The 63,764-nt window shown below is 51.0% G+C and overlaps 2 protein-coding genes across 2 annotated transcripts in view; both read left to right on the forward strand.

The window, feature by feature from the left end:
• The window catches only part of SPA17 (sperm autoantigenic protein 17), a 21,102-nt gene extending 6,802 nt beyond the window's left edge, over window positions 1–14,300 (forward strand). Inside the window, exons 3-5 of the mRNA XM_078870015.1 lie at window positions 7,332–7,402; window positions 9,122–9,228; window positions 11,729–14,300. Of these exons, the coding sequence (XP_078726141.1) occupies window positions 7,332–7,402; window positions 9,122–9,228; window positions 11,729–13,268 (1,718 nt within the window). The 3' untranslated portion in view covers window positions 13,269–14,300. The remainder of the gene's footprint in view (window positions 1–7,331; window positions 7,403–9,121; window positions 9,229–11,728) is intronic.
• A 17,253-nt stretch (window positions 14,301–31,553) lies between these two features.
• Window positions 31,554–40,438, forward strand: LOC144943054 (uncharacterized). The gene is made up of 3 exons (XM_078870220.1): window positions 31,554–31,783; window positions 38,593–39,283; window positions 40,344–40,438. The coding sequence occupies exons 1-3, from the start codon at window positions 31,754–31,756 to the stop codon at window positions 40,409–40,411; spliced, it is 789 nt and encodes a 262-aa protein (XP_078726346.1). The 5' UTR covers window positions 31,554–31,753; the 3' UTR covers window positions 40,412–40,438.
• The last annotated feature ends 23,326 nt before the right edge of the window (window positions 40,439–63,764 follow it).

Below are 63,764 nucleotides of genomic sequence, written 5' to 3' on the forward strand. Positions count from 1 at the left end.
ACGAAAGCTTCAAATCTAGAACTCATCATCATTCTTCCCTAACGGATCGCCGATCTTCTTCTAAACACCCCACCCACCTCCTTTGTTGTCTTTTCTTCCAAATCTCTTTAAAAGGCCGACATCACGACCGATTCCTGTGTGTGGAGGCCTCTTTCGGTCAATCGGAGAATCTCGTTCATTACTTTCAAACTCGACGTCCGGCTGCACATTGGCTCGGTGTCATTTTCGGTCACGACGCAACTAAATCATGGGGGTGCGCGTGTTTGGGACCGTCATTCCAACTCGACTCCCAACCTAAACAGATAGACGCCTGTAATTAATTGTCACGACGCACAAGCGATAGTTGAAAAGCGTAAACGATGAAACGGTTGAAATGATCGTTAATTGAAAACAACAACAACAAAATTCGCCGCAAGACGAGTTGGGCGGCGATGTGGATGCGTCCTCGTGTGCGCTGCAGGGACACGGTGACTATGCCGCGAATATGATGACGATTTCTCGTATAATGACGACACCTCGTATGATGATGACTTCTCGAATGACGAGGTCGCGGCGCGCCTGGCCGGGGTTGAAGCTTGTTCGTTTCACGCGCGGATTCTCGATTTAGTTCGGGGCGAAAAGTGTCCAGGAGCGTGTCAGTTGCGTTCACGCGAAGTGTCGCCAACCGACCGTTCGTAAATCGAGGGATTAGCTCACCGTTACACCTCGCCGTCCACAGAGCCGTAGGCTGCTAGGAGGAGGAGGGGGAGGATTAGGAGGAAGAGGAAGTGGAGTAGGTAAAAACGCGGTGGGTTTATTTGCAATGTGACAAAGTTTAGAGCGGCGTTCTCCATCGCAAGGCCACGCGGGTCACTGCCGGGCCCCCCTAGTGGCCTTCAGTGCGGCCCCCTCACGTGCCCCCCCCCCCCGACACGAAACACAAATGGTGACAATACCCCCCATCATCATCATCATCACCATCATCACCATCATCATCGTGCTGCTGTCAAACCCAACAATGGTTTCAAACGTTGTGGCGACCTTCTTCACACACACTACCGATGATGTCTTATCGGCCAAAGTGGACCCCATTCTTCACCCCGCCCCCCCTTCTCTGGACAATGAGTGAACGACATTGGCGTAGAGGGGGGGGGGGCACGGAGCGAGCGAGCTCTGTTTCAAGGGCGACACGTCCGGAAGGGAAGGGGGGCGGAGGGTGGTTTTGGAATGGGAAGGGAAAAAAACACAAACCCAAATCAATTCGGTGATTCAACAAAGTGAGAGTGGGGGGGGGGGCTCTATCTTTTTTTACGGGGAAGTAATCAGCAGAATCGCGCACCACTCATGCAACAATATCTCATTAGTGTCAAGAATAAGAAGAAGTAGCAGCAGCAGCGGCGGAGACGTCCGATATTTATATTTTCTCCCCAAACCCTCTCGTTGGGAAATTATTATGCAAATGTGTTGCGAACTCCAGGTCCTAATGACATTATTGCGAAGCGATTTGTAGGATGGGGGGAGGGAGGGCGGTGGAGGGGAAATCTGGAAAATCAATGCTCCTTGCAGTGTGGGCGAATAATTAATTATTTTTGGAGCCGCGTTAATTTAGCCCAATTAGCGAGTGTCAATTAAACTTTAATGAGCGAGGTTCGAGCGCACGATTTGCTGCTCCGTCCCGTCGCGAGAGGAGACGGCGGTTGCGGCGGCGGTGGTAGAGGTGGAGGTGGTGGTGGAGGTGGAGGTGGTGGTGGTGGAGGTGGTGGTGGTGGAGGTGGTGGTGGTGGAGGTGGTTGTGGAGGTGGCAGAGCGTTGCGGCGGGGAACGAAAACGAATTCCTCGGGCAAGTGGCGATGTGGGTGGAGGCTTAATAGCACGGCTGGTGTGATGCTAGCCAGCACGTCACGTGGGGTGGGAGAGATGACGGGGGATTCATAGCACGGCTGGTATGATGCTAGCCAGCACGTCACGTGGGGAGGGAGAGATGACGGGGGATTCATAGCACGGCTGGTGTGATGCTAGCCAGCACGTCACGTGGGGAGGGAGAGATGACGGGGAATTCATAGCACGGTTGGTATGATGTTAGCCAGCACGTCACGTGGGGAGGGAGAGATGACGGGGAATTCATAGCACGGCTGGTGTGATGCTAGCCAGCACGTCACGTGGGGAGGGAGAGATGACGGGGGATTCATAGCACGACTGGTATGATGCTAGCCAGCACGTCACGTGGGGAGGGAGAGATGACGGGGGATTCATAGCACGGCTGGTATGATGCTAGCCAGCACGTCACGTGGGGTGGGAGATATTAAAGGGATATGTAATACACATGACTAATACACAACCAGAGCTATGTACAGTGGGAATCTAGCTGGCAAATGCAGAATAACCACATTATGCATGACACTCGCAATAGAAACTCCCGAAGGGCATTTAAAATGCAATTTCAAGCATAGCATGAATTGCAATTGAATTTCCTCTTTCAAATGAACAATCTTTCGAAAAAATGGCAATTCTCAAACTCCATGAACGAAATGGCTTTTTCTTTTTTAATGGGCATTCACAAATGTGGGTGTAGCAGGCACAAAACAAGGAGATGTGATGTTATAGTTTATGTTAGAGTTTGTATTAGAGTTGATATCAGAGAAGATGTTAGATACGTCATGACAGCGGGTAACGTCTGCCTAGTGATTTCGCATGATGGCAGGATTTGCTGAATGATTTCGACTGTCATTGTATCGGTCAGAGAGTTAGATTTAATCATTACAGCAATTAGATTGCTTTTTTTTATCAGCTCCAGAGCAGTGACATGCTGTGAGGTCAATGGCTGGGGAGGCACTGGCTAGTATCAGAGCCAGATTCACACACTGAGGGAGGGGCGTGGTCTCACAGAGGGGGGCGTGGCCTCACAGAGGGGGGAGTGGTCTCACGGAGAGGGCGTGGCCTCACAGAGGGGGGCGTGTCTTCACTGAGGGGGCGTGCCCTCACTGAGGGGGGCGTGGCCTCACAGAGGGGGCGTGGCCTCACTGAGGGGGCGTGTCCTCACTGAGGGGGGCGTGTTAGACACGTCCTCCTCAGTGAGGCAGATGTGATAGCTGCCTCCCCTGGTGCTTTTTCATTGCAGTTTCATGGCGAGACCAGCGAGCCTAAATATCTTTATACACACACGTGAAATAAGTTAGCTGGAGTATGGAAGGCGAGGACATGAAATGAAGGGGTCTACAAACATCACATTGGTGACACACTGAGATAGTAACAGGCACGCGCTTATTGCCCGCGCTCCATCCAGCTACTGAGGGGTTGCGCAATCAGAGGGGAGGCTGAGCGCGTCGCTGCCTCACCTCTCGTCTCTTCCTGTATTTGCAGCGGAGCTCCGCAAATTTGGCGATTGTGACTCTTAAAAAGATTGTAATCGTACAGAAATGACATTTATAACACAGATCAGTGGGAAAATATTAATATTTATTTTATTTGATTCTTCTTTTTTTTTACTTTCCGTAACAGCTATTTTCATTGGAGCATGGCAGGTGAGGCTCTGCCTCCCCCCCTGCCTCTCCTGTGACCGCACGTCCCTGCTTCAGAAAGGCATTGGGGTGGCACACGGAGGTTGTGGAATCTCCTTCTCTCCTGTCCAACCTTTAGAGTCTTTGCCCAGTATTCTGCACAGACCACCGCTTCTGCTGTCGCCATCGCCAAATCTTGCCGAGCACCTCGGCAGCATTCACGGAGTCGAAGGCAGAGGAGTGATAAGGAAGGTGGACTGCCTGCCGTGGATCAGTGAGTGGCGGGGATTATCAATCAGCCCGGCAGAGCTACGGCGAACTCCTGTGGAGTAGGGGTTTTTTTGTTTGTTTGGTTTCCATCAAGGCAATCGCCCATTAATAAACCCCCTCTCGTGACTGAAATGAGATCGATGGCCGCTGCCTGGTCACCAGTCGGCGCATGCGCACAATGGGTGTGTCAACACCCTCGCCTGGTGTGCAGGAGGTCGTGGCGTTCGATCCTGACGCCTGCTGCTGCATATTTGGAGTTTGGGTGTCTCTCTCTATCATCATCATCACGGTGGCTAGGAGATGTTAACTACCTCGCCTGGTGTGCAGGAGGTCGTGGCGTTCGATCCTGACGCCTGCTGTTGTATATTTGGAGTTTGGGTGTCTCTCTGTCTCTCTCTCTCTCTCCGTGGTCGCGTGGATTTTTCTCCGGGCCCTACTTGTTTCTACCTCCACATTTAGAATCAAATATAAAAGCGCTTTGAGAGAATGTGTCTGCTGTACATGTCCACGCGATGGTAAGCCTCTTACGTTGAGCTATCAGTTGTGGCCAGGTCGCCTCTGAAAAAATTAACCCGTAAAAACAAAGTTTTTCACTATAAATCCTTTATATGCGTGGCATCGGTTTTATTCTATTATTCATTTCTGTTTTTCTTGAGTAAGAGTTTCATTTTTATCACATTGGTATTTTAAATTAAATATGAATTTTTTTTCCTAAAAAGTGAAAAATGTTGTAAAAAAATGACGAAAATTCATTGTCACGCACAACGAGTCTATGTGCAAAATGTCAGCTCGATTGGATCACGGGAAGTGGGTTTGAAAACGACCGAAAGATTTGCACGGTCGTAAGCGCGCAAGCAAGCAAGTGAACTTAATATAAAGGATTTAAAAATAGCTACGTAGCTCAGTGGGGGGGGGGGTCTCACCTGGTAAAGAATCTTAAAAAAAGATGAAATCATGACAAAAAACTAAATAAAATGCACTTAATTATCTCTTTTGAATAGCTCCGAGGGCTCGAATTTGTGAAGACAGTGGGGTGGTGGAACCCGCGTTCTTCCGATTGTGGTCTGCTTGCTCCAGCACCCAGCCATCTGGACTGGTTGACAGGGAAATAGCCAGCGTCTTTATTTAGACTGCACGGGGAGTACTCAGACGAGATATGAAGCTATTTTATTTTTTACTCACATATGTGTCCAGCAGGAGCGGGTCAGCGAGTTACAACAACAAACGATGTGAAACAAACAAAAACACGATAGGGTGTGCAAAAAAAAGTGAGAAAATGTAAGCAAGTAATGAAAAACAAGTCAAGATAAAGTACATGCGAATTGCATGAGTTCATGCATTCCTGCCGATTTGTCAACAGCAAATGCAAGCTTGGGGCAAGGCAGCAAAACAACAACAACAACAAAAACAACAAAAACAACCCAGAGCCGTCCATAGTTGGGGTTGCGGGGCCCGTCAAAGCACGCCCCCCCTCCCTCCCAAAGCGTGGGGCCCAGGGCAGTCGCCTCGATTCGCCGTGTACCCTATAGGGACGGCTCTACGGCCAGAGGATACCAAGACAACGCACAAGTCACTCAACGACATTGGGCATTCAAATGGAGAAAGGGTGGACGGATCGTATCTACAGTATCTGAATTACAGTCTGAGTTGTACGTATGTGCGCTGAAATTATGTTCGCACGGTACGTAGCCATCGGAGGTTCGCGCTGGAAGGACAACAAATTGAACACAAAAAGCGCTTCTAAAGAAATGAGTCTTCAATCTATAATAATAGCGTTTTTTTCCCATTTTTTCTGGAAACAAAACTGAAACCTTTTGACGAGGATTCATGTCTGCATTAACCACAATACTTGCAGTCAAAATGCAAACAAAACACATTCTATGATAATATATGCATTGTCCTTGAAATTGATCTATCAATCTATGTTGAAAAGTCGACACACTGCGTCCACGTGTAAATAACAAAACAGTTTGCTCGTGATTGATTACGGTAAGGAATCGCAAAGAGAGGAAGACCTCACAGAAAGTCGTTTGACGACGACATCGGAAGAGATTTGGTGCCAGAAAGACGTGGCCACTACGAGACCGAGGAAAGTGGAAACAAATGACGACATGTGGCAGTGGGCACCTACTGGCTGTCTGCCCATGGATCGTCGTGGTGCTGATGGTGGTGGTGATGATGATTTATACCAAAGGCCATCCACGTATTTAATACGTCTTGAAATGCCTCTTCTTGGTTCTTTCGGTAAAGTCACGTAGAATGGAAATAATAAAATAAAACATAATAAAATAATTCTCACGACGTTTCGGCCACAACGCAAGCAGCCGTCCTCAGGAAAAGACGCTGTCTCCCCGACAGACCTGTTCTGCACCTGAGGACGGCTGCTTGCGTTGTGGCCGAAACGTCGTGAGAATTATTTTATTATGTTTTATTTATATTATTTTATTATTTCCATTCTACGTGACTTTACCGAAAGAGCCAAGAAGATGAATCCCTGCAGTCACGAAAGCTTTAAATTGAAGTCTTGAAATGCGTTGACTCAAACCACCGTGCAACTTGCCCTGAAGTGAACCCAGGCTACATTTGCACGACTGTAATCCGTCTGGGGCCGTTCACTGGCACAGTGCCGAGACACAGCGGGCCGAGGGAGTTTCACAGCCAACATTTATTTCCCTGACGGCGTGGCTTCATTAACAAATGTTGGGTTGTAAATGATCACGTGAACCCCCCCTCCCTCACGAATAATTGACGTATTGATATTAATAATGAGCAAGCGAATGGATGGCTGTGTGGATGTGCGGGTGCGGAGAGTAGGTGAGTACTTAAGTGAGCGGGTGAGTGAGTGGATGAGTGAGTGAGCAGGTGAGTGAGTGAGTGTGTGAGGAGGTAATTCAGTGGGTGAGAGAGCGGGTGAGTGAGTAGGTAGGCGAGTCAGTGGGTGAGCGGGTGAGTGAGCGGGTGAGTGAGTAGGTAGGTGAGTCGGTGAGTGAGCGGGTGAGTGAGTGAGCAGGTGAGTGAGTGAGTGAGTGTGTGAGGAGGTAATTCAGTGGGTGAGAGAGCGGGTGAGTGAGTAGGTAGGCGAGTCAGTGGGTGAGCGGGTGAGTGAGCGGGTGAGTGAGTGAGTAGGTAGGTGAGTCGGTGAGTGAGCGGGTGAGTGAGTGAGCAGGTGAGTGAGTGAGTGAGTGTGTGAGGAGGTAATTCAGTGGGTGAGAGAGCGGGTGAGTGAGTAGGTAGGCGAGTCAGTGAGTCGGTGAGTGAGCGGGTGAGTGAGTCGGTGAGTGAACGGGTAAGTGAGCGGGTGAGTGAGTAAGTAGGTGAGTCGGAGAGTGAGCAGGTGAGTGAGCGGGTGAGTGAGTAGGTAGGTGAGTCGGTGAGTGAGCGGGTGAGTGAGCGGGTGAGTGAGTGAGCAGGTGAGTGAGTGAGTGTGTGAGGAGGTAATTCAGTGGGTGAGAGATCTGGTGAGTGAGTAGGTAGGTGAGTCGGTGGGTGAGCGGGTGAGTGAGCGGGTGAGTGAGCGGGTGAGTGAGTAGGTAGGTGAGTCGGTGAGTGAGCGGGTGAGTGAGCGGGTGAGTGTTTGTGCCACAGACACAGGCAGTGACCCCGTGGTGGTGAGTGCGCTGCTGGAGGATCGCTACTACAACAACCGCACCTTCGCGGTAAGTACACACAACAACAACACAACAGCAACAACAACAAGGCGAGACGTAACAACACAAAAACAACACAACGTGAACACGACGACACAACAACAACATCATCATCACTGCCACCGCGTCGCGCGCTTTCAGATGCGCTGCTTCTGTGCCCGTCTGGAACGTTCTTCCTTTCTGATATTAGGAAGCCACTAAAGCTGTACACTCTGAAGTCGTCTAGATAACACAGGGGTGGGGAACCTTTTTTCTGCCAAGGGCCATTTTGATATTTATAGCATCATTCGCGGGCCATAAAAAAATGATCAACTTAAAAATTAGCCCGTTATATTTGGTCAAACATTTAATTAACTCACCCCTAATGCGATGGGCAGGAACTGCTTCTCTTTGGCGAGGCGTGTGATGATGTTAGCTGGTATTGATGATGTTGCTACTCGCAACTGCTTTTCCAGGTTTGCTCCTCTAGATTTATTGAATTTCGAGTCCCGCCTGCGGTTGCCTTGGCAGGGCCACACCAAATGATTTTGGGGGCCTGATAAGGCCCCGCGGGCCGGACGTTCCCCAGCCCTGAGATAACACTGTTCAACAGCAAAATGTTTTTCTGGCCTGGACTTTGGCAGCTGTTTTAGACTAATTTCAAGGTGCTGATTCCAAATCTGATCTCAGATTTGCTCTATCACATCTCATTTTTATGCTATCGGCATACCCCATTTTCTTTGATTTTACCCCAAATTAACTCTGTCACTTATGATTGCAAGTTGTTGCGAGTCAGTGACTGCTTTACAGTTAAAATATGGTGCTGTATTTTTAGGATAGTATGTTTATAATATAATTTTATCTAGACATCCACATTTATTTAATATTTTTCTTCTGCAGTTTTTATTGAAAATGCAATATTTGATATCTCAAAAACCTTGATGTGATAGACAATAAACTGATGCCAGATTTGGAATCAGCACCCCCCAAATTTACCTTAAAACCGTTGGAATACCTTATGCCAGAACAAGTGTGTTGACCAGTGTAAGGGGTCACGTGCGACTCTTTAAGGACTGCTGCTTCGTGACACGTTACTTATCAAGGACCCACCACCGTCTCGCATTCGCCACGCAGTGGCTTTGCGGATCTTGAAGTATTGAGTTGCTTTTCGATTTAAAGCTTCCGTGACTGCAGGGATTCATATTCTTGGTTCTTTCGGTAAAGTCACGTAGAAGGGAAATAATAAAATAAATAAAATTAAACAATTACATTCTCACTGAGAAAACAATAAAATTCTCACTGAGAATGTTATTGTTTTATTTTTTTATTTTTTTATTTTATTATTTCCCTTCTACGTGACTTTACCGAAAGAACCAAGAATATTGAGTTGCTGTTTTTTAGAAACCGAATTCGAAATAAAATGGCAATTCTTGTAATTTCGGTTGCCCGACGCCAGATCTCGATTGGAAACTAATTTCGTGAGAGCTGCTTCTTGTTGTTGTTGTTGTGTTTACTTCGTTGTAGTTCCCCACCCCGCCCACACCTCTGATTTGCGCGGTTGGCTACGGACTGCTTGCGTTGTGGCCGAAACGTCGTGAGAATTGTATTTTACTTTGTTTCATTTTTACTATTTTATTATTTCCTTTCTACGTGACTTTACCGAAAGAACCAAGAAGATGAATCCCTGCAGTCACGAAAGCTTTAAATCGAAATCTACTGGGGATGTTTTGTCTTCTGTGGTGTGCCCAGGCGGCTGAGAAGCGCTACGCCGGAGAGTTCTACGCAAAGCCGTCTCCGCGGGGAGAGCCGCGAGTCGCCGCGCATTCGAGCGACGCGGACGCGGCTGCCCGCAGCGAGTGAGTTGTCCCCTCCGGAGTTGGTTTGTGGTTCACCAGGGCGAGGACTCGAGAGAGAGAGAGAGGAGGAGAGGGTGAGACGGGATCGTGCCGGTAAAGATATTCACCGCCGGGACTTCTTTCGCACCGTACGTAGCCGACCGCGCTAATCGAAAGGTGCGGGGGAAGGACAACAAACTAAACACACAAAAGAGCAGTTTCTAAATAAACGAGTCTGTCAATCTAGATGATGCTGATTTACAAGTGCATGGCTTCAGTGGCTTCCTGATATCGGAAGGGAAGAGCGTTCCAGACGGCCGCAAAAGCCCATCTGAGAGCGCCGCGCGACTTGGTGACCACCGCTTTTGTTCGATGGCCAAAATCCGCTGCTGCTGCTGCTGCTGCTACGAGGATGATGACCGACCGAAGTGTCGCGTGACGATGGCTTTTGGCTCTTTGGCGAGCTCAGCCAGGCCTTGTTGTGGTCCACGTGCGGCGAGGCGCTTCTCGTGTGGAGTGAGCGCGGCCTCACAACAGACTCGTTCGGCAACCGGACTAGGTGGGCCCAATCGCTGCCCCGAACATGCCGCCTGTTGTCACGCATGCATTGTTGATCCTTGCCAAGGCCACGACGCGGTTGTGATTGGCGAATGCGTTTAGTTGTGTGTGTGCGTGTGTGCGCGTGCGATTATCTGAGCGGGGAGCGGTAGTGAAGCGGTCAGCGCTACGCTGCGCTATGAACCCCGCGACCCGGGTTTGATTCCCGCTCACGGTCAACACCGGCGACGGTTATCTGAACCGGTCGTTGGGCTTCCGCTAGGTCGACTCAGCCTCAAATGACTACCCGGGTGCTGTGTGTAAAACATCGCCAGCGAGGAGCCAACGGCGGCCTTCGTGGGTACTCGCTCACAGCACTTGCCCTAGCAGTTTGGTTAGGCTATACGGGGGGAGGGTTATCTTTGTCTTTGTGTGTCGGGAGACCTGGTTTTTGTTCCCTCCACATTAAAAATCAACATCACGCGTTCAGAGTAATCTGGCTGCTATAAATGTCCACGTGATGATAGGCCACTTGGTTGAGCTATAATTTCTGAATAGAAAAAAAGATATGCACAGCTCTGTGGGCCTGGTAAAATGAACGAAAAAAAAGTTCAGTTTAGAGTTTCAAAGAGGCCGCATACCTCATCGGATTTCTCCAATGGTGGCTGGTCCGAGGGGTGGGTGGGTGGGTGGTGGTGGTGGCCGCAGGCAGGGCTGTAACGGCTGAATTTCAAGCAGATAGATCCGTGATGCCTGCGCAGTCGATTTATGATAATAACACGGCGGCGGCTGCGGCCACGGCTTGGGGGAATGATTGGTGGGGAGGGCACAGCTTGCAAATAGCAACGCGAGGCGCCATACGGAAATTGAGCTCTGGGGCTTGTGAAACAATTCACTCGCGTGCCTTGTATTGCCTGTGCCGTGGGCTATTTCGTTGTCCGTTCCCCGCATCTCCGATTGGCACGGTTGGCTACTTAGGGTGCGAAAGAAATTCAACATACACGCATACACACTTCGATTAAAACGAATCTAAGTCTCGGGTTCCCGCGCTGGCTACTGACTGGGCTCCTGTCCGCCACCACCACCCCAACAATAACTCCGTTGTTTGCCGTGGCTGCTGCGGGGCTGTTACCACGGAAGCCGGCTGGTTAACTGGCTACGCGGGATTCCCCCGTGCCGCAAATAAACACCGAGTTGAGTTGCAGACGCGCAACGGACATAGCGACACACCGAAGAGGTGGGAGTAACGAATGCAGAAGACTGACCACGGCTACGAATGTGCCAGATAATCGTCAGACGGCAAAGAGGAATTCGACCGTCAATGACAACGACGATGACGACGATGACGACGGACGATGACGACGACGATGATGATGACAGACGATGATGACGATGACGTCGCGTGATGATGACGATGACGACGGACGATGACGACGACAATGACGACGATGACGACGGACGATGACGACCATGACGATGCACGATGACGACGATGACGACGATGATGACGATTACGACACACGATGATGACGTCGCACGATGATGACAATGATGACGATGACGACACACGATGACGACGATGTGCCGCTAACGGCGAACTCCGCCTAGGCTCACAGTGATCACATGACCTTTACCCCCTCTATTTAAGACGGAAGCAGGAAGGGCATCTTCACAATTCTGGCTGTTGCCTGACGAAGCTGGTTGCTGTTGTTGTGATCACGCAGCGAAATGTCACGGAACTCGAATTGTAAACGTTTGTGGGTTTCCTCTCCGACACACAGCTGGTGTGTGCTGACAGCAGTTAACTAATCTGTTCACGTGACAAACCTCACTGATAGGCTGCGTGCGTTCGAGCGGTGGCGGATTTAAAGACGCATTTATATTTACGCGATCGAACCCTCCCCCCCACCCCCCAAAAAAAAAACCGTTTGCCATGAACTCCTCCTGCGCGTGTCCGTCCGTTTCTTCCCTCCGTCCGTTCCAGCTCTGACGACGACGTGAAGCTGGCGTCGTTACCGCCGCCCCGTCCGCCGCCGGTCTGCGAGCTGTCCGGCGCGCCGGGCAAGGCGACCACGCCGGAGGAGGAGGAATGCCCAGACGACGGCGCCGCGGCGGGCGGGCGAGCCGCCTCCCCGTGGGACGGCGCCGTCGCCACCGGCATCGCAGCGGCGGCTCGTGGGCTTGGGGAGCTGGAGGAGGAGGAGGGGGGGAAGGAAATGGAGGGCGGCGATGGAATCGCGGCTTTTGACGAGATCATCGCTCAAAGCGTCCACGGTTACGCGGCTGCGATGGCGGACGGAGATTTGGGCGATGATGATGATGGTGATGATGATGGTGGCGGTGGTAATGATGACGATGGCGGTGTCAGAGCGAGAGATGTCGGTGGCTCTGCGGACGACGGGGGAGACTTCGGAGGATTCGTGGAGGAGGAAGAGGAGGGCGATGGAGGTCTGAGTTCACTTGAAGAGTCGAAGTTTCTGGCGGAGAGCGGAGGTGACGTGGCAGGCGGAGAGCGCGAGGGCGGTATCGGGGAGGGCATTGATGTTGAGAACAAGGGTGGCACCTTCATGCAGAGCATTGATGGCGCGGCAAGTATCGACGTAGATGAAGATGATGTCATCACGCGAAGCGTCGATGTAGCGGGAAGCGTCGATGTGGATGAAGATGATGTCATCACGCGAAGCGTCGATGTAGAGGGAAGCGTAGAAGCGGGCGAAGATGATGTCATCACCACACGAAGCGTCGATGTAGCGGGAAGCGTAGAAGCGGGCGAAGATGATGTCATCACCACACGAAGCGTCGATGTTGCGGGAAGCGTCGACGCGGACGAAGATGATGTCATCACACAAAGCATTGATGTCACGGGAAGCATCAGTGCACGTGAAGATGATGTCATCACACAAAGTGTCGATGTTAGGGAAAGCGTCGACATGGATGAACACGATGTCATCACGCAAAGCATCGATGTCACGGGAAGCATCAGTGCGCGTGAAGATGATGTCATCACACAAGGTGTCGATGTTACGGAAAGCGTCAGCGTGGATGAAGGTGACGCTATCGCTGCAGAAGAGCCGCGCGACATGGAGCGAGCCGCTCCAGACGGCGATGCAGATGGCAGAGACGGAGATGTAGACGCCGACGTCGGAGGAGACAAGAAAGAACAGCGGCGACAGGGAACCCCCACAAGTTCCGTCGACGTCACCGCCGTGATTGCTTCGGCGCGGTCCGAGATCGGGGAGGCCCATGCCGACGTCGCCCTTCCGGCGGAAGACATCGAGGCCACGTGGCGGGAGGCCGACGAAGGCCCCGTAAGCGACGACGCCGCTGCCGGAGCGAGCGATGGCGTCGACGTCAGAGACGTCCCCGCGCCGAGCTCGGAGCGCTCGCGAGACGGAGGCGTGAGTCGCGAAGGCTCGCGGGAATTTGACGAGGGTGGCGATGGCGGTGGTGATGTTGACGGCGGTGGCGATGATGCCGATCGTCAGGAGGCGGAAGAGCCCAGTGGCCACGTCTTTGAAGGATGAGGAGATTGGGAAGGATGGCAGGAAGAGCCGCAGATCGCGACCGACAAGATGAGGTCATCGCGTGACAGAGGATGGAGAGGTCTTCTTGGTTCTTTCGGTATAGTCACGTGGAAGGAAAATAATAAAATAATTAAAATAAAACATAATAAAATAATTCGCACGACGTTTCGGCCACAACGCAAGCAGCCGTCCTCAGGTGAAGAACAGCGTCTATCGGAAAGACAGCGTCTGAATGAAAAAAATGATGGAGAGGTCACTTGAGTTTTCCTCTTTGCCGCTGCTCGTTGGTTCCGAGCGATACCTGAGCTCTTCCCCAGGCCGTTTTCGGAGCTGGTGCACGTCCACAATTAAAGGAATGTCATGGAACAAGTTGAAAATCCACACACATACATTTATATATGTTAAGAAGAATAACGCGAGGTCGTGTAATCGCAACACTTTGCAATCCACTTCAGCTCCTCGCTGAGGCCTATTCTGCTCTACAGGGAACCTTTCCGTCGTATTTACCGCATCATCTTCTCCACAGGTGATCCCGCAATCAATATAACAATTCACTTCACATCCTTTGCTTTCTTCGCGCGCTTAATCCGCCTAACTCTGAACGATCACCGAAATACAACGCGATAATTGTTGGCAACTTCTCGACAACAGACGCAATAATTGTTTCGATAACTCTAAGAACATTTCTCAGCGACACGCCACTCACTGGACAACGAGATTTCGTTCGATTATTGAGTTTTTCCCGAGACACCCCCTCACACACCCCGCCCCTCAACTTTCAGAGGGAGCCTGTGACGTCACAAGTGGCCTCGAGGGTAACGTTTTGAGGCAAGTCGTTTGGTGGCCATTGTCACCGACAACGGTTGCAATTTTCAATCGCGATGAATTAAAGACAATATAACACTGGTCAACAAAAAAACATTTTTTTCTGGCCTGGACTTTTGCAGCTGTTTTAGACTAATTTCAGGGTGCTGATTCCAAATCTGATCTCAGATTTGCTCTATCACATCTCATTTTTATGCTATCGGCATACCCCATTGTCATCGATTTTACCCTAAATTAACTCTGTCACTTATGATTGCAAGTTGTTGCGAGTCAGTGACTGCTTTAGTGTTAAAATATGGTGCTGTATTTTTAGGATAGTGTGTTTATAATATCATTTAATGTAGATATCCACATTTATTTAATATTTTTCTTCTGCAGTTTTTATTGAAAATGCAATATTTGATATCTCAAAAACCTGATGTGATAGACAAAAACTGATGCAAGATTTGGAATCAACACCCCAAAATTACCTTAAAACCGTTGGAATACTTTATGCCAGAAAAAGTGTGTTGACCAGTGTAATTAGAAAAAAAATCCGGGTGCAATCGTTGTGTCACTGATTCCCCCGTCGGTGGACAAGCGAATCGACGAACTTCCAAACTCGTTCACGAGACGGTGTGGTCACGTGCAGTGTGACGTAATGAGACCAAAAAAATAGCATCGGCCCAGGCGTTTGTAAGCACACACAACCGCAGCACAGATTTCGGGCCGTGGGCATTTTTGTTTAAATTCTTTTCAATGGTCGTTGTGCGATGACAAACTGTGTGGCACTCGTAGTAGCTAGACGTTGCGATGTGACGGCGTGTTCGCGTGATTCTTTTTGTTGCCGTGCGGTCTCATCGGCCACAAATTTGGGTCTGGGTCCAAGAAACGAAGAGGAAAGGTTGAGGAAGAATCTTTGGGGCTGGCGAATATGGGGGCTTGATGCCTACTGAGGGCGTAAATAAGCAATGCAGTGTACACATTAGAGGTAATAAAGTATTTTAATTAAAAATGTGTTTTTATAATTTTTTCTCCGATTACGTTTGCAATTTCTCCAACACAGACCAGCCCACCGGCACTTGGAATGGACCGGCCTACGGGGGCATTTTCCCTATGAACTGCCGCCCTATGGCCAGTGAGGGCCTAGTCACGTGGCTAACACAAGGTCAGGTTCCAGTTGTTTTTGGTTATGTTTAACCACGTGGTGAGAACTCAAAAGAGGCCAGGGTCCAGAGTCGAGATTTTGTTTGCGAGGTTGACCGTGGGGGAGGAGTGGTAGTCAAATACGACGCAAGATCAAAACTAAATATGAAAGCCTACGGCAAAGAAGCGGGCAGCCAAATTCAGAGCAAAAAATAAAATAAAAACGACCGCCTCCCTTTTGACGAATTGTGAAATGTTGCACGGACATACATCAACGTGAAAATAATACAATTATAGATTCCGCGTCACGCACATCTCAGCGGTCGTTTGCCCTCCGGACCAATCGCCGTTCGTCGGACACACTTCTGCAACAAATTCTACTTTCTATAAGAATAGGTTTAACCCTTTCTGGTAGTTTAACACGTAGTATGCATTGTCCTTGTGTTAAGATGTTAAAACACCAAACTGAAACCTTTTGCAAGGAATCGTGTTACTGCATTAACCACACGTACTTGTGGTGAACATGCAAACAAAAACTTGCTCTGGTAGTACATTATGCATTGTCCTTGAAACTGATGGGGTCCACACCAGAGACAGCTTTCTTTAGTGCCTCGTCTCACTAACAGTGTTAGACCCAGAGGACAACGTCAACAAGCGAACAGCACAAAGACAACGCCACTACTATCAGGGCATTTAGAGCTCGGGGTGGTCCCATGATGAAACTCCACTGTCGCCACCGCCGTGCCAAGTGGTCACGGTGGGTCGCAGTGGCCGCGTAAAAGAGATGGTTCTCAGAGTCGAGCCGTTCACACCTTGCAACGGATGTGGCACTCTCGCGGAGACACTTTACGTTAGCTAAATTGCGTAGAGCCTAAAAACACGCGATCGGTGAAACCACGTTTTGAAAAAGGGTTTCCTGCATACAGATGCCCAATTGGACGCCGCGGTGGCTAGGAGATGTTAACTACCTCGCCGGGTATACAGGAGGTCGTGGGTTCGATCCCGACCCTGACGATGCCTGCTGTATATTTGGGTGTTTGTGTATCTCTCTCTCATCATCTTCACGGTGGCTAAGAGATGTTAACTACCTCACCGGGTATACAGGAGGTCGTGAGTTCGATACCGACTCTGACTATGCTTGCTGTATATTTAGGCGTTTGTGTATCTCTCTCATCATCATCACGGTTGCTAGGAGATGTTGACTACCTCGCCGGGTATACAGGAGGTCGTTAGTTCGATACCGACTCTGACGATGCCTGCTGTATATTTAGGCGTTTGTGTATCTCTCTCATCATCATCACGGTTGCTAGGAGATGTTAACTACCTCGCCGGGTATACAGGAGGTCGTGAGTTCGATCCCGACCCTGACGATGCCTGCTGTATACTGTATGGGGGAGTTTTGATGTCTTTCGCTCTCCCCATGGTGGTCACGTGGATTTGTCTCCCTATACATTTAGGAATCAACATCACGCGTTTCGAGTATTTGGCAACAACTGTAAATCTCCACGTGACGACGATAAGCCACTTCCGTTGAGCTATCATTTGTGATGTCCAGGTCGCTTCTGAAATAAATGAATAAATAAAAGAGAGAGCGATACAGCTCAGTGGACCTTACCTTGTGACGTACAAAACAAAATAGTTTCATCGTTTAGTTTCGAGTCACATATATCGATATACAATCGAGTAACCCCTTCATTTGTGCAACTCAACATCATCGATGCGTGCGCACGCACACGATGCACTTAGACTTACAGTCAGAAACACGTTGGTGACTCATGACGGATGATTTCACCGAAACCGGCCGAGGTAAGTGCTCCACTTTGCCCCCCCCACCCCTCCCTCTAATGCAGGGGATTAACATTCACCCCTGCGTTGTAGGCGGCCGTGGAGCGGTGGCGCAGTGGTTAGCGCAGTCGGTCGTATGTTCGTGTTATGCAATGACTTCAGAGATACAAACTGTAGTGGGCTTCATTGGAACCTCATTTGCCAGTAAAAAATATGATCATTGTTTTTTTACCCTTCTATCTGGCAACAAAGCTGACACCTTTTTTTACAAGGAGTCATGTTTGCATAGACCACAATACATGCAGCCATAATGCAAACAAAAAACATAACTCTGATAATATATGCCCTGTCCTCATGGCCGCTAGTCGATACACTTTTTTTTATTTCACCACGTAAAACCCACCGAGCTATACAGATATTTTTTCTCAGAATCTACTTGGCCAAAAGTGATTGTTCAACCAAGTGGCTTATCGTCACGTGGAAATTCATAGCAGCCGAATAGTCTGAACGCGTGATGTTGATTCTAAATATGGAGGGGGAAAAAACTAGAGGACTCGGAAAAAAATCCACGCGACATTCTAAACTCCAAATATACAGCAGGCATCGTCAGGGTCGGGATAGAACCCACGACCTCCGGTATACTAGGCGAGGGAGTTAACATCTCACCACAGAGAGAGAGAGACACACAAACTCCAAATACACAGCAGGCGTCAGGGTCGGGATCGTATCCACGACCTCCTGTATACCAGGCTAGGGAGTTAACATCTCACCATGGAGAGAGATAGACACGCAAACTCCAAATACACAGCAGGCGTCAGGGTCGGGGTCGTATCCACGACCTCCTGTGTACCAGGCGACGGAGTTAACATCTCACCATGGAGAGAGATTGACACGCAAACTCCAAATACACAGCAGGCATCAGGGTCGGGATCGAACCCACGACCTCCTGTATACCAGGCGAGGGAGTTAACATCCCCTAGCCACCGTCAAGATGATGAGAGAGAGAGAGATACACAAACACCATAATATACAGCAGGCATCGTCAGGGTCGGGGTCGAACCCACGACCTCCTGTGTACCAGGCGAGTTAGTTAACATCTCCTAGCCACCGACGTCACCAAAACTGGGGGCCGGCAGTTGAGAGTGGAACGAGGACAGTAAAACGTGGAAATCAAAATTATTGACATCGCAGGGGAAGAGAGGGCGGAGGAGGGGGATGGGGGGCTTGGATGTGGGTGGACGGATCGTGCAATGGTGTGAATCACGGCTCCTCGAGCTACGAGACACAGATTAGAGAAACGCAACTCAGCCACAAACAAGGCAGGATACCAAAGGACATCCATCACGGACGGAAAATGAGGCAGCTACCCTCCCTCCACCGAGACGTCACCTATATCACCTCGAAAACCACCACCACCATCACACACCGCCACAATCACACATCACATTGTCACGCACCACAATTATCACTACATCACCACCATCACCTCCGTCACATACCAACACCATCACCACCATCACCACCATCACATCATCACGGTGAAACATCACCGAAGCACATCACATACCACAATTATCACCCATCACCACCATCACACATTGCAATAACGACCACCCCTCTCATCACCATCACAGATCACCATCACCCATAATAATCACCACCACCCCCATCACCATAATCACCATCACACATCATCACCATTAAACATCATCACTATCACACATCATCATCATCATCACACATCACCACAATCACCACCACCCCCATCACCACCATTACCATAATCACCATCACACATCATCACCATCAAACATCATCACCATTACACATCACGTACCAAAAAAAAAACTGCCGTCCACCCGCCACCGCCACCATCACACCCATCACCGCCACCATCATCACCACCATCACACCCATCACCTCCATCATCACCCATCACCTCCACCATCACACCCATCACCTCCACCATCACACCCATCACCGTGACCATCACCACCACCATTACCCATCACCACCACCATCACACCCATCACCGCCACCATCACACCCATCACTGCTACCACCACCCATCACCGCCACCATCACACCCATCACCTCCACGATCACCCATCACCGCCACCATCACACCCATCACCGCCACCATCACACCCATCACCGCCACCATCACACCCATCACCGCCACCATCACACCCATCACCGCCACCATCACACCCATCACCGCCACCATCACACCCATCACCGCCACCATCACACCCATCACCGCCACCATCACACCCATCACCTCCACCATCACACCCATCACTGCCACCATCACACCCATCACCTCCACCATCACACATCACCATCACCCATCACCGCCACCATCACACCCATCACCTCCACCATCACACCCATCACCTCCACCATCACACCCATCACCGCCACCATCACCCATCACCTCCGCCACCATCACCCATCACCGCCACCATCACACCCATCCCCGCCACCATCACACCCATCACCTCCACCATTACCCATCACACCCATCACCGCCACCATCACACCCATCACCTCCACCACCACCCATCACCCATCACCTCCACCATCACCCATCACACCCATCACCTCCACCATCACCCACCACCTCCACCATCACCCATCACACCCATCACCGCCACCATCACACCCATCACCGCCACCATCGCCCGCTGCCAGGAGCTGCAGTGACGGCTGCGTCACTGAGCGTGCGGGTGGCGGTGAAGGAGGAGGAGACGCGAATCGCCTCGCGGAGCAGCGCGCGGCCGCCACTCCTCGTGCGCCGCGTCCGTGGGGAGCGGTGGCGCAGCGGTTAGCGCGCGCCGAGGATGCGAACCGTGCGATGACCCCCACCCCTCTGCCCCCCCACCCCCTCGGGAGCGGTTCACCGACTGCCCCGTGACGCCGAGCCCGCTCTCGATTCGCCGATTGCCCAAGCGCAACCAGAATCGATGTCATCCGTAATAGAAGGGGTTTTTTTTGGGAGGGGGTGGATTAGATCGAGTAGATCTATGAATGTGTCGTTAAACCCGCCACCACCCGACCGCAGCCGATTCGTGAGGGTTTGTCACGTGAACAGAACGTGGCCAATTCGTCACCGGTACAGCAACACGGGCTGCGTGTTGTAGAGCCGAGACACAGCATTCACAATCTGAGTACGACGTTTAGCCAGTAATTACAACCGGCTTCATCAGGCGAGAGCCAGATTTGGTGGCGGGTTTAACGACACATTTATATCTTCTTGGTTCTTTCGGTAAAGTCACGTAGAAGGGAAATAATAAAATAATAAAAATAAAACACAATTAAATAATTCTTACGACGTTTCGGCCACAACGCAAGCAGCCGTCCTCAGGTGAAGAACAGCGTCTGTCGGGAAGACAGCGTGACTTTACCGAAAGAACCAAGAAGATGAATCCCTGCAGTCACGAAAGCTTTAAATCGAGACACATTTATATATTTACGCGATCTAACCCCCCCCCGAACCCCCACCCCTCTCTCTATTATGGATGATATTGCTGTTAAACAGAATCGATTCACGCCGTCTGTCCCCTAGGTCAACTCGGCCTATAAAACAAACATTAGCGCTGGGGGAGATAACAAGGGACCAGGCGTGGTGCTGGCAACAGCACCCCCCTCGTGTGTCGCTTCACCCGTAATGCGTGCTCTATAAGTCAATAAGCACTTGCCCTAACAATGTACGCGTCTATACGGGGGACCTTTGTTTTATATGTGTGTGTGGGGGAGCGGTGGTGTAGCGGTTAGCGCTACAAACCTGGCGACCCGAGTTCGATTCCCGCTCACGGCCAACATCGGTGACGATTATCTGAACCGGTTCTGGGCCTCCCCTAGGTCGACTCAGCCTCAAATGAGTACCTGGTGCGGTGGGTAGTAAACATTGCCACTAGTGAGACAAAGGCGGCCGGGCGTGGTGCTGGCCACCCACCCCCTCGTGCACCGTGCCGGCCTTCATAGGTGCTCGCCAACTGCACTTGCCCTAGCAGCCTGTTAGGCTGTACGGGTGATCTTTGTCTCTGTGTCTGCGTGGGGTTTTTTGCGTGTCTAGAGGGGAGCGGTGGTGCAGCCGTTAGCGCGCTGCAACTTTCGAATCCGGCGACCCGAGTTCGATTCTCGCTCACGGTCAACGCCGGTGACGATTGTTCGAACCGGCCCTGGGCTTCCCCGAGGTAGACTCGGCCTCAAATGCGTACCTGGTGCCGTTATCGGGGAGACAAAGGCGGTCTGGGGTAGTTCTGTCCACACCACACCCTCGAGTGTCAGCCTTCAGTGCTGCTGTTAGCGAGCACCTATGAAGGCCGGCCAGCACCACTCGCGGCCGCCTTTGTCTCCCCCACTGCTGATGTTTACACACCTCGGGGTAGACCCAGGCACCGGTTCATATAATCGTCACCTGGTGTTGGTGGCCGTGAGCGGGAATCTAATTCGGGTCGCCGGGTTCGTAGCGCTAACCGCTGCGCCACCATTCACACGCCGGCACTCATGCGTACCCAGAAAGGCAACAGACTCCTCTCCTCTGCTATTTTGGTAGATTGCCATCACCGGCTATAGTACTTTACACACAGGACACACAGGACACACGGACACACAGGACACAAGAACAACAACAACCGCCATTCAGTGGCGGTGACGTCCCCACGGCGCTTGTGCCAGGCTATGTGCACGTTGAGGCCACGTGAAGTGTCGAACGCCCGCTGACAGGAGGTCACGGAACAGACCCAGGTGCCACGGGTTGACTGACTGAGATGAGATAATTGGCAGCGGAGGGCAGAGGAGCGACGCTCACAACAACGAGCAGAGCGCCGGGCGGATAAAAAAAACAGCATTAGGCAGAGTAGGGGAGGCACAGCGTGATCCATCTGCCAATTATCTCCGCTGTTGGAGGAGGGCAGAGGAGCGACTGCTTCCAACTGCCCCGTAGCGTCCTTCACGAGCCTCCTCCACAGAGGCCGATCTTGACACCGCTGGTACCAGTCATCGGCAAGTCCACTCAGCTCCACGTCCTCCTGTACCACATCACTCCATCTCTTCTCTAGCCCGTGCCACGCCCGTCTTAGCCCACCTCTATCCGGCCAAATTAAAGCCTCTTGGGCATGCGGTGGCTGGGGAACACAAAGACAAAAATCCCCCGTGTAGCTTTAACAGACTGTCAGGGCAAGTGCTGTTAGCAGGGGTGGGTGGCCAAGACAACACGCGGACGATTTTGTCTCCCCAGTGGCGATGTTTACACATCGCACCAGGAACTCATTTGAGGTTGAGACCCAGCACCGGTTCAAGTAATCGCTGTCACTGGGTGCTGGCCGTGAGCGGGAATCGAACCAGGTTCGTAGCGCAGCGCACTAACCGCTACACCACCGCTCCCCTCTACACACACACAGCGACACACAGATTCTCTATCCCTCTATCATTGTGCGGGAGTTAGTTTGTCCATAACCACAGCAGGCTACTCCATCTCGCTACGGGACATTTACAATCAGAATAAGAGCAGAAATCTCACGTTATTCCGCATTGGCGAGCACCCCAAGGCTCAAGACGCACACAATCCCACCAATTCTCAACACACACACAGAGACACACTAAAAACCTTCATAGACTGTTGGGGCAAGTTCTGTTAACCTATGAAGGCTGACACGGCACACGAGGGGGTGGGTGGCCAGCACCACGCCCAGCCCGCCTTTGTCTCCCCACTGAGGCTGAGGTCGATTGAGAGAGAGGCCCAGGACCGGTTCAGAAAATCGTCACTGGTTGCTGGTGACCCGTGAGCGGATATCGAACTCGGGTCGGTGGCGCGCTAACCGCTGCGCCACCGCTCCTCACACACACTCAGCTGTAATTTTCATTGTCTTTGATTCCCACGGGTGCAGCACTTAGCACACACACGCACACACACATACACACACACACGCACATACACACGCACACACACGCACACACACACGCACACACACACACACATGCGCACACACACACATGCGCACACACGCACACTACAAATATCCCCAGGCCCTTCCTGTTAGCGATCACCTATTAAGGTCTGGCTCAGCACAGGGGGTTTGTGTGTAGGACAGCGTCACGCCCGGCCACCTTTGTCTCCCCGGTGCCGACATTTCACACAACGCGCACATTGTAGGCTGGGGTTGATCCAGGGAGGAGGAGGAGGAGGCGCAGGGCTGGGTCGAATCGTTGGCGCTGACGTTGACCCCGAATTGAACTCGCCGGATTACGGTAACCACGACACCGCCGCTCCCCCCCACACACACACAACCATATCCACTACAGTGACACTCACACAAGATCCCCCGTCTAGCCTTAACAAGCTGTTGTGGCAAGTGCTGTTAGCGAGCATCTGTGAAGGTAGGAGCGGTATAGGACAGGGTGGGTGGCCAGCACCACGCCCGACCGCGTTTGTCTCCCGAGTGGCGATGCTTATACACCACACCAGGTAGCAATTTGAGTCTGAGTCGACCTAGGGGAGGCCCAGGACCGGTTCACATGATCGTCACTGGGTGTTGGCCCTGAGCGGGAATCGAACTCGGGTTGCCAGCTTTGTAGCGCAGCACGCTAACCACTACACCACCGCTCCCCAAACTGACACACTCACCCACTGACACACACACCCACTGACACACACACCCACTGACACACACACCCACTGACACACATACCCACTGACACACACACCCACTCACACACACCCACTGACACACACACCCACTGACACACACACCCACTGACACACACACCCACTGACACACATACCCACTGACACACACACCCACTCACACACACCCACTGACACACATACCCACTGACACACACACCCACTGACACACCCACTGGCACACACACCCACTGACACACATACCCACTCACACACACACACCCCCACTGACACACACACCCACTGACACACACACCCACTGACACACACACCCACTGACACACACACCCACTGACACACATACCCACTGACACACACACCCACTCACACACACCCACTGACACACATACCCACTGACACACACACCCACTGACACACCCACTGGCACACACACCCACTGACACACATACCCACTCACACACACACACCCCCACTGACACACACACCCACTGACACACACACCCACTGACACACACACCCACTGACACACATACCCACTCACACACACACACCCCCACTGACACACACCCACTGACACACACACCCACTGACACACATACCCACTGACACAATTTACTAGCCCCGGTACGCGCGCTCAGCACTTTGCGATGCAATATAAACCTCCCCACTCCCCCCCCACTCCCTCTTCCCCCCACTCCCCCCCACTCCCCCCCCACTCTTCCCCCCACTTCCCCCCCCACTCCCCATCCGTTGGCTCGCGACTCCCCGCGGCGCGTCTCAATCGCACCCGACAATTAGCGGCCGCGTCTCCCGCGGCGTGGGTCAGTGGCTAAGAGAGGAAGCGCCACGCTCCCCTCCACGGGGGGGCGGGGGAAGGGGGGGGCCGGGGGTGGGGGACAGGGGGGGGGGTCGGGAGGATCTGGGGGGGCGGGGTGGGGGAGGGATCGATTGCGACCGCGCCCCAGACCATACATCGGGCGACGCGCACTTTTCACTCGGCAATCGTGGACGTTGGTCAACGTGCAATGCGATGCACATTGAACGTTGTTAAAATGTGCGACGTACATTGTATACAGCGCATGGTTGTGCGTTTGTGCATTGGCCATCGTATGCCGCGCGCTGCATTGTGGGTGTTGTGCAATGGGCAACACGTGATTTACAATGGGCCCTGCCCTCTGTACATTGTACAATGGACATTGTATATTGTACTACACCATGATGTACAATGCGCCCTACGTTATGTACATTGTACAATGGACATTGTATATTGTACTACGCCATGATGTACAATGCGCCCTGCGTTATGTACATTGTACAATGTACATTGTATATTGTACTACACCATGATGTACAATGCGCCTTGTCCTCTGTACATTGTACAATGGACATTGTATATTGTACTACGCCATGATGTACAAAGCACCCTGCACTATGTACATTGTACAATGGATATTGGACATCGTCAAATCCATGATGTGCGATGCACGTCTGCCCCGTGCACAATGTACACCAGACGTTGCACAGTGCCAAACCCACGCTGTAAAACGACCCCTCTGCACGATTCACATCGCACAAGGGACATGATCCTCACCGAATCATCGCCATTCCGCAGGATCTCAAACCGTTCACAACTCTGCTCGGGTGAGTGTCCATTGTTGTTGTTGTTGTTGTGTTTAGCTTACAAACCGCTTTACGGATTATCTGCTTGTTGTTGTTCTTCTTCCGATAATTGAAAATCATTTTCAGTTGAAAGCATCACACTCCTAAATGGCCGAGACCCCCCCCCCCCTACACACAGAGACAGACCCAATAACGGAATAGCGCACACACTCACAATCTGCTGTGGCTCTTCTTTCAGCCTTCCATCAATCACCCGCTGCTGCATGAAACTCTGCTCACATCGTCGCCATCATCATCATCAAATTATCATTGTCGACATCATACATCAATAGCCATCGTCAACAATTATCATCAATATATATCATCACGATCATCGCTATCCATTCACCGATATGCATAATAATCGCCACCGTAATCATAAGAATACATTCATCAACTCTATCAGGAAACAGCGTTATAAGAGGCAGCGCTATACGAGGTATGCCTGTATGTATAATCATCATCATTATCCATTCATAAATATCCGTAATTATTACAAATAATCGTCATCCATTCAACATTTTCTGTAATCAACTTCATTACACAACAATATCCGAATTCATGTCATTATCAGCAGCAGCAGCCATGGTCTGTCCACTGCTGGATACAACCTCCCCACGCCGTCGCCATCCCTTCGAGATCCATTCCAGATGACCTCATCGCTCCATCTCCGCAGAATCTTCCATCAGCATCGTTCCTATAATTAGACATCGTTCGTTTCGCTGCTTGCTGCTTATTCTGATGTCCAGCCTGCGGTAATGAGCAGGGACTATTCGTCTAACTGCGGCTGAAATGAAAAGTAATCATCTAATGCCCACCACGCTGACATCATAATGACATCAGCCACGAGATGAGTCACTGAGTTTCAAATATATTCGAGGCATTTTCTCTCCGTGTGTGTGTGCGCGCCTCTCTCCGTCTCTCTGCGTCTCGCTCTGTCGATGTCTCTCTCGTCTCTCTCGTACGTTGTCTGCTCAAGGGCAGGTCCATGCGGCACGAGTTCTCTCTCACGGCACGCAAATCCCATTCACCCTCTCCCCCATAGCCTCCGATGAGCACGGTTGAGTGCGTACGGTGCGAATGAAGTTCAGCATGCGTTACGTACAGCACAGCGGCACGCTGGCACATCAGTGAGTGAATGCATGAATATATTTCCATCCCTGCGTTTCACCCTCCGCATACAACTTAAACAACCTATTGCACTTTCCATAACCCACGTTTAAAGCTGCCAAACGTCTGGACTGGTTGCACAATTTTAAAGTTCCCACTGAACAAGTTGAAAAGACCGATGAGAACGCAATAGGCCTGTGAACCTTTGTCGGCACTAAGAACACGGGAGAGAGTTCAGATTTTCAAACACCGAACAGACGCACAGCCCATGCCGTTGCAATGCACCGTCAAGTCTGTACGAACCGCGTGGTAAAACGTGCGCACGAAACGCGATTTGATAACAATGTGCATGCGATCTTTGAGAACTGATCGGCCTACAGCAGAGACAAGCCTCATTCATCGCCTTGTCTCACCACCAGTGTTAGACCGTAAAACGGCGACAAAAAGAAAGCAATTGAATGCTTTGATATTTGCATTTCCTTTGCGCTGTTCGCCTTTTGGCGTGGTGCTTTGGTCTAACGCGGGAGGCGAGACGAGGCCATGCAGGAGGCTGTAGCTCTGCTTTAAATCCCAATAACTTGGGAGGAATTTATTTCTTCGACTATTTAAAAAAGAAAATTCACCAGGCAATGTCCACTGAGCCGATATGAAGCTCTTTTTCGGAAGCGATCTGGCCACAAAGTATATGCTCAACGAAGTGGCTTATCACGTGGACATTTGTACCAGCAGTAAAATACTCTAAACCCGTGATGTTGATTCTAAATGTGGGGGGGGGGGGGGGGGGGAACCAGAGAACCCGGAAAAAAAATCCACGCAACTACGGGGAGAGACACCGAAAACTCCAAATACACAGCAGGCGACAGGGTCGGGATCGAATTCACGTCCTCCTGTATACCAAGCGAGGTAGTTAGCATCTCCTAGGCACCGTGATGATGACGAGAGAGAGAGGGAGACAAACAAACTCCAAATATACAGCAGGCGTCAGGGTCGGGATCGAATTCACGACCTGTATACCAGGCGAGGTAGTTAATATCTCGCCAGTGGCTAATCATCGAGAAATACCGAAAGGGTGAACTTTGAAAACGTAAATACAGACAAGAGCCCTTCTAGGAAAACAAAGATTATGCATCTGCATGGGATATCTGGGGCAAAGCTACAGGTGGTCAAGATTAAATACGTGAAATCATTGATCAACGTACTTGTTTTTCACGACTGACGATTAATAAATTGAGGTTTTTTTTGGGTGACGAAAGTGTCACGTTTCACGCGACCTAAGCCTAAGGAAACCGATAGAGAATTAACTCTAGATTTTAAGCTTTCGTGACTGCAAGGAGTCATATTCTTAGGTTTTTTTCGGTAAAGTCACGTAGGTAAAAACATTAAAATTAATAAAAGTAAAATAAAATAAAAAATCACGACGTTTCGGAGGCAACACAAGCTTCCGTCTTCAGGTGGAACCGTCACAGCCACGACAGCTGTATCAAGTACTTGATACAGCTGTGATACAGCTGTCGTGGCTGTGACGGTTCCAGTACTTGATACAGCTGTGATACAGCTGTCGTGGCTGTGACGGTTCCAGTACTTGATACAGCTGTGATACAGCTGTCGTGGCTGTGACGGTTCCACCTGAAGACGGAAGCTTGTGTTGCCTCCGAAACGTCGTGCTTTTTATTTTATTTTACTTTTATTAATTTTAATGTTTTTACCTACGCGACTTTACCGACAAAAAACCTAAGAATACGATAGTGAATTATGGAAAATAATACTCTTTGGTTCTTTCGGTAAAGTCACGTGGGTATAAAATAAAATATATTTAATCACGACGTTTCGGGCGCAACACAAGCGTCCGTCATCAGGTGGGACAACCACAGCAATAAACAATTGCCGAAGTGGGCAAAAGGGCTGCTGTAACAAGAGGCAATATAGGTGAGAAAGTGGGGAGGAACATCTCACCAATTTTCCACTTCAGCAATATTGCTGTGGTTGTCACACCTGATGACGGACGCTTGTGTTGCGCCCGAAACGTCGCGAGTTAATTTATTTTATTTTATACCCACGTGACTTTACCGAAAGAACCAAAGATTATGCATCCCTGCAGTCACGAAAACTTCATTATGGAAAATAATGTTCACGCAATTTCCAGTGGGTTCCTTTTGGGTTCATTGATCTGTCGTGAACCGTCCTCGACCCGAACCAGACATTGAACGAACGTGTCACGCAAATCAATGTCAACCGGTTGTTGGTCACAGCGTTCGTATAAAAATACAAAGATCCCCCCGTATAGCCTTAACAGACTGTTGGGGCAAGTGCTGTTAGCCAGTAGCACCAATGAAGGCCGGCATGGCACACAAAAGGGGTGGGTGGCCCGCACCAAGCCCCTGCCACCTTAGACTCCCCAGTGGCGATGTCTACACACCGCATCAGGTACTAATTTGAGGCTGAGTCGACCTAGAGGAGGCCCAGGACCAGTTTAGATAATCGTCGCCGTGAGCGGGAATCGAACCCGGGTTTCCCGCTTGGTAGCGCAGCGCGCTAACCGCTACACTACCGCTCCCCAGACAACTGCACAGGCACACGCACACGTTAAAAAAAACCATCATGACATCATTTGTTCTCTTCATTTGGCTAATTCCAGCTATGGCTGACTTAGGGTTGTCGGTTTCATGGAAATGTAAAATAGATTCGTACCTGGGGGGTGGGGGGGGCGACACGAGGGGTGCCACGAGAGTGTGGGTAAGGTGACGTCATCGATGTGGCTATCGGGATGGTTCTGCAACCACAGCTTCTGGGGGGCCACGCAGGCTGACACAGTGTGATGCACCGCTCGCTTGCACGCAGGCCTTCATCTGATGTATGTAAGGTGTGTTGAACTTCTTTCGCACCGTACATGGCCAACCGTGCTTTTCTGCGGTGCGGGAGGAGTCCATCCTCCTGCCTCCTCCATCCTCCAATCACCATCCTCCTCCATCCTCCCATCACCACCCTCCTCCCATCACCACCCTCCTCCATCCTCCCATCACCACCCTCCTCCATCCTCCCATCACCACCCTCCTCCATCATCCATCCTCCCATCACCACCCGCCCCCATCCCCCCTCCTCCCTTCACCACCCTCCTCCCATCCTCCCTCCTCCCATCACCACCCTCCCCCATCCTCCCATCACCACTCTCCTCCCATCACCATCCCCCTCCATCCCCCCTCCTCCCTTCACCACCCTCCTCCTCCTCTCATCACCACCCTCCTCCCTCCTCCCATCACCATCCTCTTCCCTCCCCCATCCTCCACCCTCCCATCACCACCCTCCTCCCTTCTCCCTCCTCCCATCACCACTCGCCTCCATCCTCCCATCACCACCCTCCCCCTCCCCCTCCTCCCATCACCACCCTCCCCCCTCCTCCCATCACCACCCTCCCCCATCCTCCATCCTCCCTTCACCACCCTCCTCCCTCCTCCCATCACCACCCTCCTCCCTCCTCCCATCACCATCCTCTTCCCTCCCCCATCCTCCACCCTCCCATCACCACCCTCCTCCCTTCTCCCTCCTCCCATCACCACCCTCCCCCCTCCCCCTCCTCCCATCACCACCCTCCCCCTCCTCCCATCACCACCCTCCCCCATCCTCCATCCTCCCTTCACCACCCTCCTCCCTCCTCTCATCACCACCCTCCTCCCATCACCATCCTCTTCCCTCCCCCATCCTCCACCCTCCCATCACCACCCTCCTCCCTTCTCCCTCCTCCCATCACCACCAGCCTCCATCCTCCCATCACCACCCTCCCCCCTCCCCCTCCTCCCATCACCACCCTCCCCCATCCTCCATCCTCCCATCACCACCCTCCTCCCTCCTCCCATCAACACCATCCTCCCTCCTCCACCCCCCCTGCACCATCCTCCACCCCCCCCGTCTCCCCAGCCCACCATCACGCGCGTGCGTGGCGCGCGCCTGGCGCATGCGCGCCGCGCGAGGAGCGTGGGGGCGGAGGAGTCTGTGGCTGGGGTCGGGCTGGCTGCGTCTTTTATGACTGCTGCCACTGCTGCAGATTGTGTATTCACCAGGGCCTGCTGCTCCCCCCCTCCTCCTCACCCCCCTCCTCTCGACCCTCTCTCGATCCCCTCCCTCCCCCTCTCGATCCCCCCCTCCTCTTGATCCCCCCCCCTCCTCTCGACTTCCCCCCCTCTCGATCCCCCCTCCTCTCGACCCCCCCTCCTCTCGATCCCCCTCCTCCTCACCCCCCCCCCCCACCTCTCGATCCCCCCCCTCCTCTCGATCCCCCTCTGCCTCTCGATCCCCCCTCCTCTCGATCCCCCTCCTCCCCCTCTCGATCCCCATCCTCCTCCTCCCCCTTCCTCTCGATCCCCCTCTCGACCCCCCCCTCCTCTCGATCCCCCTCCTCCTCATCCCCCCCCCTCCTCTCGACCCCCCCTCCTCTCGACCCCCCTCCCCCTCCTGCTGCTCCCTTCTATCGCTGCCCCCGCCCCCTGCCGCCCGTCTCTCTGTGCGCGTGTCGGTGGGGAGCGGTGGCGCAGTGGTTAACGCTCGCGACCACGACCGTCACCACCAGTGACGATTATCTGAACCGGTCCCGTTCCTCCCCCCTAGGTTGACTCAGCCTCGAATGAGTACCTGCCGCGGAGTGGATTAAACGTCGCCGATTAGGGAGACAAAGGCGGTCGGGCGTGATGCTGGCCCCCCCACCCTTTTGCGCGCCGTGCCGGCCCTCTAATGCATGCGTGCGTGTGTGTATGTTGGCCTTCTTTCGCACCGTACGTGGCCAACGGCGCTAATCGGAGGTGCCTTCGTAGGCGCTCGCTAACAGCACTTGCCCCAGCAGTCTGTTAAGGCTACACGGGGTGGTGGTGGTGGAGTGGGGGATCTTTATCGGAGTAAGGTGGGCGGATTGAGTGGGGGCTATAGGGTCGACGGGGGGGCTGGGGGTTGGGGGTATCTTAATTTGATTTATTGATTTGCTTAACGTGTTCACCACCAGCCCCCACCCCCCCTAACCCCACCCACGTCCCACACCCCTCCCCACCCTCCTCCACCACCACCACCCAATCCACGGCCCCCCTCCCCAGCCCCACCACGGCCCCCCTTCCACCCCCCCCCCCGCGAGATAAGAAAACCCAGGGCGTGGTGGCGGCAGAGAAATTAGTGAGCCAGAGAGAGAGAGAGGAGGAAGAGAAGCAGGGAGGACTGGACCGACTGACCGACTGCCTGGGCTGGATCATCCGAAGATAGAATATTTAGCATTACACGAACAATAAGATACGCGCTTGCTTTGCCGTTGTAGAACAGACGACGGAAAACGCGCCACGAACGTGCAGTCGCGATGCTGTGTTGCATGAAACGAAACAAGCAGGTACGGTGCTGATGATGCTTCTGCTGCTGCTGCTGTTGCTGCTGCTGATGATGATGCTGCTGCTGTTGCTGCTTCTGTTGCTGCTGCTGATGATGATGCTGCTGATGCTGCTGATGCTGCAGCTGTTGCTGCTGATGCTGCTGTTGCTGCTGCTTCTTCTGCTGCTACAGCTGCTGCTGCTGCTTCTGCTACAGCTGCTGCTACTGCTGCACTCATCATCACAGCGCGTCCTTCTCCATCGCTGTATTCCCGCACGACGAGCATACAGCGCTATCATCATCATCATCATCTATCCATACGTACAATAATTAACAAGCGTTTATATGACGGATGTATGATGATGATGGTGGTTGTGTTGATGTTGGTCGCCGGTGGTGATGCTGGGAATGATGATGAAAGGTGCAACGCAATTATATCTTGACGGTATGAATAATGCATCATTATTAATATTCCGCCGGGATTTATATTTTGGCCGGAGTGGGGGGGCAAGCGAAAAGGAATATGTTCGGTGATGTCGTTGGGATGAATTTTTTTTATTATTATTTATACAAATATTAAAGAAGCGTTCAGTGTTTCGATGTGAATCATTTACGAGCGATCGCCATTTGATGAGAAGAGCAACAAGAGAATAAAAAAAAATGACGAGACAGGCGATGGACGCGCCAATTACATTGCACGGTCACGCGCCGTGGAGCCGGGCATTGTGTGCCATCATCGGAGGCGTCGTCCCCCTGGGTTCCACTGAACGGTGACCGCCCACGATGAATCTGTCGGGTTCGACTTGGGTCACGGGTGTATAATGCAGGCAGACAGACAGCCTTTCCTGCTGTTGCTGCTGTTCCTGCTGCTGATGTTGTTGCTGTTGCTGCTGCTGATGATAGAGATGCTGATGCTGGTGATATTGCTACTGATGATGATCGTGATGATGCTGCGAATGATGACAATGATGCTGCTGCTGCTGATGATGATGATAATGATGATGCTAATGATGCTGCTGCTGCTGATGATAATGCTTCTGATGCTGCTGTTGTTGCTGCTGATGATAGAGATGCTGGTGATATTGCTGCTGATGATCATCATCATAATGCTGCGAACGATGACAAGGATGGTGCTGATGATGATGATGATTATCAGGATACTGCTACTAATGCTGATGATGCTGCTGCTGATGATAATGCTTCTGATGCTGCTGCTGTTGCTGTGGAAGCTTGGAGGAGTGACGCGCGTGTGTGTGCGAGTTGAATTTCAAATCATCTGTCGGAATTTTGATTTTTTTCCCCTCCCTCTCTCTTATCGTACAGCGAGCCTGGGTTGGTCAAATTTCGGTTTGGGGGGAAAGGGTCGTATGTGTGTCTGTGTGTAAGTGTCTGTACGTGTCTGTACGTGTCTGTACGTGTCTGTGTTTGTATGTTGGGGATAACGATATTGCAGAAGCAGGCGACTCGAGTTTGATTCCTACTCACGGCCACCAACACCAGAGATGATTATCTGAACCGGTCCCGGGCCTCCCCTAGGTCGACTGAGACTCAAATGAGTAGTGTACGTGATGCACTGTGTAAAAAAAAAAAACCCATCAGCACAAAGGCAGTCGGGCGTGGTGCTGGCCACCCACCCCCTCGTGTGCCGTGCCGGCCTTCGTAGGTGCTCGCTAACAGCACTTGCCCCAACAGTCTGTTCAGGCTATACGGGGGATCTTTGTCTTTGCCTTTGTCTAATTGGGTGTGTTTGGGTGCATGTTTGTGGGTAACACTATGACATGTCTCAGTAGATGTCTGTGTGTGTGCGTGTGTCCGTGGGAGTGTGTGCACATCTCTGTGAGTGTGTGCGCGCGGGGAGCGTTATATCAGTGATTGGCGCACTGCGCCGTGAACACGTCCCGCATAGGTTCGATTCCCGCCGACGGCCACCGTCAGCCGCGGGTGATATCTGAACCGGTCCCCTAGGTCGACTCGGCCTCAAACGCACACCCCTTGCAGGCGATGCGAGACCAAAGGCGGCCACACCAGCCACGCCACAATGTGCCGTAAGGGCGGGAGATGGGAGAACGATTCGTGCGGTGGTGGTGGGCACCACGGTAGATTTCCACGCGAGGGGGAGGGGCGCGGGGGGAAGAGGGCGCAGGGGGAGGGGTTTCAGGGCGTGGTGCCTCGCGGGGCAGACGAGGATCAACGCTCGGGCTGCCTCGGTGCTAGGTCTGGGTCTCGTCTGAATTGGGTCCGTGTCTGGGTTAAGTCTGTGTCTGGGTTATGTATGGGATAGGTATGTGTCTGGGTTAGGTTTCTGTCTGGGTTAGGTATGGGTTAGGTCTGTGTCTGGGTTAGGTATGGGATAGGTTTGTGTCTGGGTTAGGTTTCTGTCTGGGTTAGGTATGGGTTAGGTCTGTGTCTGGGTTAGGTATGGGATAGGTTTGTGTCTGGGTTAGGTTTCTGTCTGGGTTAGGTATGGGTTAGGTCTGTGTCTGGGTTAGGTATGGGATAGGTATGTGTCTGGGTTAGGTTTCTGTCTGGGTTAGGTATGGGTTAGGTCTGTGTCTGGGTTAGGTATGGGATAGGTATGTGTCTGGGTTAGGTTTCTGTCTGGGTTAGGTATGGGTTAGGTCTGTGTCTGGGTTAGGTATGGGATAGGTTTGTGTCTGGGTTAGGTCTGTGTCTGGGTTAGGTATGAGATAGGTTTGTGTCTGGGTTATGTATGGGATAGGTCTGTGTCTGGGTTAGGTCTGTGTCTGGGTTAGGTATGGGATAGGTTTGTGTCTGGGTTATGTATGGGATAGGTCTGTGTCTGGGTTAGGTCTGTGTCTGGGTTAGGTATGAGATAGGTCTGTGTCTGGGTTAGGTCTGGGTACGGGTTAGGTATGTGTCTGGGTTAGGTAGGGGATAGGTTTGTGTCTGGGTTAGGTCTGTGTCTGGGTTAGGTATGTGTCTGGGTTAGGTAGGGGATAGGTTTGTGTCTGGGTTAGGTATGTGTCTGGGTTAGGTATGAGATAGGTCTGTGTCTGGGTTAGGTCTGCATCTGGGTCTGGGCTCCGTCTGGGTTCGAGTCTGGGTCTGGCTGTGTCTGGGTCTAGGCTAGGTCTGGGTTTTGTCAGGGTTTGGATTAGATTAGGATTTAGGTTATGTCTGTGTATCGGTTAGGTAGGGGTCTTGGCTATGCCAGAGTCTGTGTTCGGTCTCGGTATGGATTATGTCTGGGTATGGGTGATGTCTGGATCTGGGTGATGGCTGGGTCTGGGTTTTGGGTATGGATTCGTCAGGGTGTGTCTGCTTCGAGCTCGAAGCCGAGCTGTCTCGGGACGGGGGTCAATCGGAATGCAACGATCCGCGGGCTCCCCGGTGCCTTGATGAATTGGCACGACTCGTGCGAGAGTCGAATTTCCATTTGAGAATCAAAATTTTTATATATATTTGTTTGGGGGGGAGTTCGGATTTCACCGTGACGTGTGAGATGAGTGTCGTGTATTTTTTGTTTGTTTTGTCATTCGTACAGTTTTATTTCTGTCATCCTTGGAAATGTAACATACATCATCATCATTACAATTGCACAACCATCATTCGCAACCATGGTCAATCTACCGCTGTATGGAAGCCTCCCATAAGGCAAAAATAAAAAAAAACACAAAATACGCATTTCGTTTACAATGAAATATTCTATTCTCACGCACGTAACTCGATTATGCGCATACCATGAGCATAATAATCGATTTTAATCGATCTATCGATGAACGGGCACGTCGTAATGTCCTTACCCACAGTCACAGCCCACGGCGCCCAATCCACACTCATCAGATCCCATTCACAGTTGGTATTCTCTTTCGGGTTCAATATTCGTACGGCGTGTTTAATGTAAAACAGATTCTAACCATCCGCTACCCGACAGAGCCAATCAGGTTGTCACGCGATGGGCAAATACGCCGATTGATTCCGTTTATCAGCACACCTGGGGTGAGGGAGGGAGGGAGAGAGAAGGAGGGGGAGGAGGAGGTAGGGGGAGAAGGGAGAAGGAGGGAAGAGGAGGTAGGGGGAGGGGGGGAGAAGGGAGGCGGAGGGGGGGAGGAGTCGATTTTTAAATCCTTTATATTAAGTTCACTTGCGTGCTTGCTTGCGCGCTTACGACCATGCAAATCTTTCGGCCGTTTTTTAACCCACTTCCCGTGATCCAATCGAGCTGACATTTTGCACACAGACTCGTTGTGCGTGACAATTTATTTTCGTGAAATGTTTTTTCCAAAATTTTACACTTTTTAGGAAAAAATAAATTATATTTAATTACCAATTGTTTAATGGTGGCAGGCAATCATCTGACCCATAGGTGGCAGCCATCTCAAGCCAGAGGACTCTAGCCGCCACGCATATAAAGGATTTATAGTGAAAAACTTTGTTTTTACGGGTAAATTTTTTAAAAATTTTGCTTCGCTTTTGAACAACTTGATTCGATTGGCTCAGTCGGCTGGTGGCGGGGTTATAGTAATATAAAAAAAAAAACATATCATTACACCTCCACGTTTATTGGAACCCACAAAAAACGCATTGCGAATCACATTGGCCGTGAAAGCCTAACGCATGCAACTCATCAGATCTGATCGCGTCTGTGCCCCCTCGGCGATCGATCGATCGATGCTACTGAAGAGGTGAGCCTGCACAGGTGAGCCTGCACAGGTGAGCCTGCACAAGTGAGCCTGCACAGGTGAGCCTGCACATGTGAGCCTGAACAGGTGAGCCTGAACAGGTGAGCCTGAACAAGTGAGCCTGAACAGGTGAGCCTGAACAGATGAGCCTGAACAGGTGAGCCTGAACAGGTGAGCCTGAACAGGTGAGCGAAGCTCGGGCGCTCGTCGTTAGAGGTCGTCTCTTCCCCGCCCCTCCCTCCCAGCCCCCGTTATATATCAGCTGTTCTGGCGCACCTGTTTAATATCACCTGTTCAATACAACATGTTCAATATCATCTGTTCTGGCTCACCTGCCCAGGCTCACCTGTTCAACATCATCTCTTCTGGCTCACCTGTTAAGGGACATCGAACTCTGGCTCCACGCCTCTGATTTCTCGATCGAACAACTGCATCTGATTTTGAAAAATATGCGCCCGATGGACATTGTGTAATTCATCGTCGTATTTATTATCACAGCATTATTATCATCAATATCACCAACATCATCTTAATAATAATCGTTTAACAGGGCCAGCTAGCGGCAAAGACGTGCCACTATAAATCCCAGCGTGGTGACATCCCTGGAAAACTGGACATTAGGACCCCCCACCGCTATAAGCGCTGTCCATGGTACCTACAATACACAGAGCACGCAGACGGCATGGGGTGCATTCAGCACGTGTTTGCGTACGAGATTGTTATCACCCGAGCGCTGGTGGTGGCTATGTTGCACGTGGTCTGTACTCCAGCGTTGTGAGAGCAGCAGTCAGGGTTGGTTGATATCTCACGCACGCACACACACAACAACATGCGTTTAGATTATTTTGCTAATATCAATTTCCACGTGTCACGCTTTCATTTTATGGCCAGTTGCATTCTGAAACAAGCTAATAGCTCAGTGGGACTTACCTGGTGAGAACAAAAAGTCGTTTAGTTGTATTTGTACATTTTGTTAAAGTCACTTGTTTACGTTTCCTACCATTTGCACTCCGATCGTGTTTGTTGCTGTAACGTTCTGACCCCGTGCCCCTGCTGTACATCTGTAAATAATATAACCCGTAAAAACAAAGTTTTTCACTATAAATCCTTTATTTGCGTGGCGGCTAGAGTCCTCTCGTCCTCTGGCTTGAGATGGCTGCCACCTATGGGTCAGATGATTGCATGGCAGCATTAAGCAATTGGTAATTAAATATAATATTTTTGTCCTAAAAAGTGTAAAATTTTGGAAAAAAATTTTCACGAACATTAATTGTCACGCACAACGAGTCTGTGTGGAAAATGTCAGCTCGATTGGATCACGGGAAGTGGGTTAAAACACGACCGAAAGATTTGCACGGTCCTAAGCAAGCAAGCAAGTGAACTTAATATAAAGGATTTAAAAAAGAGCTTCATAGCTCATCGGATTCCTCCTGCAGTATAAATATTCCGATTCAAATGCCTTCCCGTGGTGCGTTGAGGAGATGGCGTACCATTGGCTCGCCAGGAGATGGTGGTACAGATAAAACAAATGTGGAGCATCTTCTTGGTTCTTTCGGTAAAGTCACGTAGAATGGAAATAATAAAATGAAATAAAAACTTCTTTTTTAAAAAAATAAAATAATAAAAATAAAACATGTTAATAAAATATTAAAAATAAAACATGTTTTATTTTTATTATTTTATTATTTCCATTCTACGTGACTTTACCGAAAGAACCAAGAAGATGAATCCCTGCAGTCACGAAAGCTTTAAATCGAAATGTGGAGTACTAAACCAGTTCCCATCCATATGTGATCGAGTTTTCCACCTCGCACGCACGGGCTTTTTCTTCTTCTCAATTTCCTCCCACGTGTGAGCACATCTCTTGGCCCACAACTCCTTGATACGTAGAGGACCGCAGAACTTGGGCAAATGTAGCAAGTGCCGGCCACGGTGGCGAGATGTTGACTCCCTCTCCGGGTCCTCCGCTGTGTTTTCCCCTCCACATTTAGAAACGTGCGTTTTCGAGTAATTTGGCAGCTATACATTTCCACGTGATGATGATAATCCACTTCGTTGAGCCATCATCTCCGGCCAGGTCGCGTCTGAAAAAGAGCTTGCAGACCTCAGTGGCCCTTAACCCGGTAAAATACAACGCCATGTCGCTTTCAATTGCCGGTGCTGCCGACTCCGTCGCTGTCCGTCGCAGGCGGAGCCGGAAGACGGCGGCTCCAAGCCGGAGGAGCAGACGGTGGCCAACGACGTCGCGGCGGGCAGCCCCAACAAGGAGGTGAACTGCTCGGAGAAACCCGCGGTGGAGCGGCAGGGCGACGAGGAGGAGGAGGGCGACGAGGGGGAGACGACGACGACGACAGAAGACGAAGAGAAGAAGAAAAAGGAGGAGGAGGAGCAGGCGGCGTCTGTCGAGAATGGGGTGGGCGACGGCGAGGATGAAGGCCGCGCCGAACCGGGAGAGGCGCCGACGGGTGACGCGGGGACACCGGGCGGGAAACTCGACGGCGAAGACGGAAAAACCGACGGAGACGGAGAAACGGCGTCCGAGGCGGCGGAGAAACCAAGCGGCGGTGGTACCGGCGGTGGCAGCGGTGGGCAGGAGGCGGTGACGGAAAAGAGGGGGGCGGGGTCCGGGGCGGAGGCGAATGAGCCGCGTGATGAGCCGGCCAATGGGGAGGCGGCGGTGGCCGAGGAGGCGTCGCCCTCAGGCGGGAAGGAAGCGAGCACCGAGGGGGAAGAAGGCGGCGCGGCGACCAATCAGGAGGAGGCGGCGGTGGCGGAAAATGGGAAGGAGGGGAAGGTGGGGGAGGAGGAGGAGGAGTCTTCCGCCAAAGTGAAGCAGGCCAATGATCACGCGGCGATCACCGTGGAGGATTCTGGGAAAGGTAGGGCTGCAGGTGGAGGGTTTGGTGGATTGCCCGCAGATTGTAGAGGGCTTTGATGCGAATCGGGATGAATTTTCACGATTTCAGTCAATAATCGACGATACGTTTGATTCAGGGTTGTGCCAAAAGGTCCCACGATGGGGAGATGTTAACTACCTCGCTTGGTATGCAGGAGGTTGTGGGTTCAATCCCGACCCCGATGCCTGTTGTATATTTGGAGTTTGCGTGTCTCTCTCCCCGTTGTCGCGTGGATTTTTCTCCGGGTCCTCCAGTTTTTCCCTCAACGCATCGAATCAACATCGCGTGTTTAGAGTATTTGGCTGCTATATATTTCTACGTGATAAGCCACTTCGTTGAGCTATCACCTGTGGCCAGGTCGTTTCTAAGAAAGCACTACATAGCTCAGTGGGTCTTTCAATAAAAAATGGTTAAGTTTGGTTTGAAGCACATTATTACATCAATCTCATCTCAAGCAACTGTGCCATAGCCCCTGCTTGCAGCATGGCCTAGGGGGACCCCAGTGGAAAGCGTCCCTGCGTGGCACGAGCCTGACACGTGGTCACGTAGCCCCCCAAAAGTAATCTGCTATGTGCACCCCCCCCCCCTTGCTTCCTACCCCAACCTCCCCTACCAACCCATCCCCCATCACCCCACCCCATCACCCCGCCCCCATCACCCCCATCACCCCGCCCCCATCACCCCCATCACCCCGCCCCCATCACCCCTCCTCCCCTATTGCCCCCCCTCCCCCATCACCCCCCTCCCCCATAACCCCCCTCCCTCATCGCCCCCCCCCATCACCCCCCTCCCCCATCACCCCCCTCCCCCATCACCCCCTCCCCCATCACCCCCCTCCCCCATCACCCCCTCCCCCATCGCCCCCCTCCCCCATCGCCCCCCCCCCATCACCCCCCTCCCCCATCGCCCCCCTCCCCCATCGCCCCCCTCCCCCATCGCCCCCCCCCCTCCCCCATCACCCCCCTCCCCCATCACGCCCCCCCCCCTCCCCCATCGCCCCCCTCCCCCATCGCCCCCCCCCCTCCCCACATGTTCACAACAGGTGAAGTGAAGTCCGCACAAGGAGCTGCGTCAGCCAACGGGGAGTCACGTGTCGTCGAGGCGGTGTGAAGAGACCGGTGCCCGGTGCGGGGTTGGAGGGGAGGGATGTGGGGGGGGGGGGGCAGTGGGGGGGAGATTGGGGGGGGGGGCTAGGGGGAGGGTTGAGCGATGGACAGGGAGGGAGGGAAGTTGGAGAGTGTGGGGAGGGGCTGGGGGATAACTCAAGCAAAACACCGATTGAGTTCACCATTTTACAAACGTGAATTATTCGTCAGTTCAACAAAGGGTGGCTTTGACGCGGTTAAAATGCCGGATCATTTGGAGGTGTGTTTATTTGTTGTTGTTTTTCTCTGTTCTCTTCGGTCCATTCCATCGGTCGTATGGGGTGGGGGGGACGCACCGGGTACTCATTTGAGTCTGAGTCTACCTGGGGGAGGCCCCAACCAGCGGTTCAGATAATCGTCGAAGGCGTTGGTGGCCGTGAGCGGGAATCGAACTCGGGTCTCTGCCGGGTGCTAACCGCTGCACCGCCACTCACGACTAAATGGGCACACTCGCATTTACATCATCAGTAAAGGAAGCTGCTGAACATGAAAAAAATAAAATTAAAGAGTTCCACCAAAGAACAACGAAATTAATTAACTAAAATAACTCTGGCTGATGCTGCGAAACAGAAGTAAACCCACACCAGTTCCTGTGAGTTCTCTCTCTCTCACAAAACAAAGATCCCCCGTCTAGCCTTAGCAGACTGTAGGGACAAGTGCTGTTAGCGAGCACCTATAAAGACCGGCACGGCCAACACCACGCCCGTCCAGCTTTGTCTCCCCAGTGGCGATCTTTACACATCGCATCAGGGTCTCGTTTTGAGGCTGAGCCGACCTAGGGGAGGCCCAGGACCGGGACCGATTCAGATAATCGTCATTTGGTGTTAACCGGTGAGTGGGAATCGAACCCGCTTCAGCCGGGGTTCGTAGCGCAGCGCGCTAACCACTACACTACCGCTCCTCACACACACACACACACCTACACACACACCCCCTCGCAGTATTTATTCACACACTAAGCGGATCGTGTTCAGTTATCACGTTAGTCGTCGTCTCTGCACATTTTAACTAAAAATAATAAAAGAGTTAGTGTGACTCTACCCGCCAGCGAACACGGCCTTCCTTCTGGAAGTGAACAAAGTCATCAGCGTTGACTCAACACAAAGCAAGCCTCTGCGTTGGCCGGTTTCGCCACGCGGCGTCTCATCGACAGGGTCGGGCCAAGCTTGGGTCAATGCTGATGAGCTTGCCAGGGCTTTGTTCATAAGCCGGGACCATCTCTCTTTACGATTGGGGGGTGAGGGGGGACGATGTGTAATTCGCCGCTGAGATGCAATGAGTCACTCACAACTCACAGTACAAACCATGAGCGTCCTTGTTGTAAAGTCGGGGTGGGGAACATTTTTTTTCTGCCAAGGGCCATTTGGATATTTATAAAGTCATTCGCGGGCCGTACAAAATTATCAACTTAAAAAATTAGCCCGTTATAGTTGGTCAAACATTTAATTAACTCGCCCCTAATGCGATGGGCTGGAACTGCTTCTGTTTGGCGAGGCATGTGACGTTATCTGGTTTTGATGTTGTTGCTACTCGCAACTGCTTTTCCAGGTTTGCTCCTAGATTTATTGAATTTCGAGTCCCGCCTGCGTTCGCCTTGGCAGGGCCACACCAAATGATTTCGCGGGGCCTTATACGACCCCGCGGGCCGGGCGTTCCCCACCTCTGCTGTAAAAGTTCTAAACAACACGAACAGAGCAGCAGGCGGAATGTCCCCGTCGATATTTATATTTGAAATCGACTCCACCCGCCCGTGCACGTGTGCGGAATCGCGTACGAGCACTGCGTGACATCGTTATGGGACGGTGGACTCGGCTCCACTCGGGTCAACTCGGGTCAACTCGGTTTGACTCGGGTCGACTCGGGTCGAGTCGGCTCGACTCGGGTCAACTCGGTTTGACTCGGGTCAACTCGGGTCAACTTGGTTTGACTCGGCTCGACTCGGGTCAACTCGGTTTGACTCAGGTCAACTCGGGTCAACTCGGTTTGACTCGGGTCGACTCGGGTCGAGTCGGGTCAACTCGGGTCAACTCGGTTTGACTCGGGTCAACTCGGGTCGAGTCGGGTCAACTCGGGTTGACTCGGCTCGACTCGGGTCAACTCGGGTCAACAAGCGTCCAAGTTCTTCTGCTGTTGATGATGTTGATGATGATGATGATCTCATCATGGATACAAGCGATAGCGGCAGGGAATTCCGGGCCGTGCCCCAGGAGAGCACGCGAGGTCACCGCCGGAGCAATTTGACCGCTCTCGTAAAATAAACCCCGCGACTCGAAGTGGAAAAATAAAAAACACCGAAACAAGACGACGGACCGGACGAATCTGGACGAATCTGGACGAATCTGGCTTCACGCGAGACGTTGCGCACGCACCGATCGACGTTGTACGTCGATCCGCGCGTCCACGTTGTACGTCAAAGGGGTTCGTGTCACCCACCCCAAGAAATGACCGCCCCCCCCACAACCCCCCTACACTGCAGCCACGAGTGGCCGCTACGGTAGGACGGCGTTTGTTTGAAATGGAATTGTCGCGGCGAGTTAGCGGGAGGTGTGATCGTTTTTTTGTTTGTTTTACAACGTCATCGGAATGGGGATGGGTGGGGGGGTAATGCTGGTATTGATGACAACGCTGAGTGGATTATAATTTTAAGTTGCTTAAGAATTCCTAATTCTCGAGGGATTCTATCGAGACTTTATTCGGCGAAGTACTCAGTAGCACTGCTACAGTTTTGAGTAGTTTTATTTTTGGGAGGGATGGGGGAATGCATTTATTGGTGCATGCTCGGGCCGCGGTCGTGATTTGAGTGTTGGTCCAGGGGGGGGGGGGGGTGGATGGGTGGGGGGGTGGGTGGATGGGTGGGTGGGTGGATGGGTGGGGGGGTGGATTGGTGGGGGGGTGGATGGGTGGGTGGGTGGATTGGTGGGGGGGTGGATGGGTGGATGGGTGGATTGGTGGGGGGGTGGATGGGTGGATGGGTGGGTGGATTGGTGGGGGGGTGGATGGGTGGGTGAATGGGTGGGTGGATGGGTGGGTGGATGGGTGGGTGGATGGGTGGGTGGGTGGGTGGATGGGTGGATGGGTGGGTGGATGGGTGGGTGGGTGGATGGGTGGATGGGTGGGTGGGTGGATGGGTGGGGGGGTGAATGGGTGGGTGGGTGGGTGGATGGGTGGGTGGGTGATCTGCATGTCCAGAGAGGTTGGAATTCACTGTCTAGAGAGGTTTAAACATTCTAATTATCATTTTGGTCCGTACGGATCAGATGGGGGTGGGGGGGGCAGACATCACGCGTCTGTCTGTAGCTGTGGACAAAAAAGGAAGAGAAGTGGCTCACGGTGAGATAACGAAGTTGGTGGTAATGATATAACGAATTTGGTGGTGATGAGATAACGACACTGGTGGTAATGAGATAACGAAGTTGATTCTAATGGGGGTAACGTGGCTAATGGCAATGAGATAACGAGATGGTATTGGGATAACGAGAAGACAAAATATGAACTCAAACATTCCTGATCGCGTGACAGTTTGTAGCAAGTGCACGTTTTTAAACTGAGAAACCACCCACACACGCGAACACAAAGACAAAGATCCCCCGTGTAGCCTTCAACAGACTCGGGGCAAGTGCTGTGAGCAATTTGCACCTATGAAGGCAGGCACGGCTCACCAGCGGGTAGGTGACCAGAATCCGCCTTTAATCTCCCTCGTGGTGATATTTTTACACGCCGATCTATTTGAGGTTGAGTCGACCTAGGGGAGTCCCAGGACCGGTTCAGATAATCGTCACTGGGTGTTGGCCGTGAGCGGGAATCGACCTCGGGCCGCTGGGTTGGTAGCGCAGCGCGCTAACCGCTACACCACCGCTCCCCCCCCCACACACTGACACACACACTGGCACACACACTGACACACACACTGACACACACACACTGCTAACAACACTGCATTACCAATAACAAGATTAAGACGAACAAATAGAACAACAGCAACCGTCGTTCGCCACACAGTGGCGAACGACGTCGCCAAGGCGCGTGTGCCAGGCTAGGTGCACCTTGCTGGCAGGAGGAGGTCACAGGACAGACCCAGGTGCCATGGGTTGACTGCCGTGCCAGGCTAAGTGCAGGAGGAGGAGGTCACAGGACAGACCCAGGTGCCATGGGTTGACTGCCGTGCCAGGCTGGGTGCAGGGGGATGTCATGGGACAGACCCAGGTGCAATGGGTTAACTGCCGTGCCAGGCTAAGTGCAGGCAGGAGGAGGTCACGGGACAGACCCAGGTGCCATGGGTTGACTGCCATGCCAGGCTGGGTGCAGGGGGATGTCACGGGACAGACCCAGGTGCCATGGGTTAACTGCCGTGCCAGGTTAAGTGCAGGAGGTCACGGGACAGACCCAGGTGCCATGGGTTAACTGCCGTGCCAGGCTAAGTGCAGGAGGAGGAGGAGGTCACGGGACAGACCCAGGTGCCATGGGTTGACCGACTGATATGGCTGGCAGATGCACCAACTGAGCTCCATACTGTGCCAACTACAACGCAACATATCTCTGTATTCAGTCCAAAGTGTGTCGTGTGTTGTCAAGGACAGTATTGTCAACTCGCAGTATTTACCACAGTATCTAATTCTGTTTTAACATCAACAATAACAACAGTAGACACCACACACGGAGCTCAACTTCTTATCGCTGAATATTTACCCCCCGGGGTCGCTTTGGTAGAACTTGCAGAAAGTTGCAAGTGACTAGCAGCTCCAGTAGCCACGGCTCAAGCGAGATGTAATACTGTATGTGGTATGCCGGGTGGAGACTTTTCATTTTTTTTTTCCAGATCGTTGACTCAAAATGTTTTCGGCAGCGGTGTGTTAAATGCAGACGTTTGAGATTCGATTTTCGTGTCCGTGCTGTCCGTTCATAACGTATTGCGCCCGTTCAGTCCATTTCTGGAACACGTAGTGAAGATATCAGATCTGTTTTTGTTGCTTACATAATCACCATCATCATCATCATGATCACAGTAATCACCATCATAACCATGATCACTAATCATGGTCAGCATCACCAGCATCATCATAATTATCATCATCATCATCATCAGTAGCATGATCTTCATACTCAATACCAGCATCATCAGCATGGCCATCATCGTCACCAACATCATCAAGATCAATATAATCTTCAATATCATCATAATCAACACCATCATTATCAGCAACAAAACCTTCATCACCAGCATCACGATTATCATCACCATCATCCTTGCCATGATCATAGATCGTCATCAGATGTACTTAGTCTGCTGCAGTTGCGGGAAGACAGCCAAGCTCAAATTCTCAGTCCGGTAAATCGTCTGAACCCATCATTCCTGCGTGGCAGATACAACGTTTACCACTGTGTGATTATCCAACGATGGCTGTCCCTGTGGAATGACATGCGACTGCCATGGGAATGTAGAATTTCCATCCACCGGCTGGGGGCTTTAGTGGAATCCCGAGAAAGTTTGAACGAAAGCGACTTCAGGCTTTTTTTTTACGCAACCAAAATATCGCACGGTCATCTCTCGATTATCTGGGGGGTGATGGGGGGGACAGGGGAGGGAAGGGGGATTGGGTTGGGGAGGGGAACGGGGGGGGGGGATGTCGCGAATAAAACAAATAAAACAAGCACACGGAAAACGACAAAAATATGCAAATAAGACCATACACCAATTAATATGGAGTCACTCGTCGTCTGCGAATCAGGAGCAGATGACCGATGAGTCCGAACCCTCCCCACCCACCCCGCTATAACATTCCCCCACGGGTAATCGAGTCCATTGCATCAACTGATTTCTATTCACTCGTGACGTGGTTTATATGAACATTAAAAACCGGCGCGGCCACGCGTTGCGACATTATTCAGATGGCCCCTTTCGGGGATTGTTGGCGTCATTTGTTCGTGCCAATGACGCAATCGTCCCGCGGTGGTCAGGAGATGTTAACTCCCTCGCCTGGTATGCAGGATATCGTGCGTTAGATCCCGACCCTGACGCCTGCTGCTGCTGCTGTACATTTGGCGGTTCGCGTGTCTCTCTCCACGTGGTCGAGTGGATTTTATGCCCGGGTCGTCCGGTTTTTTTCCGCCCTCCACATTTAGAATCAACGTCACGCGTTGCATTTCCACACGACGATGAGCCACTTTGTTGAGCTGTCATTTGTGGTGGCCAGGTCGCTTCTGAGACAAAGCTACGTAGCTCAGTGGGGGCCTTACCTGGTCAAATAAAAATAAAAATCGCTTAGTCTCGTGTCCATGGATGTTGTACAATCCGACATGTTATCACGTGCTCCTCGTCCCATTGTATTTACGCGCGCGCACACACACACACAGCACAGGTGTCTGCTGCCTTTGTATCGTCTCCTTCACAAGTTTTTGCCAATGATCACAAACGCAGCTCGGATTTGCGTACCGTCACGTTGTGTGCCATCGTCAATCCCGGGAATTGTTGACAGTTTTTTGGGAGGGAATTTGCCGTGGTGTGTCCCCGCGCCGCGCGCGCCGATTTGACAACACGGCGTCCACGGTCCGTCTCTCCGATACACGACGCTGCGTGTCTTCACGACGCCAATTTCGATACAACGCGATCGAGTGAACGGAGCGACGTTCGCGCGAGGAGTAGGAATAAGCGCTCGCACGGCCAGCCTCGGCGTGGCGTCGTCTCGCAGGGCATCGGGGTGCTGATGAACGCTGCTTCTCGACGCTACCCCACGCTCCTCTCTGTATTTGCTCGGCCTGCGTTAGGCATCTCGCGTGTTATCGCCGACTGTGCTTCACCCCATAACGCGGTGTTCTCCAGGAACGCAGCAACCACCGTCGCTGCAGGATAATAGCCTGTATGACCGAGCTAACGACAAAAGATAGATATGCAATCGGCTCTAATCTTGTAGCGACCTATAAACACACGGCCGAAAAGCGTGTGCTGATGTTTCACTCATCCGAGGGTCAAACTACGACTTCCAAAATGTATTTGGCTGGCGACTACACGCCAACACAAACACACCACGCGCATAGAGAATAAACGAGTAGACAAACGTTGTATCGTTAGCATATCCGTTTCTCTTCGCAACCCATCAACCGCGCGGCCTTCTGGGAGCGGGTACATTTCGGCAGCAATTGATTCAGCACAACTCTGGACCCGGTTTCGACTTTTCAGCGTCTCATCAGCAGAGTCGGGCTCTGCTTGAATCGATTGCTGGTGAACTGGCCACGTGTTGCATAGGCAACGGCTGGTGTCGCCGTTCAGTGTCTGGTCAGCAGGCCGATGACATTCTCTTCACGATACGCGGCGTCTGTTAAACCCACACGTCAAGGCCACTGCGTGATGAAATCATGTGAAGGTTTAAACAAAAGTTCATCGTCGATGTATTTTCGGATAGGTCGGAGAGGCGGTAAGCAAGCCCTCTTCGTGTGTCCCCTGGGTCGTGTGCAATGAAGCCTCTGAGTTACAGAGACTCATACAGATTCATTGGTACATCTATTGAGTTACGGAGACTCATAGAGATCCACAGAGTTACATAGAGGACAGTAGAGTTACAGATATACTCAAATAGTTACCTAGAGACTCAGACACTCAAAGAGTTACATAGAGAACCACAGTTACAAATAGACCCATATAGTTACATAGAGACGCATATACACTCAAAGAGTCGCATAGATAACCACAGAGTTACAGATAGACCCATAGAGTTACACAGAGACCCATAGAGTTACAGATATATCCATATAGTTACACAGAGACGCATAATGTTACACAGAGACCCATAGAGTTACACAGAGACCCATAGAGTTACACAGAGACCCATATAGTTGCACAGAGACCCATAGGCCACACCCCAAGACCGTTGGCAGTGACGTCAGCTATCGTGACATCGCAGGGTGGAGGGAACGTGCAAACTGACGAGGAGCAGCAGCAACAACAACAACAACCTGTTTGCACACGACACAACACGCCAACACGTTCCTACAAGTGCACAGGCTGAACGCATCGCGCGGACATCCCAGGCTAAAGATGGCGACGAGAGGCACTCAAAGGGCGCCATTTTACAATTTTAAATCGTTCTCCTAGGGTGGGGGACAGACGGAGGCACATCGTCTATAGATGATGATGATGGTGGTGATGGCGGCGGTGGTGGTGGTGATGATGATGATGGTGATGATGTCCGTGTGATTTCTAAAAAAAAAAAGTTCGATTGCATGCAATGGCCGGTGACGTAATTTGCTTGATGTTTAACAAGCGCGCGAGTTTTGTTTATTTGAATGTTCGAATTCTCGAGTTCAAGGTGTATACTTGAGTATATATATAAAACAAATCACACGTACATATATTTTTTACGTTTTATTCCACGATATAATTTTAATTTCGTTTGTTAACGCAACTATACGCACATATATACACGAGTGCGTTTGCCTGAATTCCTGCAAGTGCTCTGTCCGTGAAACGTCGAGCGTTCGGTCGCGATCGTTGCGTGGCCGTGGCGATCGTCAGTCAGTGGTTCCAACTTTGGGGCGATTTTAGGGGCGAATCGTTTCCAGCAACTGTTGCCAGCAACGCCTTTGCCCAAGAGCGACTGCCGGCAACTCTGCAGTGAGAACTGGGCGCGGTTTCTCTCCGGTTCACGGCGGCCCGCTGGCTCTCGGCACCGATTGACCCACGGGTTGTGAATTAATGGGTGAATTAATGGATGGGAGCCGCGGTGGCTTGGAGATGTTAACCTCGCCTGGTACACCGGTATCATGGTGTAACAAAAAAAAGTTAAATGTTCGCAATGATTCTTTACTTTCTCGAGATTCGGAAACCCCGGTCCGAAATTCTCGCGGGGTGGTGGTGGGTGGTGGCCGGTGGTGGTGGTGGTAGGAGGTGGTGGTGGGTGGTGGTGCTGGTGGTAGGAGGTGGTGGTGGGTGGTGGTAGGAGGTGGGTGGGTGGTGGTGGGTGGTGGTGGGTGCTGGTTGCGCGTCAAAATCAGTTTCTCGTGATGTCGAAGCAGTCGGATGACGGAATGTTGACGGAATGTTTACGAGCGACTGACTCCGTGTTCCAACGGCAAATATTTGACTCCCTCGTGCCCTCCGCGCCGGACGGCTCATCGACGTCGTCTCGGGAGTCATTTCTTGGTGGACGGGTCTCGGCATCGCAAAGACGACGACTCGCGGGGAGCGATGTCACCACCACCACCACGCCGCGTTCGTTCGTTCGGGGGAAAGCGGCCGCTGCCAAATTCCGGGTTGCCCCTTGGGGGCCGTCCATAAATGACGTCACGCACCTAGGGGGGGAGGTCAGACATTTGTGACGATGTGTGACGAGGGGGGGGGGGGTTGAGAAATTTGACGTCACATCAAAATGCGCAACTTTTAACGAATATAGACCACACGTTCTACTTAATTAAATAAACTTTTTAATGTTTTCTCTTACAACATCAGAGTGCAGCGCCACATTAAATACGCACTACAATGACAATAGTTTAAAGCGATTTGAAGCATGTTTTATTTATTTTGGGGAGGAGGGGGGCAGAGCGTTGTGACGTCATATTTGAGGGGGGGGGGGGGTCTGACTTTTTGTGACGCCGTGTGACGAGGAGGGGGGGGGGTCAACATCGTCCAAAATCGCGTGACGTCATTTATGGACGTCTCCTTGTGACGGAGAGAGCTCCGCATCTCACTCCAGGGGGCAACAGCGACCTCGTCAGGCTGCTTTGCGAGAGGATCCCAGCGGTGGTGATGTTCTGCCGTACCGCCGATACGGCCATGACGCGCTGCTGCTGCTTACTGCAGCGTTGGCTGGGGTGCACAATAACAGATGACAAACACAACTCAAACCACTGTCCTCAGCCATACTGATCGTAACAAGGAGCAAACATTAATATAAATCGGAGGCGTTTCGAGGCAAATGGCCCTATGTCATATAGCACGTAAATACATACCTGTCAACCCCTTATCAGTGCCGACCTTACTACAGACCAATTCAGACCTTATTGGTCACTCCGTGCCCCTTTTAAATCTCAATGTTCATCCTACAAAGTCCCATCACAAGGGAGAAACACAAACAAATAGATACAAAAACACACATATTAAATTGCCCGTTTTGAAACGGCTGTAAGCCGTTTGGACCTACAAACTCAATTTCCCTGTACACGAATACGGGCTAAACCGTATGGGTTGACAGGTACGTATTAAATACAGGGCAGAGAGTGTCTCCAAATGTGCTATGTAGTGGACTATGAAGACGGCCCACATCGCCTGCACTCTCTGGCGTGTCAATGAAGGTGGTCCATTGCCCGAAACGTCGCCTTTTTTGCGTACCTTTGGCTTTCTTTGGGCCGCTGTGTTCTCTCTCACTCATTCGCAAGTGGGCATCGCACAACTTATTGGCCACGCAAAGAAGATAAATCAAGAATAATAAATTAGCACCGCTTGCCTGCGTGCGGTGCGAAGTTCACCACGCCGTACGTACAAGGCCACGTGGCCACATCACGTGGTGCAGACACGTGATGCAGATCTGGTCTTGGCTCGTGGACTAAAGAAGGGTTTTCCCAAACGACGGCCCTCGAAGCTCCTCCACCACCAACCCACCAACACGCTCCGTCTTGACGCCTTTACCAATTTACTCCTCCCCCATTAAAAAAACCCAAATAAACTCGTGCCCACACTTCACGCGCCCGATGATTGTTAAGCACGTTCCACGTGACGCGCTAAGCAACTAACGCGCGCGTGCAACACGTGGACACACACGCACGCGTATGACACGTGTACACGTACGCGCGCGTGCAACACGTGGACACACACGCACGGGTATAACACGTACACGCACGCGCGCGTGCAACACGTGGACACACGCGCACGCGTATAACACGTGTACACGCACGCGCGCGTGCAACACGTGGACACACACGTACGCATGCAACACGTGGACACGCACGCGTGCGTGCAACATGTGAACACACACGTACACTGAGATCTCAATCTCAATGCGAATCGGCTCTCTATTAACGCAGACGTCAACGTCGGTTGCTGAGCGCGCCACGCGGAACCTGTTTAACAATAATCGGACGTGTGCAGTGAGGGGCGGGGGGGACTGGCGTTTCGGAAACTTACTTGATAGGTCTGCAACGATTCACCCAGTCGACTAATGGTGACGATTCAATTCAGGAATAATTTCTCTTCTGAAACATAGAATCGTTGAATCTAACATAGAATGGTGTTGTGTCTTTATGTGTGCAATATCCTAATTCGACGGCAAGGAACATGCTACAGCCCTTCGTGCCAATCCACTGATGGATCAGGGCCTGCCCACGCCGCTGGAGTTATTTGACCATACTTCACCACGCTGGTCAGTGCGGGTTGATGAAGGCGGGGAGCCACAGACGCTGGACAATCGATTTTTTTTGGTATCGTTGATCATTCCACGCCTGCACACGGTTGCGCTATAGCAGAGTTCTTCACTCATTTTTAAAGTGGGAAGTGGGGGGCACTTTGGCCGATAAGACATAGTCAGTAGTGTGAGGGCGGCCACACATTTTGAAACCATTGTTGGGTTTGACAGCAGCAGCCTGGTGCCACACTGAAGGCCACCAGGGGCCTCCAGCGGACCCACGGGCCTTGCGATGAAGAATACCGCCCTCTAGGGCGAGAAAAAGGGGCCAGGTGGGAATCTTAGAGCCTTTAACAATGATATGCAATGCGTGTTTGGCCTGAGGCCAATGCGATGAACAAGACGGACAATGCAAACGAGAGGGAACAATTAAACCGATGGTCGGAAAGACGTGACAAGCGGAACAATCGAGCCTGGCAACACATCCCAGTAAATATGGAATGGCGGGGTCAACGTTGGGCAAATGTTGGATCGACGTTGGACCAACGTTGCTCCAACGTTGCTCCAACGTTGCTCTAATGTTGCTCCAACATTGCTCCAATGTTGCTCCAACGTTGAACCAACGTTGCTCCAACGTTGCTCCAACGTTGCTCCAACATTGAACCAACGTTGCTCCAACGTTGCTCCAATGTTGCTCCAACGTTGAACCAACGTTGCTCTAATGTTGCTCCAACGTTGGAGCAACGTTGCTCCAACGTTGCTCCAATGTTGCTCCAACGTTGCTCCAACGTTGCTCCAATGTTGCTCCAACATTGCTCCAACATTGCTCCAACGTTGAACCAATGTTGCTCCAATGTTGGACCAACGTCGGGGCGTTTGTTGGGGAAGACAGATCTTAGACAGACGGCATGAACGAGACAAGAACCAACGATAAATTACAAATGATATGAACAATTATTAACAATAACAATACGTTGTTTTGTGTGATTGAATTAAAGTCATGGCCATATAATTGTGGGCAAGGGTGAATCGTTACGTGAGACGAGCTATTGTTGCAATGGTTTGGAACATCGCCTTGCTTGCAATGCAATTCCTGGTGACTAAATATAAATATATATGTGTGCGTCCTGAGCAGCGTTACGTTCGAACAACGAATGGTTAAACTTGATTAATGTATGTTCACGTCTTGTTTTAACGCCTTATTCGTCTGTTATGTTCCGTGGTGCGTATTCGTGCTGTGAAATGCTCTCGATGAGGCTGAGAATACAAACAAATCAGAATCAAATCTCACTCCACCGTGTCAAGCTCTCCAGTCTTTTCTGCACGTGTCCACATCCGTGACCTCATTCATTCTGACCCGCTTGTCGTGTTTAGTTTGTCGTCTTTCCCCACCACCCCACCCCACACCTGCACCTCCGATTGGCACGGTTGGCTACGTACGGTGAGAAAGAAGTTCGACAAGGTCTACATACATTCTTGTCCTCCCTCTGCCCAGCACCGCCTACTGTTGTATAGACACGCCCACTTTGCAACCAGCACCGCCCATACATTTGCATAGACACGCCCACTTTGCAACCAGCACCGCCTACTGTTGTATAGACACGCCTACTTTGCAATCAGCACCGCCCACTCATTCACTTAGCAACGCCCTTTTGCACGTAACATTTGTCGCGTATTAAATAGCAGAACCCCGCTTACCGATCACCCCTGTTAACAACTAATCGCCTAACGATGGGCATCCATAGAGACCAAAGTGTAGTTTATAGTGCAGTGTATAGTAGTGTAGAGTATAGTAGTATACAGTAGAAGCCCCCTTAACAACCACCCCTGTTACGACTAATGGCGTCCTCTGGTCTAACACCGTTTTGAGACTAGGCTCAAAATAAAGCTGTCTCTGGTGTGGACCAATCAGTTTCAAAGGCAATGCATATATTATCAGAGTATGTTTTTGTTTGCATTCTGACCACAAGTATTGTGGTTAATGAAGACACGATTCCTTGTAAAAGGTTTCAGTTTGGTGTTTTAACATCTTAACACCTGTTTTGTTGCCTTAAAAAAGGGGAAAACCTATTCTCATATTTTGCTACTGGCAAAGGAGGCCCCATGATGTAACTAATCGCTTAATGACCAGCCTCCGTAGAGCCTAAAGTATAGCATATAGTGTAGTGTATAGTAGTGTAGTGTATAGTAGTATAATGTAGAACACATCTTAACGACGATCCCTGTTAACAACTAATTATTTTCCGATGGGCCTCTATAGAGCCGAACATGTAGTGTATAGTAGTGTACAGTAATAACAACCGCCATTCGCCACTAGGTGGCGCCCCCCGGCAGGAGGTCAAGGGGCAGACCCAGTTGTGACTGCCTGAGATGACTGGCCGATGCACCACCTGTGCCCCCTACTGTGCCAACTTGTTGTGCTTTAGCCGCCTCTGTGGCAACTTGCTATGTTTTAGCCATCCAGTCCTCTGCTCGTTGTTGTGAGCGTTGCTCCTCTGCCCTCCGTTGTTGCTGGAGGACGACTGCCTCCAGTAGCGTTCTTCACGAGTCTCCTCCACAGAGGCTGCTATTGACACCACTGGTACCAGTCATCGGCAAGTACACTCAGCATCACTCCATCTCTTTTCTAGCCCGTGCCGCGCCCGTTTAGCCCCCTCTACCCAGCCAAATCGAAGCAGTTTAGTAATGCAGTGGCTGCGCATGTGGGCTACATGACCCAGCCAATGCAGCGTTTCCTGCTGCAGGAGCTCACCGATGGGACTTCGTCCAGATCTTTCAAGCATTTGTGAGCTCCTCACACAATTCAGCCTGGTTAAACCCAGGATGAATCGTAGGCAGGCCAGCCTAAATGTTTCTAACCTGCGAAGATGCTCCATTAGGGGGATCCCCGTAGAGAAGGGAGGGCATGACTGTGGCCGAGAAGACCTGATGCTTTGTATGGAGCGACAGACCAGGTAGCTTTTTCGCTTGACTGATTCGGCGTGAGACCTCTGCTGCCAAACCAGAGCCGGTCATTAGCACACTGCCCAGGTATGGGAAACTCTCGACTCTCTCCACAACTGCCCCATCACCAATTGACAAATGTGGGGGTGGAGTGTCTGATGGTATAAAATACCCAGGCAGGTGCTTGGTTTTGGTGGGGCTGATGGTAAGGCCCCACTTCTTAGTGGCACTCTCCAGATTCAGCAGCAGCGCCTCCAACTCCTCCTCTGAGTGAACAGCAATCAGCAGATCATCGGCATACATATCATGGTTGACCAATAGGGAGCCATCCCTTGACCGCATCCGGGCATCGATCAGCCTCCAATTGTATCTGTACCAGATGGAAATTCTTCCGGTACAGCAATCGAAGGCTTCGCAAACTACATGGTCGAAATTGATCTTCAATAATATGGGAGCCAGAGGACATCCCTGTCGCAGTGTGTACAGTAGAACCCCTCTTAACGACCACCCCTGTTAATGACTAATCGCTTAACGATGGGCCTCCAAAGGGCCCAACGTGTTCGCTTACCGACAATTCCCCTGTTAATGACGGGCTTACAACGAGCACGCGACCCCCAATTTTGGACAGTCGGCGAGCTCCAAAGTGGTCTGACCAGGCCTCAGCCAATCGGCGATGTCCATTTTTGAGCATTGGGGAATTGTTTACTTTCGTGTCTGGTGCGCTTCGAAGTGGAAACATCTACTCGCTCAACGACCAAATCACTTGACGACCCGTTTCATGAAACTGCCGTGGTGCACGTAGTGTGTTTATCGCGTTGCACTGGCGGAAAGGAGGTACTGCAGGTGCGTGCCTCTCCCTAGCACTGGCGTGTACAAGTGAGGGGTTGGGCCCCTAGGGGGCATGGTCTGAGTGCCAGAGGGGAAAGGCCGTGTGAGGCAGAGGTCGCAACCAGGTACCCGATACCTGTACCCTACCCGATACCCAGCTACCCGTACCCGGCTGGGTAAGGGTACGGGTACCCGTTTGCGACCCTGGTGCGGCCGGGTACGGGTACGGATAGGCCGTGAGTCACTGGTGAGTCACCGTTTGTCACTCATTTCCCAACGTCTTGTCTCTTCTCACAATTCAAGTTCCTAGAATCAACCCACCCGCGCCTGCAACATGGCTTCATCCCAGAGGTCGCAATCGGGTACCCGATACCCGTACCCTACCCAAAACCCGTCCGGGTATGGGTAGCCGGGTATCGGGTAGGGTACGGGTATCGGGTACCCGATTGCGACCCTGGTGCGGCCGGGTATGGGTACGGGTAAGGAATCAAAACCCGTTTGCGACCTCTAGTGTGAGGACATGGTACTCAGTTGAACTCGGGCAGGGCACGTGATCAGACGAGTGGATAACGTGGGCCAAGGGGCATTTGATGGGCTGCGTGACCAGAGCCCCCGACTCTACCAGAAAGATCTGGAAAGGGGGCGTGGCCAGGCTCCGCGCTTGGCCACGCCAGGACCGACTAAAGGTGAGTCACGCGTATGCTCGAGGCTCGTCTCGGGGAATGGATTCAGCGGGCTACGTCTACGATCTCCGGGCTTCTGTGTGGACCTGACGGCACGTGGCTGTCTGGATCTGAGATGGTATAGACGTCCCGTTGAGTGGCTGTGAAATAGCCGTGGTGGTCCCCGGCGAATATAGTTATCCCGTCAGTGGTTACGAAGTTACCCGTGGTGGTTACCGCTGTATATAGTCTCGCTATTGAGCGGTTATGTGCTACCCCGTGGTGGTCAACACCCTAAGGAGTTATCCAGTGGAAGTTGTGTTGTTCAAGAAATCAACGTGTTGCCTCCAAATCTTGGCGTGTGATTGAATAGTACCCACTACAGATCAAATTACCGTCGTTAACAGGGGTTCTACTGTAAAAAAATGTTTTAATCACGCTTGTATTACGCTTACGAAGAAGTCTTCCTGTTTCACAATTCTGGCAAACATCCCGATGAAGCTGGTTGTTGTAATCACCAGCGAAACGTTGTACTCGAATTGGAAATGTTGTGGGTTTACTCTCCAACACACACATACTGGTGTGCTGAAGTAGTAACTAATTGGTTGTGTGTCAAGTCGTGCCGGGTTTAACGACGCATTTCTATATATGCGATCTAACCCTTTAACGGCAGTTCATAATGGCATGCTCTTACGCATGATGTCACGGGGTCTTTAATATTCACTGTGAAGCAAATAGCGTGTATTCTTTTACGGTTAACACACCCACAGCATGACATAGTGATCTAAGGAAGAGATCGGGATCTTTCAGGTATAACTGTTCGACCCAAACTATTGATGCTTTGATTTTTGCACTGTCCTTGTACTGTTTGCCTTTTGGCGTTGTTATCGGGTTTAAGACCGAAGGTGAGAATGCCATACAGGAGGCTGCAGCTCTGGAGTAGGCCAATACGTTTGAAAAACAAAGAATACATTATGAAAAAATGTTGTTTGAATGTTTTATCACATACATGTATGGATAATTTAGACTCAATGCGTTGTGTTTATTTTGTGTTTGAAGATCTTAACACCTTGTGTATTCTTGCGGGGAAGTTTACAGCCTATTTTTTAAAATGTATCATCAATAGGGATCTTTGTGTATGTGTTTGTACCCCACATTACATCGACAGGAATAGCACAACGTTCTGTTAATCATCCTTTGGGAGGAAACCGGAGAACCAACACAAAAAACTTGGCATACAAGGGGATAGCATGCAAAATTCCACAAGGATGGATTCACGAAAGCGAGGACAGAAATTGTTCTTAATTGCTCGTAAAATCATTCGGAAGGCTGACATTATATTAAGATCAAAAATGTCGGAAGAGAATCGGTGTAATCCTCCAATGAATTATATGCGAGTCCAAGTGACATCACAACGCTCTGGGCATGGCCCTGGTTGCTATGGTGACGTCATGACAACAACCCCCACACAAAATGGCCGCCATGCAGTCATCATCACCATGTTAGTTATATTATTAGTGCTACTAATATAGTTATGTAATGTTATTAATTGTTGGTTGTCTTTTTTTTACATCAACTTACGAGTGGTTCTGCCCGCCCATGAGTTATCTCTTTTCTTCACAAGCAATCGTCCGAACTCCCGAGTGGAATTGCGATGAGTCTTATCTTACTCAAATGCGTAATATAATATTGGTGAAGACGGTGATTTGTGATGACACTGTCGTGGTAGAGGCTCTGATTCATAATGTCGGTACTACCACTCGTCTCTTGCAATCTGAACTAAATTAAAATTTTGTTTTATTTTACCAGATAAGGCCCGCTGAGCTATATAGCTCTTTTAAAGAAGCGACCTGGCATTCACAAATGGTAGCTCAACGAAGTGGCTTTCATTACGTGGACATGTATATCGCCACACAACCGCTTGTTTTAATAATAATGAAAATAAAGTGATTCTAAATATCACGATCGAAACGTCGTGATATTTTTAATAACTTTATTATTATTATTTCTATCTTCAAGCGGTTGTGTTGTGATCGAAACGTCGTGATATTTTTAATAACTTTATTATTATTTTTTCTATCTTCAAGCGGTTGTGTTGTGATCGAAACGTCGTGATATTTTTATTTTTATCTACGTGACTTTACCGAAATAACCATAGAATAGTAAGTGCTGTGAGCGAGCACTTGCAAAGGCCGGCAGGGCACATGGGGGCGGGGGTAGCCAGCACCACACCCACACGCCTTTCTCTCTTCCCAGCACTGGATGTTGACATACACCGCCACATGTACTCATTTAAGGCTGAGCTGACCTAGGGGGAGCATTCACACACGCACACACTCATACGTTCCACATCAGCAACACGGAGTCACAAATGGGCCGCGATGGCTGTCGTTATGTCTGGTTGGTCACTGTATTATTTTTCATTAATTTTATTGTTATTTTTTACACACATGTACGAAATAACTACATCGACTTATCCGTCACACACGCCGGGATCCGTGCTCACACCACGCGGAGTTTTTTTTTCTTATTCTCCTTTTAATTCCGCGAAAACCGAATAAAAACGGAAAAACCGAAAACAAAATCGAAACCACCCCCCCATCCCGCCACCCAAACCCTCTTCCAAAAAAAACCCCGAAAAATTAAACACATTGAAAAATATATCAAAATAAAAGTGTTTCTAGAATATAACCCAAACTCTGCGCATGCGTGTCTACCACATCAACAAGTCTACCAATACATGGACAGGTAAAGTGTATAGAGCAATAGGAGTGGAGGAAAGGGGGGGGGGGAGGTTGGTGGATTGGTGGAGGGGGAAGGAAGGGGAGGCTGGGGCGAAGTGGTGGGTGAATATAGTTAGGGGTGTCGTGTGACAGGTTCGGGTAGATGAGTTCCGCAGTCGATTATTCGAGAAGGGGGGTTAAATGGGAATGCATGGGTCTGCCAGGGCATGCTTTACAATATTCGTATAGTGATTGTGTGTCTGTGTGAGAAGACTACATGTGTTCTGCGTTTATGTGTGTGTTTGTCGGTCATCTTAAACAATCCTGGGTCTCCACTAGGTCGACTCAGCCTCGAATAAGTACCTGATGCGGTGTGTAAACATAGCCACTGGGGAGACAAAGACGTGGTGCTGGCCACCCACCCCCTCGTGTGCCTTTCCGGCCTTCATAGGTGCTCGCTAACAGCACTTGCCCCAACAGTCTGTTAAGGCTACGCGGGGGATCTTTGTCTTTGTGTGCGTGTTGTGGGGAACGGTTGCACGGTGGTTAGCGCGCTGCGCGATGAAACCCCGAGACCCGAGTTTGATTCCCGCTCTTGGCCAATGTCAGTGACCAATATCTGAACCAGTCCTGGGCCTCCCCAAGGTCGACTAGGCCTTAAATGAGTGTAAACTTCACCAATGGACAGACAATTGCGGCCGAGCGTGGTGCTGGCCACCCCCTTTGATAGGTTCGCTAACTGCACTTGCCCTGACATCCTGTGTAGGCTATACAGGGGAGCTATGTCTTTGTGTATATGTATGCACGTGTGCAAGTGTGTTCATGTACGTGCGAGTGAATATATGCGTGCGCATGTGCACGCCTGTGTTGGAGCGGTGGCGCAGCGATTATCACGGTGACCCCACAATCCCTGCAAGCTGGGTACGAATCCCAGCCACAATGCACAACATCAGCGACGAGTGATATCTGAACCTGTCCTGGACCTCCTCTAGGTCGACTCGGCCTTAAATCAGTAGGCCAACATATTGCGCTACCTACTGCGCTGTATTTACATCGGCATTCGGCGAGATGAATATGGCCGTACGTGGCTCTGGCGTGTGATTGGAGCGTATTGTTCGGGTTTGGCCTAATTGGCAAAATAATAATGATTTCATAATCAAACATCTGTCATTTCTTTCACGATATAATTACGGACGCATACATCTCAACACTCGTCCACCGCGTGTTGCTCAGAGGTGCAGTAATCCACCCAGTAGCTGCAGGATTATTATTTAGCCACACTTTTATCAAACGCTCGATTAATTTTCTCAACATTGTCGTGAATATAGCGGCCACCAGTGGCTGTTTTAGAGGGGTGTTCACGTTCTCTCCTTTTAATGCTCCGTTCCCGAATCGTTGATTCTCCCCCACGAGGTATTGACACGTGCGCACTTCACGTATTGACAGACGCTTAATAATCGATATGCGAACCGATATTTATTCGGCGCATCATTAATCCCCTATTATTCCCAACGGACTGCATCAACGCGTCCCTCCTGCAAGTTGCATCGATTGCAAACGATAGCATTGATCCCTCAATTAATCATTTGATTAATCGCCTCGGCTCGATTAACCGTATGCCGTGACGTGGTTCTGTTTGGAAGGACGTGGGGTTTAATCCCACGGGAAGCTGCCAGAACCTTGTGGGGTAGCGCAATCAAATGAATTGTTGTACCGTACTCCATATGGCTCCCACGTTCCTGCTGTCTCCTCCTTGGCCCTGTTGATCACTCGAGTGGCCACGTCCTCGGTAGGCCCTCGTAACCCCCCCCCCCCCCCCAAAGCGTCATTGTTGGACAGGGATTCACAGCTACTACATGTGCACGCTACGAGTTAAAATGCAAACAGATGTCCGTGACGTAACCCACAACGATGGTGGGGTCAATGCCTTTATTGCGTGTGGCAGGGAAACTAGAACGCCAGGAGAATGGCTCAACATATAGCGGGGATAACACATAACGCCCGCTATATATATAAAGGAGAAAGGGCAAGTAGATAATCTGCCTTCTTTCTGTACTGTCTGCAACTCGAACCCATGCTGGAAAGGTCACGTAGGTGATCGCCCCCTGCTAAACTGGAAGTTTCAACCGTAGCGCTTCACGTGCAGCAAGAAGCCACGTTAAGTTAACAACCACGGCAACATAAAACGAACATTGAAAACCACTTCCCGGTATTTGATCGATAGCAATATGAAGGGGCGTCGGTAAAGCTACCACACTTCTGGGAGGCTCAACCGGGATACGTGGGTGAAGCTAGGCAACCCCTCCCTAAGCCCCGCCCACTTTTATAAAGTCAAGCCCGCTCTGCCACTAGCACTGCATGCGCAGCGAGTGCATTTGGTCATTTGGACGTTGGCTTCGCCCACTACTCCGATCGCCCCGCCCACTGTTCAAACAGCCACGCCCACAACTCGGATATCCCGCCCACTACGGGGGTTGCCCCGCCCACTACGCGGCTAGCTCCACCCTTTGCCTGGATCACGAGTTAAGAATGAGTCTTAAACCTGGGACTAAATGCAGATATTCGCCAAAAAGCTTTTGGGGCACAGGAACGGACGTTCTGAAACTACTTGGACTGTCGCGGCCAGAGCAGGAATAGGAATGGTTGGGGTGTTGGTTCGGGTGGGAAGAGATGATTTGTCCAATGAATGAAACATGTGGTTAGGTGGGTGGGTGGATGGTTGATGTTGGTGGGGGATTTTCTCAGTAATATATATCGTACTGTAGTTCAGTGTCTCTATATAACAATAACGGTATTAATATACACGCGCGGACACACATCACCCACAAGTAATGTCCGTCTCCATATACACACACACATACATATATTGTGTTCATATGTACTGTGGACAGACCTTCAATATATATATACACATGGTAACAGAACCTTGGAGACCAGAACCAAGAGAACATTTTTTCCCCTTAAATGTATGTTAATCGAGCGCAATTCCTGAGAATTGCAATGCAAAGGGGCCAACGTTAAGAGCACAAATTATTATGTAGAAGCTAAGAGAAAAAAAAAACACTATCCTGGATTGAGAAAGGTGATGCTAGCGATATTGTGCGCTCATGTTTGTCCGCGTGTGTCCCTACATGGTGAGCGGTAGTGTAGCGGTTAGCACGCTGCGCTACCAGAGTTCGATTCCCACTCACGGCCACCAACACCTGTGACCGTTATCTGAACCGGTCCTGGGCCTCCCCTCGGTCGACTCAGCCTCAAATTAATATCTGAGGCGGTGTGGCATCATCGCCACGCGGGAGACAAAGTTGACCGGGTGCATGGCGCTGGCTAACCACCCCCTCACGTGACTTTCCGGTCTTCATCGGTCGTGCCGTGGACTTTAAAAAATATATATATCCGAATGATGTTGGTGACTAAGAACAAATCTTGCAGCTCAGGCGCATGGCAACTGCAGGGAAACGAATCTGAACTGGCAAAAGGAAGGAAGCGATGGCGTGGTGGTGTGGTGGTGGCTAACGTAATAGGTGCTCGCTAATAATGGTGATGCTTTATACGTTCGAGTGAGTCGTAGGTGATGCAAGTTGCAGATCACAATCACTGAGGAATCTCAGGCCAAGCTGGAAGGCAGCAGCAGCAGTAACAGCAGCAGCAGCGGCAGCAGCAGCAGCAGTAACAGCAGCAGCAGTAACAGCAGCAGCAGCAGCAACAGCAGCAGTAACAGCAGTAGCAGCAACAGCAGCAGCAGTAACAGCAGCAGCGGCAGCAGCAGCAGTAACAGCAGTAGCAGCAACAGCAGCAGTAGCAGCAACAGCAACAGCAACAGCAACAGCAAACAGCAGCAACAGCAGCAGACAGCAACAGCAGCAACAGCACGCAACAGCAAGCAGCAGCAGCAGCAGCAGCAACAGCAGCAGCAGCAACAGCAGCAACAGCAGCAACAGCAGCAACAGCAACAGCAGCAACAGCAGCAGCAGCAACAGCAGCAACAGCAACAGCAGCAACAGCAGCAGCAACAGCAGCAGCAGCAGCCGGGTGGCGAGCTGGGACTACGAACAATTATACACTGGTCAACAACAACAAAAACATTTTTTTCTGCCTGGACTTTTGCAGCTGTTCTAGACTAATTTCAGGGTGCTGATTCCAAATCTGATCTCAGATTTGCTCTATCACATCTCATTTTTGTGCTATCGGCATACCCCATTTTCATTGATTTTACCCGAAATCAACTCTGTCACTTATGATTGCAAGTTGTTGCGAGTCGGTGACTGCTTTAGTGTTAAAATATTGTGCTGTATTTTTAGGATAGTGTGTTTATAATATCATTTTATGTAGATATCTACATTTATTTAATATTTTTCTTCTGCAGTTTTTATTGAAAATGCAATATTTGATATCTCAAAAACCTGATGTGATAGACGAAAACTGATGCCAGATTTGGAATCAGCACCCCAAAATTACCTTACAACCGTTGGAATACCTTATGCCAAAAAAAGTATGTTTACCAGTGAATTATCAAAGCTCTGGAGTTCTCTCTATAGTAAGTTGTTTTTGTTTGTCCATCCATGCTCGAGCTCTTTACAGATAACGGCGAATCGTCGCCAACTGCATCTCGTTGTTGTTGTTGTTGTTGCGACTCGATAAGACATTGACGATCGATTGACAGTTTGTATCTCATGGTTCTGGTCAAAGGAATCGAGGGCCCGGTTTCACCACAAGATTGCACCGACCGTGAGGACTACGGCGGCGATTTAAATCGCGAAAAGCTCGGAGAGGTACAATGATAAGATTGAAAAAGAACAAGACCTCTCGATGGGAAAATAAACCAACGCACGAAC

Source organism: Lampetra fluviatilis, chromosome 29 (assembly GCF_964198595.1).
Source record: "Lampetra fluviatilis chromosome 29, kcLamFluv1.1, whole genome shotgun sequence".
In the NCBI taxonomy this organism is placed as follows: domain Eukaryota; kingdom Metazoa; phylum Chordata; class Hyperoartia; order Petromyzontiformes; family Petromyzontidae; genus Lampetra; species Lampetra fluviatilis.

What these genes read in the sequence shown, in the direction of transcription:
- LOC144943054 (XM_078870220.1), top strand. Translation starts at nt 31,754, where the DNA reads ATGCTGTGTTGCATGAAACGAAACAAGCAG. An exon ending in GCATGAAACGAAACAAGCAG is followed by an intron (nt 31,784 to 38,592) that starts GTACGGTGCTGA and finishes TGTCCGTCGCAG; the next exon opens with GCGGAGCCGGAAGACGGCGG. An exon ending in CGTGGAGGATTCTGGGAAAG is followed by an intron (nt 39,284 to 40,343) that starts GTAGGGCTGCAG and finishes TGTTCACAACAG; the next exon opens with GTGAAGTGAAGTCCGCACAA.